The sequence below is a fragment of the Manacus candei genome, unplaced genomic scaffold, assembly GCF_025592945.1.
Source record: "Manacus candei isolate 608988 ecotype Guabito, Panama unplaced genomic scaffold, ASM2559294v1 h1tg000014l, whole genome shotgun sequence".
Lineage (NCBI taxonomy): Eukaryota > Metazoa > Chordata > Aves > Passeriformes > Pipridae > Manacus > Manacus candei.
In genome coordinates this window covers 73686156-73758055 of record NW_026138062.1, presented here as the reverse complement: position 1 = coordinate 73758055, position 71900 = coordinate 73686156, and the positions used below count along the sequence as shown (strand labels likewise).

The 71900-nt window shown below is 41.3% G+C and overlaps 1 protein-coding gene across 4 annotated transcripts; it reads left to right on the top strand.

Moving 5' to 3' along the window:
* The first annotated feature begins 43335 nt into the window (after positions 1–43335).
* On the top strand, positions 43336–68363 carry VGLL3 (vestigial like family member 3). Of its 4 annotated transcripts, XM_051778978.1 has the most exons (5): positions 43336–43596; positions 52778–53033; positions 58467–58702; positions 58786–58967; positions 65254–68363. In XM_051778978.1, the coding sequence occupies exons 1-5, from the start codon at positions 43504–43506 to the stop codon at positions 65321–65323; spliced, it is 837 nt and encodes a 278-aa protein (XP_051634938.1). In that variant the 5' UTR covers positions 43336–43503; the 3' UTR covers positions 65324–68363. The 4 variants fall into 4 exon arrangements, with proteins under 4 accessions (XP_051634938.1, XP_051634936.1, XP_051634934.1 ...); XM_051778976.1 differs by having other exon boundaries at positions 52781–53033; positions 58467–58967; XM_051778974.1 differs by having other exon boundaries at positions 58467–58967.
* Positions 68364–71900: the final 3537 nt, after the last annotated feature.

Genomic DNA, 71900 nt, shown 5'->3' with positions numbered 1-71900 from the left:
GCTCTATGATTATAAGTACTTGTCAACTGGGGACATCTATCTGGGTAATTAGAATGATAGTGCAAGAGATAATTATAGAACATAAAAAGTAGCTAAAAATGAGTCTGTTGTGATGCAGTTAAATCCTGCACAGCTGCTCTGCTTTCCTTGCCCCACCTCACTGAGGACTTAGGTCACTGGCTTGCTGTCCACTCACACTACATTACTTTAAACCAGATTAGGGAACAGTTTAACGTGAAAACTTAATGATATGGAAATCCAGCAGGGATGTGAATGGAGGGACAGCAACCAGCACACCATCCAAAGCCTCTCCTGTATCATAATGAGGTGTATTCCACGACAGACAGAAATCTTTCTTCAGCAGATGCTAAATGAATGCATTGTTCCATAATAAATCCTGTTTAGATATCCCCAAGGCCTGTGTCAACATGCTAGTTAAGCATATGTTCAAATCCACTCTGATTTCATGAAGTACTTAAACTTTATTCAGGCTGGGTTATGTGCAAGGGAAGGTTGCAAAATCAGAACCTATTAATAAATACCTGCTTTATTAAGCTAAGATTTGTTAGCCCTTTTTCACCAATGCTTTGCTTAGGTAGGGTTTAATATAAAAACATAATTTTTTTTTTTTCTGTGTTTGATTGGTTTTAAGCTGCTGGAAATCATCAGTAATATATGAACAAATTATTCTTCATTTTAGGTCTGATTTCAAAGACACAGTGAAAGTTAGTAGAATTTTCCCCTTAAGTCAACAGGGAGCAGCAACAGGCCTTTGCATTCTTAGAAGTTTTCCAGAAAGCCTTGGTTTTCCTTCAGCATGCATATCATTGTAATTTAGAGTCCCTAAGAATGCCATTGATGTGAATGTGATCCAAATTGTCATGTAGAATTCTGAAATCCAGCACTTCTTAATTACTCTACTCATGGAATAAAAATCTAAGGGTTAGAGGGAAAGCTTCAGAAAAAGAAACACCATTTCTAAAATCTAAAAAAAAAAAACAAAACACCCCAAACCTTTGCAGCTCCCAGCATATTTTGTATGTTGGTTTTTGTGGTGTCCCTGCTTCTTATGTCATGGTTCTTTTCTTTAACCTGACTTTTTGAAAAGGGAAGAAGCAGTTCTCTCACATCCACTCTTTTACTGTTTGAGGACACTTTAGAAGAAAAATAGTTCAGCTGTTCCTTTTCCTCTAAATCTAAAGGAAAGTTTCTGAGTTAAGGAATTCCTTTGTAACCCCAGGAAGGGAGCAGTATATTTCTGTTTAGCTTTGCTGGGCCTTTGCATGAGTTTCATCTTCTATTGATTTATGGTGAGTAGGGATAATTCTATCTGATACGAAGTATTGTGTCTTAATTTGTGTGCTGTAACCTCACCGTAAATTTGTTGTCCAAGATGTTTCCCTTTCATAATTAAATTTCAGTACCTAGTTTTATTGCTGTTCTCAGGGATAAATCTTTGATCTGAGAGCTTTCATACTCTCTATCTTTATTGCTCTCATTTTTATTACAGGTAAGGGATTATTTTTTACTATCTTCCCAATGATCTTGACAGAAACCTAACATATGTTGGTCTGTACCTTCTAATTTATTCATTGACTGGAGAAACCTTGTATTAATAAGCTTTTTACATATTGCCCTGTACTGTTATGTTCTCTTCAGCTTATATGGAGGTGCCTTCTTATTTCCTACAGAATTTTTAACCTTGTTGGTCTCTGTTCTTTAGGGCACCCATCATGCTGTCCTCAGGCAGCATGCATAGTTGTTAGTACTATTAAAGGAGTTTATGTGAAGTCTTACACTGTAACAAAACCAAAAACTCTGCAAAGTAGAACATCAAGTTTCAGCTACAGCAGCAAACCCTAAATCCCCATTGTGGAATTATTGCCTGGTGCATACAGAGTTTTCTTGGAAGGCAGAGAGACCAATAAACTCATAGTTGCTATTTGGTACAGGACTTTTCTAGGGAATAGCTCAAATGACTGAAACATTTGTGAAAATGCCATCAATGGCCCTGTCTTTAAAAATAAAATGAAGCTCCAGGTATGAGAATTAGAACAGGAAAGGAAAGCAATACACAGGAATTAAAACAGCGTAAAATGTAATTGCGGCATTTAACATTTATGCTGTAATGTCATAAATGTCAGCCACCAGAGCCTTCAGCAGAGATTAAATTGCTCTGCTTCACCAGTGGGATGGGCATGCATAGTAATCATTCCAGGTGTTTCTTGTGAACATCTGTCCCGAGATCTCTCTTGGCAAAGAGTCTGTCCTTTGCTACCTTTGAAAGTCTCTTCTTTTGGGATTTGTCAGAATGTTACCCAGGATTTATGTTAACTGGGGAGCCAAGATGTTGCCATGGCAATCTCAGCTGTTTATAGCTTTTTGATATAATAAGCAACATTCACAGTAGCACTGCTTCTAAAAAATTTAAGAGGTGTGTTAGTAACAGATAAACACGTGATGCAACGAGTCATCTTTCTGCTTTTACAGGAAACCAAAAAAGAAATGAAATCTGATTTCCCACACACAGGTTATGGATACAAAGGTCAGAGAGAAGCCTGGATTGCACTTTGAAAGCTGCAACTTTCTGCATTAAGTTATGTTAATGTTCAAGTGCATTTCTCTTGGTCAGTCTGTGTTGGGCTGGATCACATCTGTGGAGCTGGAGACGCTCCCTCTGGTGGCTCATCTATCACTTGGCGTCTTCTACATTTTTAAAAGCTGGTTTCTACATAGTCTGGTGGATAAAACAACCACAAAAGCATTGGTTCAAATGATGGTGGAAATTTGGCAATGGATTTCAATTTGCATTCGGCAAACAGTGATTAGTGGGTACTGTTGGGGTGGTTTGTCGAGCATGCACAGACTTTATTATGAATTCACCTGCACACTTCAAACATGACCTTTGACTCCTGAGAAATTAATTTGGCCATCCCTTGACAGAGGTTGCTAACACTGCTGAAATTCATAAAAATACTGTCTTGCTCATCCTAAAGGTGTTTTATTTATTATTTATGTTTTGCCATCTTTAAGGAAAAAGAAAGCACTATGTTTATTTAACATTGTGAAAGAAAGGCAGAAGAGGCCGCACATCTTTTTAATTAGAATATATCTTGTGATGGGGAAAAAATATTATTTCTAGAAGAAATTAAAAAAACCCAACACAAAACCAAACCACTTGGATTTCAGCAATAAGGGGTCTTAACATTACCTCTGGAGAAGAGAGCTTTGGAGCCAGGCGTTCTGGCCAGGCAAGGCATTTTACTGACTGCCTACAACAGTGACTGGGTATTTAGCAATATTTAGGACTTACAAGGAGATTTTTTTCAGCATTTTGAAATGGCACTAGCATTTTCCTTTTGCCATTCCAAACTGTTGGATTCAAGGTGATTAATATATTGTCTCTATGAGGTGTAATTTTAAAAGGAAAGATAACACCTTATAGAACTCATAGGAGGGATATTTTCAAGGTTTTTCAAGTTACTTCAGAAGAAAACTGAATTTCATACAGAAATGCAGGTGTTTTGGAAGCAGTTTCAAGGATCAGTTTTCTCTAATAGGTGATATAAACACATATATATTATATTATGATATAATACTACCCAGCTTTTGGGATTGATAGCCTCTGTAATCAGTGCAGTCCACCACTTGTGATTTGATTGTGATGATGTTAAAACCTCATTGGTGTCAACTTGTACTCGCTCTTTCTTTGTGGAAGCATTTACAAAACATGGTTTTTAGAAAAACCCAAACCTGTAAGTGTTCTTTTCAGCTTTGATGACAATAAGTTTTGTTTTTTGAATGTTCTCCAAAAGTCTCCACTACTAGAATCAATGAATTTCTCTGAAAATGTTGGCTTTCATTAAAATTAAATGAAAGGTAAGTAAGAAGATCTTCAGTCTGCCTTTGCAGAGGAACTCTTTGAATGTTGAACTGATTATAGGCTGTTGATCCAAATGTGAAAAGTAAAAGCTAAATAATCACAAATTTCATGACACTGAAACTTGTCTGAAAGCTTTAGAGGTCAGGTTGCTGTTTCTCTTTTAATTTCAAAATAGTGAGATTCAGCATGACTAAACATCATCTGCTGAAGATAAAAGTGTGTTATGTTTTTAGTGACCAAAACTGCCTCAGAAACTGCTCCAGCTAGTTCAGAAACACTTGTTGACCAAAGGATTAATTTCTTTCCTGTTTTCTATGCAATTTCATGCCTTTACTTTCAGTCTTAATGAATGTGTATTTTTTTTGTTGTCTGTCAAGCAGTTGACAGTATTCCAAATTCACACTTTTTCTGCCCTAAACTGCTAACTACAGCCATTCAAGAGTTAGATCTTACTCCTGCCCTCTTTCCTGAGGGAAATTTGTCCCTTAGTCATACTATCATGATTTGGGAAACCAAAGAATTCTATTGCTCTTTAAAAGTCAGTTTATTTTCTCTCCCTTTCTCAGCGTCGGAAACTTCCTTTTCCTGCAGCAGGAAACCCATGGTGCTGAAGGTGGCTTCTGATTCAAACAGTTAAGTATCAAGAAGTAATTCCTATTTTGTCAGATTTATTTAAAAAGTCACGCCAGCTAGCAGTGATGTGCAGTTTCAGTCTGTAGTCCAGTTTTCTGGATTATAACAGAGTAACCTTGTACATATTTTTTTTGCACATAACAATGGGAACCTGATGCAACCCCAATGTTTATACGCACGATCATGTCTGAGGCTTCCACATCATGTTTTCAGTCTGCTGGCTGATGTTAACACATTATGACAGAAGGTCAGATGTCTCAGATATATTTCTAGTTTCAAGCTTAGCTCAACCTCAAGGAAATGGTGAGATGTTCCTGGAGAGCGTGTTGTTGGGGAGATTGGCAGGGAGGAGGTCAGAGAATTTGGGATTACCTTCTTCAATAGCAGCCAGTTGTTAGATGGAGCCACAGATCTTCAGAGAGTCAGGCCTCTTTGTGCAAAAATGTACTCGTTTTTCAGAGCTTTGTGCACCGTAGTAGGAGCAAAGATGAAGAGGAGGCTGGGGAAGCACCTCCAAGAGCAAATTTCCTCCTAGTGGACTATAATAAGGAGATTAAATTTTGTTGTTCTTTTTCCTGTTATCGTCACATTCTTATGTGGGATCAGCTCAGTGAGGCTCCTGTAGCAAAATAATAAGTTGCTCTGAACTAATAGTCTATTGTGCTTCAAGAAGGAAGAACAGTATGAAGGAGGGATGAGGACAGGAATGCTGTAAAAAAACTTATGCTTCAGGCTTGTCTGAATTTTCCTGCAAACACGCTGTGGGCAGCATAGAAGAGAAACATTTCCCCATTGCTCAGTGTTTAACTATGGGTGTAAAAGCAGCCTAATTTAAATAAACGGGTTAGCAAATTAATTCAGACTAACATCGGTGATTTAAAGCTTTACCTTGCTTTTCCAGAAGACTCTTGGAGCACTTGTAGAAATGGAACAGTCTCCGTAATCTTAGAGATTGTAGAGACACTTCAGGTTCAATTTTGATTTAATAAGTCTTCCAGCAAAATGTTATCAGTAGAGCAGCAGCAGAATTGCCTTACAAGATGTCCTTCACTGACAACAAAGAATAAGTAGTTCTGATTTGCCTTATATAAGGATGTTTTCAGTTAATTTTCCTTGTCCTATAAGGAGATCCAGGTCTTCAGCCTCCATAGAAATGAATGTGTACTTCCACTGACTAATTCTGTGAAGGGAGACTTCGGGGGGTAAAAAAATGTTGCCTATTACACAGGTGTTCCTTGTGTTTAGGCACTTGGAATCCACCTTGGAGCATTACTAGATGATTCTCATGATAAAAACAACTCCAAACTGATCCATTGTGGAAACTTCCACACTAGAAGAACGAATCTCTTCAGGGGCAGGTTGGCTTTTTTTTTAAATAGTTCTTTATATTCCTTCAAAAGTTTTTCATTTAAAAAGGAAAAAAAAGAATCCTAATAATTGAAGTGTTAACATTCAGGTAGGCCACTGAAGAAATCCTGCTGAGTCATTGATAACTGTGATATTTTGAATTTGACGGTTTTATACTTGTTGTGGGAAATTTATGTGTATTCTCATGAAGGTCCCTGAGCCAGTATCTGCTAGACTTGCCCATGATGCTTTTGTTTTGTTTTATTTTAATTACATCTGAGCCTACTGAGATCAGGCACCTAAAGGTACAGGACATCTCCTGCCGAGACCAGGATTGTTTCTGTTCCAGGATTTGTTGTAGGTGAGGTTGATAAATTCAGCTTAGCAAGCAGACTTCTTTGCTTGTGCCCTGCTGATAAGTATCCACTCTTAAGTGCTCCATTGAAGACAAATATTTCTGTACATTTGGACATTGATTGCTGTTAACAACTGCCACATACAGTGGCAGTTTCTTGTAACCTCTGTCACATCACCTGTACTCTCTTGTTCCCACGGTGCTTAATGCTGTTTCAAAACTTTCCTAGGGAATTTATTGTGGTCATGGATGTTTGTGTATAACTTCTAAGTCTATTTGTGGCTGTGTGATGATCTTAAAGTATTTGGAATTAATATCTGCTCTTTCTTCGATAGTGACTTAACTCCAAAAACATTTTTACTGTTGCACATTTAAGTCTTGCAAAGAAAATGAGAAAAAGTTTACGTGTGCCGTCTAAAAGACAAATAAAAAGAGAATTTCAAATATTCTTTTCTACTACTGCAGATGAGTTACATATGTTCTGCCCCAGCACTTCAGAAAAATAAGAGATCCCTGTCTTCTGAGAGTCACATGCTTTGATTTAACAAATGGGCAGAATACCCAGCACAAATCACTGGAAATCTGAGTGGGAGGGAACATGCAAGGAGGTGAAATAACCTCTGTGTAAGACTTGGAGATTTAGGAACAATGAGATGCTGCATCAAGTAATTTATTAAGGCTCTTCTTCCATATCTCATGTCTGAAAACAACAGACTGATTTGGGTCTTTGTTTAAAACTGTGCATGTGCAACTTTGCACATGCACAGAGATCTAGATGTGTGCTTATGTGTTCTACTAGTTTTGAATTTTGGCTTGTGAATGTTAAGAAGTAACTGATTTTGTCTTTAATAAGCTGTATGAGGAGAGAGAGAAAATGAAGACTAAAAGAATAAGAACGTTACATATGTATCAAGAAGCTAAATAATTGTTCTTAATAATCATGAATATGTGCCTAAACCACTCTTTCACTGCTTCTAAGGCTTATCCATTACTACTGAAGGAATATTTTTATTGGGCATCTCTTACAGTAAAATGTTTCTTTTCATTTGACTTTGGATAACCTTGTTGTCTGAAAGGACAGGCTGTGCTCAAATCCTGTTAGGAGGTAGGATTGCTTTGCCAAATCTTGAGAAACTGGGGTCTCTTGCCTTCCCAACTTACTCTGAGCTGCTCTCGGCAGGGCCTAGAAAACAAAGACTGTCACCATCATGGATTTTGCTTAGACAAGTGGGTAGATAAGGCAGGGTGTTCTCCCTTAAAATGGGAGACACTTGAAAGATGCCTGTAGCTCTAAATAAAAAATTGGAGTTATGATATTCCACTGAACCTAGAACTTAATCAAATAAAAAGGAAAGCATAAGGAGTAAAAGGGAAACAAATATCATAATGACAGTAACTGGGTCATTCTTTTGATTTCATCTGTTATCCAGAGGCTGATTTAAAAATTTAATTCTTCTGAAGCAGTTAGTCCAAAATTAGCATTAGAAATTGCCTCCCCCCTTTTTTTTTCCTTTAATCAAACCTACTTTTTGCATCTGATTTCATGTTCTTGTACTTGTTCCCAGTACAAAAGCTACCAGAGAGAGTCCGGTAAAAGGCCACTAAAAGGATTAAAAGACTGGAGCACCTCTCCTGTGAGGAAAGGCTGAGACAGCTGGGACTGTTCAGCCTGGAAAAGAGAAGGTGTGGGTAGCATCTCATCCATGTTTCATGAACTGAGAGGATGTAAAGGAGGTGGAGCCAAGCTCTTTTCAGCGGTGCCCAGGGACAGGACAGGATGCAATGGGCACAAACTGCAACACAGGAGAAACCTTCTGAACAACATGAAGACATTTGTTCACTGTGATGGTGGCTAAGCAGTGTCTCAGTTTTCCCAGAGAGGTTGTGGAGTATCCATTCTTGGTGGCATTAAAAAGCTGTCTGGATCCTGGGCAACTGAGTGGCCCTGCTTGGGCAGGAGGCTTGGACCAGATGAACTCCAGAAGTCCCTTCTGAACTCAACCTTCTGTACCTGCATTTTTATGCCCTAGTTATGCTTTGAACTAAAAGCAAATCCTGCACAAATTGACATTGAATCACTGCCAATTATGCAGTTCCCTTGACTTCTTGCACAGTGACAAACATGTTGATAACAAAAGCTTGCTTCTCTTTGGGGCATCTGTTGGACTTATGCAGCGTAGTCTTGAAGGTACTAATAAGCTAGATAATAGTTTTTGGGTCAGATCTCTGAAACTTGGTCACCAGATTTAAGTATTTGACTGCAGAAGCAATGAGTAATAGGTAAACTTGTTATTCTAAAATGTCCTTCAAAATAGTTGCTGAGTAGAGCAAGACAATCTCTGCTGTTACTCATGTGTGTAAAACCGTATATCAAAAATATCCATGATGAAAGTCAGACCTTTTAAGAAATACTGTGAGTTGGAAGGCTATTACAAGAGAAACGAGAGGTCCTTAATGCAAAGTCTTATATGGAGAAAAGGAAAGTATAATTCACTGTGTCAAAAATTCCAATTTGCAGATTCCTGTTCTATTATAATGAAGGAGTAATAAATGGAAGGATAGCTTTCCATGAAGCAAATAAGATGGAAGAATGAATATATCACTTTTACTTCTTCTATAACTTCTCCTGGATTTATTTCTCTCTCATCTTTTTTTGAGTGATTGTTAGTGTTCATCACCCTCTAGCCCAGAGCTGATAGAATAATAAAGATAATACTGTTCCCATAGGTGCTATTACTATTTCCATATCACAGACATCACCTGGAGAATTCCACCCCTTTTTTCATAAATCATGATTAAGATACAGGGATTTTGTAGTGGAGGGAGAAAAGACATAGGGAGGAGGTTGGCCGATGTTACTTTTTTTTAGAAGCAGTTTGTATACATCCAGTATACAAATTATCCAGAGATAACTGAGAGGAAAAGATATGAGGGAATGACAGAGGGAAAGAAACTAAAGACTGACAAAATTTCCAGATGGGATGTGTGTGTTATGACTGAGAAGGCAGGGCAGGTATGATCTTAGACTGCCTAAGATTTTTGATGAACGAAGAAATTTAAGGCAGATATTGAGTTACATAAACGTGCTGTGCACACAAGAACTTCACTATATAATACAGAAACAATCTCTAGACAGACATAAAAGGGAAAAAATTTTAGGAACCTGTTGGTATTCAGTTTCCTCAGTCCGGTGACATCATTCACAAAATCCAAGTTAACGATTTAGTAGTAACAACTCAGCACACTGTAAAGTCACACCATTATTTCCAGCTTCTGGCTGTAGGTCTGACAACTGCTTCAAACTATTCAGGTATTGCACACATTGAAAGCAATGGGATTTATTGGTAGTTATTCTCCACCAGAATATATGAATATATGGCATGTTGATAACTACCTACTCTTCTAAGGGAAAAGAATTATATTCAAAATATATTTCTCGCCCTTCTCTGCTGCCAAAATGTTTACCTGGTTACTCATCATAGCAACCTGTCAACCATATGGATGCCATTCAGCCACTTTTGCTTCTCAGAATGCTGTTGAACAGGGCCCACACAACCAAATGTCCAAATCCTGCAATTCAGTGTGACTCAATAGAGTTGGGAGAAAGACCACAACTTTCTCAAGTGGCAGCAGGCACCTGTGTCTCTGCTTTACTCATCTTCCTGTCAAAAAAAACCCAAAGAACCCTCAGGTCCATCAATGTAAGTTCTGTCTGCTGGGCTGCAGAGTTGCATAGCTATCTGCTTTGCTGATGTGGCTTTGCAGCTGTAACAGGAGTAATTTTAGGTTAAAAGGATTTAAAAAAGAAAAAAAAATACAGCAGTTCGCAATAACCTTGGTCAGGTTGAAAGGGGGGAAAAACATGTGAAAGTTATCAGCTGGTGTGGAGATACTTATTAAAATAGTAATAGTATAGAAAAATCATGGCTGAGATGAGCTACTAAGGTATTTTCAAGCTCCTATTAAAACTTTCACTTGTATTGCATTATTAGTTTACCAGTACACTTACTAGCACTAATAGCTGCTAACCAGCAAAATCTTCATAGGGACATTTTCCCAAATGTGTCATATCATTGGCTCAGTTATGTAGAAATGCCCAAGGAGCCCACAGGCTGCCAGTGATGCCTTGCTACTGCCCCACATTTAAAAAGGGGGCAAATGGACCTGCATGGTGTCCCTTTTGCTTTGCTTTGATGTTCCTGGGTGCCTAGAACTTTGTGAGGGGGGGATAAAGGGAAAGGAGTCATGTCTAAAAATTAAATCTCATTTTGAATTTTTTCATTAGATTGACAGGGTCCAACGCAAACAGGAACACCAACCCCAGTTTGGTCTCTAATCCTGAATCACACAGTTGCTCTAAACCCTATTTGGCCATCCGTTGGACTCTCTGATGACAACAGGAATATTTTAAACCATTCAGAACGATCACAGTTTTGCTGAGCTGCCCACACTTTGCCATGGTTACACGAAGAAGTAACTTCGTGACACACACACACACACACACGTTTGGCATTTCTTGCATTTGTTTGTTTGTTCAAGCGGCGGGAGGGCTGTGGGTGACAAACATCTGAGAGAGGAGGTTTGAGTTTACATCCCCCCGGCCCCCAGGCTGTTAATTTTAGCAGCCTGAGCAGAACTGCCAGAGTTCCCACACTCAGTGTGTTTGGGGTGTGCCAGGGTGGGGGTGGCACAAGGGGGGGGTGTGCTACAGAACAGTAGGTGAAGGTGGTTTTCCCCTGTACTCAGCACTGGTGAGGCCACCCCTCAAGTGCTGTGTCCAGTTCTGGGCCCCTCAGTTCAGGAAGGACATGGAGGTGCTGGAGCAGGTCCAGAGGAGAGCAACAAGGCTGGTGAAGGGACTGGAGCACGAGTGTTATGAGGAGAGGCTGAGGGAGCTGGGGTTGTTCAGCCTGGAGAAGAGGAGGCTCAGGGGAGACCTCATCACTCTCTACAACTCCCTGACAGGAGGTTGTAGTCAGGTGGGGGTTGGTCTCTTTTCCCAGGCAATGATCAGCAGGACAAGAGGGCACAGTCTTAAGCTGTGCCAGGGGAGGTTTAGGTTGGATATTAGGAAGAAATTCTTTATAGAAAGGGTAATCAGGCATTGGAATGGGCTGCCCAGGTGGATTCTCCATCCCTGGAGGTTTTTAAGATGAGACTGGATGTGGCATCAGTGCCATGGGCTGGGAACCACAATGGGGTTGGATCAAGGGTTGGACTGGATGATCTCGGAGGTCCCTTCCAACCCAGCTGATTCTATGATTGATTCTATGATTCTATGATTCTATTGCCATGGGAACCACGAGGGGAGGGGAGGGGAGCAGATCTGGTGTGGTGGGGAGGGGGCACGAAGAGACGTTTTATTACGTAGCTGGATTTATTTTTAAAATTGTTTGCGGCGTGGAAATGTCACCAATGCAGACTTTGACTCAGAGAGGACTGGCAGTGGTCTTACTTTAAAGCAGCTCTGCACCTGCCGGGATTATCCTCACAAAGTTCCCACCAAAATGTTTTCCTCTGATATGTATTAAAATTGCTGATGTTGTGAATATACATTTTTATATCTTGACAGTAGTTTCATCCATTGGAGATTTCATGGGTGGATCCTGCTTCAAAAAGTAAGCAGATGATTTTGGTTCTCATTAAAATTAAGATCATATCAAAGGCTGAGCATCTTTGGCATCCCCAGACATTCCTTATGTTGTCCCTGTAGCTCCCAAACCAAAATTCCCTTCTGTCCATCTTTAGTATGACCCTTTCAGCTTCTTAAATGTTGAGATTTGGTTCAGATAAATTGTAAATATGAGTCCTTCCCAGTGCAATATCTCAGTTGTGACTCAAGCTACAATGCTTTCATTGCAATAAAAGCTGCAACTATTAAACTTAAGTGATGTTTTTATTTATGGTTCTAATCCATCAGGAGGACTAAAATCAAATAATAGTTCTAAACTTGCCTTGCATTTGCACTGGTTTAATTAGCTCTCTAAAGGGGAATGAACTTCCTCTTTTTGGCAGCCATTAAAAATGTTGATTGCAAGTGACTACAAAGCTTGAATCTCCCAATGAAGATATTCTATGGGAAATATTATGAACATTTATTTAAGTAATTATGAAATACAGTAGATGCCTTTGGCCTCTTATTTTATTAGACAACAGTGAATCACCATTGAGAATCACCAATAAGAGCATTTAATACTGAAAGAGTATTAGCTTTACTTAGTTTCCAGCCAGTTACATCTTCCTACAAAAGAGGATTCAATTAAAATATAGAAGAAATATTGAAAAAATAACACCAATTATGCAAAACTTTAAAAAGTGTTCTTGAATTGCAACTTGTTTGCGATGCATCCACACCAGAGGAAACATTACATATGATTAGTAAACACACATACTGTGGTTACCATATTTGCCCATTTTTTGAATGGACAAGATTTTACTACAGGTTTTTAGAGTAAAAAAGAAAAGTAGTTCTTCTGAATCTATTTACCCATTAGTTTATAACATTGTATGACATAGGTTTTGAAATAATTTCTTTGAATGAATATTCTTTACACCTGAAAGTGAAACTGCTGCTGCCAAAACCTGAAAAACTTCAATAAACTTGCAGTCTACTTAATGATTTTTCCCATTGATCTTGTGATTTGGCCTGCTTTAAAACTTCAGCACAAACATGAACTGGTTAAGACATTAAACCTAAATTACATTTTGAGAATTTTACTAAGTTGTGGTAAATTTAGTGCTTAATGTAGTTGTCCTGCTTTAAATATAATTTTAAATAGGCTTATTTTATAAGACATATAAAAGAACACAGCATTTTTTTTAAATGAATTTATACACCTTTTGGAATGCTGATTTATCTGGGTTTGCACTTCATTATGTGCACAGATTTTAAATAGCACTAGACTTGGCCTTCTCTAAAACAGACTTTTCAGTGAATATTATGTTAATTGTATCTATTTAAATATAAAGAAATTCCTTGTTAACGGGAGGAAATTATTTTCAAGTTTTAGTGGGGCTAATAAGACCACTCCATTGCTTTCCAACTTACGTGGAAGAACTTTTCAGCCAAGGACACAACTCAAAGCTAAGGACCTATGGCAAAATCATCTGATTTTAATTGGGATTTGTTTAACTGTTATGTGTATTACTGAAGGCCATTTACTCTGACAAGAAATGTTAAATAGACCAGTAATGAATCAAAACAGGAGACAGGATACAGTCCTCTTTTCTCTTTTGATAATTTGGCGAGGTAGGAAGTGATTTATTGACTACTGAAATTCAATGGATTGGTCACATATGGAAAAATATTTTTTAATTAGGACAATTCTGTAAATTTAAGCTTCTCAATGTGTTATGAAAGTTGTTCTTAATTACATATTTAATGGTAACGAACTAGTAGTATTTATAGCCTGTTCCATATATCATCCAGCATTAACTGTTTCTTTTCAAATGAACATTTCCCCTCCCCTCCTCTGGTTCTATAATACAGTAAAACATGTGGCATGAGGATATATAGGTCTGATACAAATGCCTTTTTAATATTGTACACTTCCTTGCTATAGACAGACCTTAACAATTAAATTCTGGTCAGTTAGTATACTTGCATTTATAAACTCTGAAGTTTTTTGGCAGCAGCACCAGATTATGGCCATTTCAGATCAAGGAGAATTAGGGGTTTTTTTTTTACCACTTAGTATATTTTTAAAAAATTATTTATCACCTTTTGTTCCCTTGCTTTCCTTTAGAAAAATAAATCTGGTTTGTTTTTTTTTTAAAGGACTAGAATAACTATTTAGAGGTTGACTTTGTTTCAGGAGAGATGGGCAGAGATAGGTCAGTTTTGGACAGTCCCTCTCCAGCCCTGCTCTGAAAGACCAAAGATCTTGTTACCAGCAGACCATTTGGTGATCACTTCATGGGTGACAAAGCTTGAAAGTCTTCTGTTGCTTTGCACTTAATTACACTCCCAGTTTTCATTCGAATGTAATGCACCAGATGAGAAAAACATGATGGGCTTTGATTGGCACTGATAGTAAATGGCTTTTAGTCCAGCTGAATACATCTACAGAAGCTTTGGTAAAGTTTTCCCATTTAGAGAGGTTAGATAATGATTTACAAAATTTCTAATTTTTTTTGGAAGTGTCAGTTCTTCTGTTCCTAAATTTAGTTGTAAAAATAATTTGGTAGGCTGAAATAATGTGAAAAAATGATTTGTCACGTGATTTTTACTGCCTTGGATTTTTATGAGTAATCCCTCCTTACCGAGATGGCTGTTGGATTCACTACAGGAAAATTCACTGGCTTCACAGTATTTTTTTCACAAAGAGCAACTTCCATATCAAATTAGAAAAGATGAAGGAGAATGTATGCCACGGTTTTCACAGCTGCTTAAAAATCAGCAGCATTTTTAATCTGTTAATGAGATCCTGAAATATTTAAAAACCACAGAGGAAGGATTAATGCTGGTGGAATAGTTCAAAAAGAGGTAAGAAGTTTTGTAATGTGAAAAGTCATCCCAGACTCTAAGCAGAGTGAAACAGCAGATTTATTTAAAGTGCAAGGCTGATTTATTTAAATTGCAAGGCTAAGGAGAATTCTTTAAAATGTATCAATGAAGTAAATCTGCACGGGAACTTTGATTCATTTGTGTGTGCATTTTAATGGTGGTTGTTATTTTTTTTGTGCCAGAAAAAGAGAAATGCACAGTAGTGTAATATGGTGTTTGAATGTTGGAAGAAATAGAAAAATTAAGTTGCATTTAGCTGAATGCAGAATAATAGACTCTACAGACGTCAATTGACAGTATCATGTCAGTTTTTATAACGCTGTTTGTTCCATTTTTTGGTCACATGCTCTTCACTAAGCAAATAATGCATTTTTACCTCAGCTATGTCACCTATTTTCATGTCAATTAATTCTCGTTGTCATCTACATAATTTTTAAATTAAGTAATTTTGATTTAAAGTTACTGGTAAATAGTTGGGGGGAAAAACCCCAAAAAACAGGAAAATATTTGATTTCAAAACAGCCAGTCCTGTTAACACGTAGTTTTCATCATATATTTCCATTTGTTTTTAATTACTAAGTACATTTTCGTGAAAATTACGAACTTTAGTGGGTTAAGGGTTCCTCTGCTCCTGCTGTTTATTTCTTTCATGCAGACATACTTCACTGTTTCTGGCAACCAGGCTATCTTTAAAGCAGCACATGGTAACATTGCAAACTCTGACAAACTCTGAACACTGACTTCAGTGGGAAACGTGGAACAACACAAAGCCTAGATCAAATCTTGAGGGGGTTTAAACTGATAAACTTCTGACTTGAGCCAGGCTTCCAGGTTTCTTCTATCTGAGCACCTTATATGTGTATGTGCCCCCACATAAATATCTTCAAAAACCTTTTGAGAGGTGAAAACTGAGATTACATAATGACAGAACCTCTGTAAATAATAAAATTTCAAGCTTGACATACAGCATTCCTTTGGCTTTTGTGGCTGACTTTGTACATATAATATAAATATAATGAGCATATGAGGTGGGTTTCAATGAGATCAATATCTGTATTGCATGAACTAACAGTAGTTTTATCAGGACTGGATGAAGTCTTGATCTAAATAGGAATGCTGCTGAGCTGCATAACTGTGCCCATGTCATATGTGAGGGGAAAGTACATTTTACTCAACAGTGCTAGTAAGGCTGGAAGGGAGAACTAAAGAATCTTCATTCATCTGTAAGATCTGTAAGTAATATTTTCTGCATAATTTTATTCGTGGTTTATCTTCCATTTCAGACTTTTAAGATGGCAATGTTGAAAAACAAGCATTCTCCCAAAACCGGAAAAAATCCCGCAGGGAAACATATTCTTCTCTAAATCTTTCTTTTGAATGTATTTCTTCCTTAAGAACTGTGCTAATTCAGCCATAATTTTTCAGTGCAGAAAGTTAGGTGGCATTAGGAGGTGTTAGGCACAGATCTTGTCCCTGTCATCCAAGCTGTGCTGGCACAACTGTTTGTGGGACAATCCTGTGAGCTGGACTGGTGTGCTGTCTGCATTAAAATAATGCAGAAGGTATGATTTGAAACTGTCACCTCACCAAATACTACCCTGCCACAAACTGATCATGCTTCAGTGGATATGTGAATCTCACTTAGCAGAATGGTACTGCTGAAGGACAATTCAGGAGAGACCAGCCACACATCAAGTTATTTTTATTCCTTATCAACATCTAATTAATTTGTAGTAAATGTTGGCTAGATAGCTGGGAGTGTCAGGAAGCCTATATGCTAATTGCCTTTAAAAATAAATGCATCAGAGCCACTGGGGCATTTCTGTTGTGTTCTTAGGTTATTCATAGAAATTATGAGGTTATCAAATGCAAATGTGATATTGGCAGGCATATGCTCAAATATCATCTTCCTAAGCTGTGCAATTACTCAGGGTGTCATCTCAGGCTTCAAGCAACCAGAAACTTCTGTTCCTACACAAAACATCATCGAGGTATTATAAGGCCTTTGGCAACAGAACACAATTAAAATACCTCGGGCAGTGAAACCCATTAATATAAAAGAGGCTAAGTTCGGGAGAAATGGTTGGGGCGTGCCTGTTTGACAGTGACAGGAGCACAGAGCCCTTGCAGATTAAATCACCCTGCTGAGACCCTGGATCCTCTGCATGGTAATGTCACAGCAGAGTGCCTGAGCTGCCACGCTTAAAGATAATTTGGACATCTTTGTGCTCCACCTCAGTGGCTACAGGCAGCAGTGGTCCTTCTTTTTTTGTGAGTTCAAATCACATCAAGGCAGCAATAGTACAACACAGTCCAGATGTTTATGTTACCAGCTCCAGCTGCAGCTGTATCAGGCTGAGTGTCCTGTTCTCCTGCTGATTCCCTCTGCTCCCATGGCCGAGTCCTTACAACCACCTGCATGGGTGCAGCCATTCCAAGCAGCTTGGGTGCAGGCCACTTCTCTTTGGGAAGTCAGTGGAGCAGTGGTTATTATGGGGCCAAACCTGCTCTCAGGTGTTCTGCAGGATCAATAAACCCCCCCCCCCCAGCTCACAATTAAGAATATCCTCTGAGATCAAGAATTCTCTGTCAACATGCTGAGCTACAAAAACACAAATTATACGGGCAGCTTCTCAGCATTTATACAGTGCTTTTACAGTAAACCTATACTGTTTTCATCTTTTCAGCTTGAAAAAAGTGAGGTATACTGCACTGTAGTGAAACAGCTTTACTTGCAGACACTTTGCTAAGCCATCTTCACAGATGATTTTTGAAAACAATAGTCAAATATTCAGAATAGTATCCAGGCACTGGAAACTTTCACTTCACTGTTACTGCATTTACACTGTGTAGAGTTTACATTACACACATAAAGAAAACATTTGTATTTTCTAATTATAGAAGCTTTAATAAACACCAGCTTTGAATCATGACTTTTTCTATATCTACAGAAGCATAGCATACACAACTGCAAGACATTTCCATGTGCTACCTTTCTGATGTGTATGAGACCTGACCCTAAAAACGTATCTCTATGCAGATAAAGGTGGGGTCTGGACACAGTTAATTTTTAAACTCTACTGAAATTGCCAGCTGTGAGGATTTCTGGAATGGCAACATCCCATCCTTGGAAAGGGAACAATTGATTTCATGTAAACATGTAAAGAGCTTACAGATGAAAATTGCTCTCAGTCATTCCTTGCATGGCCTGTCTTTGAAAGAATCATCCATTTTCATTTCTTTCTACATAATTACTGAATTACTCATCTCTTAATTAATGTACTGTGACCTTAAAAAAAAGGTGAACCAGAACTTTCCCTGTCATCCCACCTGTACTTTTTAAGAGTGCAACATCTCTTCCCATCTCAACAGTTATGATAGAGCAGAGCTATCAGTGGCACAGTCCAGATGCACATTTTACAGGTTTTTCCAGGCAAACTAGAGCTATATAACCTTGTCTAGTGAAATTGTATCTTCTAACAGCATTTTGCCTTTCATTTTTTCTGCCAGAGGGCCTGTCTGCTGTGGACAATCTAGATATTATTGAAAATTATCAATCTAGCAATAATAATTGTACCCATAAACCTTCCCAGAGTGTTAGCCTCTATCATTAACTGAAAAATGCATTTTTACATATAAAGGTATGAATCTATGTATCAGGTACTTTAATGAAACCTATGTGTAATATATGCCATACTTCCATTTCAGAAGTTTTTATGAGTTGTCCAGGTACCCAGTCAGGGTCTCTGGTGTGATTTATTAGCTGGTTAAAATTCATAAATGTTGTTTCCTTTAAGCACTTACAGACTTTCTCATTAGCACCTGTACAACCATCGTATGGATACTACACACCAGATGACACTTGCCAAAATCATCCTGCCTCCTGCAATGCCACCTGGCATCCTGCAGGCTCCACACTCACATGGAGCTCTGGGGGCTACCTCTTCCTTGTGCCCCCAGCTGAGAGCTCATATCACCAGTCATACCCTGAAAACTGCTTTTTAGCGGTCACTGTACAGGTTTTGGCTCTCCTAAATTTGTCAAGTAGTTCCTACCCATCCATTTCCACTTGAGCTAAATAGAAGCTCTTTATTTGCAAAGTGTGAAGACTGACTTGCTAAATAAGCGGTGTAATAAATTAATGATTTAAATTATATGACAATGATTTGAGTGGCTCAAAACTTCTCTCATGATCTGTGTGAAATCCACGTGGGAAATGGCATTTATAGCTTCAGTGAAGGTTTCTCTTTGCTCAAAAGCTTTCACTATTTGCCCTTAATAAACTCAGGGACAGAAATTCAGCTTTTAACATGTTCCTGTAAATCTGCATTTGTTATATGCCTGTGTCTTCTTTATTCTGCATCTTTTCTTTACAGAGCCCTTGTCTTGCAGATCTCCCTTTGAAGGCTGGAGACCAGACTGCCTGCAGCAATGGAATTCCCTGCTTCCCAATCTGAGCAAGGGCAGAGGAAAGGAGGAGGGGAAAAAAAATCCTGCTAGGTAATCTCTGTGAATTATAAACTCATTAGTGCACATTCTGCGTTTGAGTTGACCGAAATGTGTTGCTTTGGTTGGAATTTGTTTTAACTGTATAAATGACAATTATTATAATGTTTGGATTTGAGAAAGTGAATAGGAAACTGCTACACATGGTTTAAAGTGTGTCATTTTAATTTTATGCTTGGATAATTTCAGTATGGTGGTAAGACCGATGCTTAGCAAGTAAAGCAGAGAGCAGAGGAGAGTGGACAGAGCGTGAAAGTTTTGTCATTATGTTCTGCATTCTACAGGGAGGGTGATCCCAAGGCCTGAATTGCAGTTAGTTGGATGTTAACTGTTTGGAAATGTGCTGATGGCCAAACAGATAATGCATGGCAGGGCAGCATCAAGCATCTTATCACTAGAGAGCATTAAACACACAAATATATACAGGACCTGTGCTCTAGGAGGCCTCAGGCTGGTGAAATAGCCCCTTCCCAGCTGCTTTTCAGGTGCTGTTCAGGCAGGCAGGGAGCAAGCAAGTGGCAGAACTTCTGTGCATATGATCCAAATCCTTGCTTCACAAGCCAGGCATACTCCAGTAGACCCAGGGAAATATTACATGCACTGAGTAAATCTGCAGTAAATCAGGACTTGCTATGTCTGAGTGGTAGACATGGACATACTTCATGAAAGAAGGTACTTAAGCCCCTAAGTGGCCTTATGTTTGCAAAAGCCAGTCCATAGAGGGCTGTATGTGAGAGGTATTGGTTACTTTATACCTCTTCCCATATAAAAAGGCAGCTGTGTTGTTTTGTTCCCAAAGGACAGCTATGGATTGGAAAAATCAGCTGCGAAATGACTAAGAAAAATTTGGTTGCTCTTCCCAAAGCCAAAAATAGAAGCGTGCTTATATAGCAAAGATTGACTGAATCCAGCACTTGTTTCTGCTATAATGGAGCAGCAGAGTTGATTTTTGATGAGGAATTCTGCTGCCTGACTTTGACATCCCATTGTGGGGAACCCTTCTTTTCTTTAAAAGAATGTTTTCTTATGATTAGGTTATGATTAGCTGTATGTATTATGCTGTAGGGCATAAGTCAATCAAGGTAGACTGTTGAGCTCTCTTCCTCACCAACAAGCAAATTATGTCACTGCCATGGGGTAAGTAAAGTGCCCACACACCCCAGTGAGGCAAAATTCCTGAGTCAATCTTGATACTGCAATTGGTGTTCTGGTTGACTTTTTAGAAGCTTCTTCATACCTCTTGGGTTCTCTGAAACTGAGAGTGACAACATGTGACAGACTTTGCTCTTGAGGATTTAAATGCTGCTTTTTCCCCCAAATCTCTTGATATCTTCTTTGTTTTCATGCAGTAAATGTACTAGCTATTTTCTTTAAGACTGCAGCCAGCTGGCTGGTTCTATTCCCGTCAATGTTAGTCACTTGTCTGACTTATAACATGACTTATTACTCTTCTAACTGATCTCCTATTATGTGCCACTTTGCCTGAATTCCTTTTCTGAAATTACCATTAGTGCTTAGGTAATAAAAGCCCAGCATCCTGTACATACTTCACATCACTCAAGAATCAACCCGTCAGGATTGTTATTCTTCTTAGTGGCTTTTCTACAGATAAAATCAACAACATAGGTAGAGGTTTTTACCAATTGTTAGCTTATTGTAGAACATATTTCATACAGCAAGCATTGTGCTGTGTGCCACTTTGGAGTGGCATTGTGGTTTCATAACATCCTATCAGCGTGTAGACACTGCAGTAAGAACCTGATTCTGACTTTGCTCTGACTTTGTGCCAGCATAACTCTATTGCTCCCAATGGACAGAAGTGAAATCAGAGTCAAGTCCAACAGAGTTGCAGGGATGAGCTGGTGGTCTAAGCAGAAACTTCTGGGCTTTGTTGTAAGTTATAAATCTGCAGGTAAATTTTCATTCATCCTCCCTGTCCGTAAATGCATTGCGGGTTTGGCGTTTGCAGGCCCAAAGTTTTTTGTCTGGCGGTTTTGTTTGGTTTCAAGTGTCCTCTTACTCAGCACCAGGAGAGTAATGAGTAGCACAGTGCCAAACATCACTCATGGCAGGGCTCTGCTGCTGTCATGATGTTACTGCTGCTCACGTAGCTTTTCCCAAATTAGCTTTTGACGAGCTGCTTGTGTCCCTCTCAGAAAAAAACTGCAACTGCACAGAATATAGTGCAGCTGCCAGAGAGGTTTGGTACCTCTCCAGCTGAGATCCAGGTCACTGTGGCTACACAACTGTTGCCACCTGACCTACTTAAAGTCAATTTGAGAAGAGTTACTTAAGCTGAAGTCGACCCTTTCTATTCAGGGTAGGTGAAGACTTAGGCCCAAGTGTCTACCATTGCTGTGCTAACCACAATATTATACATATGCTCATACATTTCTGTGTATTATTTGCATAATTTCCTGTCTGTAGTATCACTAGTGTAAGTCTTGGTTAATGAGATGATTATATGTTGCCTGCTGTTCACAGGTATTATTTTTTAGAAAGATAAAAGTTTGCTTCCTTAAACACAGTTTTTTATTGTGCAAAGATTAGTGATGTCTGATATAATATGTTTTTATGTATTTCTCCTCTTTTGTCTTGACTAAGACTATTTGTAATATTCATTTTGGGTGCCCACTTTACACTTCATGGAGTCTTATACCCCACCAAAACAATATACAGATCATTCTCAGAACACTGGAGTCAAAAACATGCATCTGGAAATATTTCCCTGCATAGACAACTTTAGATCTCTTTTTCCTTTTGTCTACAGTCATAAATCTTTGCTGGCCTGTATCATGGAACTGTGGTACTGTATTTGTGCTGTGCTGCATTCCAACTGCTGTTTCTGCACTGAATGTCCTCATAACACTTCCATGATTATCCTCAGTTGGAAGCACTGTCAGTTTGATGAGCTTCCTTCTGCCTATGTTGGCCTACTGAACTACCCTCCTCCTTGAAGCTCCAGTGCTCGTGGCTCTGACCTCATCAGAAAGAACCAATAACACATCCATCAGGGTTTTGAAGTGTTGGAGAATTGTTGTCTCTTCCCTGCCATCAGAAGCACCAACAGAGCCTTGATGGAACCAGCCCAGCCGTACCCGCAGCGCGACGAGCACGGCTGAGATCATTTGCTTGCTTCTGTGCTCTGTCTCTTGGATCACGTTCAGTTTAATCAGCATTCAAGGCACATTAGAGAAAGCAGTAACATCTTAGGTAGTCCTGTCCCCTTCTTGTAATTGTTGGGGTGATAAGAATTCCATAAACTGCCTGCTGGCTCGGACTATCCGTCCTCGTGTCTGCGGCAATCGGAGTGGCTGCCTGGGGAGAACACATAAGCCTGTTCACATCCTGGTGTTCATTCCTTCCTTCTGTCCCAGAATCAAAATTTTTGGATTAGGCATATCAAGGGAACATTCCTGTCCGTTCCTCTTATTATCCATTTATGGACCTGTTGTCCATGAAATGTGTGCAGCTGCTTTTTGAACCTATTGATATTCTTTGTTATCACAAACTCCCATGGCAAGTCTGGAACGTAAAAAAATTCAGCTTAAATACCATGGTTACACAAAGATAAGCAAGCTTTCCGAGTGTTTCATGAAAGGGAATTTCTACCATAAAAATAATCTGTCAATACTTTGATTTTTTTACTGTAGCAGATAGCTGCACAAACCATGAAATCAGCAAAGCAGAGTGATACTTCCATGTTATGAGACACTGAAACATGAGAAAGGCAGTGGTGGGTCATATAAAAGGTATGGGTAGTCATGGGTTTCACACAGTCTCCCCTTTCCGACCTTGATGCTTAAGGTAGATCATAAGCAGAGGGAATACTTACAGTATTATTTTCCCAGCACTTTTGCCATGCTTTCAGTGATTTGGAATTCAAGGACAAAATTCTCTCAGGAACCTAGTCTAGTGAAAGGTGTCTCTGCCCATGGCAGAGGGGGTTGGAATTAAGTGATCTTTTAGGTCCCTTTCAAGTGAAATGATTCTATGATTCTACGACACCCTGATCCCAAAGAGTTTAACAGAAATTTGCAGTATTTTTCTTTTACAAAATTATCTAGTTGCTTTTTGAATCCCTGTGGTCTGAGCTTTCAAAACACTTTGTGACAGCCCGTTCCCTCCGTAAGAGTGCTGAAGTTCTGTTATTTGCATTGAGTTGTTGCGAGCACCTTATGTGTATGTGGAGAATTGCACAGAAAAACGCATAATTATTTTGGACGACAGATTCAAAGTGTGCCGATGAGCTGTGAAAAGAAAAGAGGAATTGATTTTTTTGGATTTATTTATTTGGATTTTTAATAATGCTATTAACATGACCTGCATGACATGCCTGCCTGATCCCTGACTATAATAATGAAACACAAACGGAGGAATGTGTGGGGAATGGTTCCAAGCACGCTCAGTTGTAGACATACATAGTTATACCTATATGTGGAATCAAAGGACCTTTTTGTAGTCATGGAAGCTTGTTTGGGTTGATCCAAAGGGACAGTAGTGGATTAAACTTCTGAAAACAACAGTCCTGATGCTGCCAGGCTCTTGAGAACGTGGTGTGTTTTAAACTAGGCCTCCTTCCTACTCCAGTCCATGGCATTGCTTATCTTACAAAGCCAGGCCTAAGCCTCCAGCCCCAGGACTGAACTGGAGCCTGTTGAAAAAGCTGGGATGGCGGAGGAGTGTGGGGAAGGTTTGTAAACAGCTGAAGTGGAGCCTTCTGGGATTAATGTGTTCCATAACCAGTTCAAACAGGGCAGCGACTGAAAACCCCCGATGTCAGAGTTATACAACAGCTCCTTCAGGAAAGCAGCTTTAAGTTTTCAGTGGGCTTTGTAATAAAGAGCACGCATGAAATGTTCACCCACAGATACTGAAGTGTTTGCTTTGCTAGCAGCACTCACCCACCATCCACTCTCAGCTCATCCTTTCATAGGGGGAGAGAGGGATCTTCATCCCTAATGCATGTTTTTACATTACCCTTATGTTATTGTGTGTGGGTTGTGTATAGCAGACTTAATGCAGCAATTTGCAGACCTGCATCAATTTAGTGCTTTTTTTTTTGTTTGTTCTTAAAGAAATGCCACATTGAATGAAAATTTGAGGCTTTTTTTTCCATCTGGGCTAAGGTTGAGGACTTTGAATGAAAGTGGGTTTATTTTGAAACTTACAGAAGTTTGACATTTTTTAGTCATACCTGTAGCTTTGTATCCCACTAGTGTTCAACTACCTCTAATCTGTTTTAGCCACCCACCATGAGTTGTGACTAGCTACATCATATAAGCAACCATTTCTCCCCTCATCTGAAGGGAGTCAAGACTGTGAGGTTTTGTACTAAAACTGTTTAAAGAACCCCACATCAGCTATCCTGGTTTTAAATATTCAACATTTCTACCATTTTCCTACGAAATTCTTATAATTTAGTGTTTCTAGTGGACAGTCAGGATTCTTCCACGTGGCACTTTTTGTTTTGTCAGGGTATTCTTTTTTACCCTGTCGTGGGGGTATAACAGCACTGCTACTTGTTTTGCTGTCTTGAAATGACTGAATTTAAAACCTCCAGTCTTTTTAAACAGAAGGAATGACTTAAAAGGACCAACAGTGACTTGTGTATTGTTATTTGGTTAAGACTAGTACTTTGGTTTGGTTAAGAATATAAATCACAGTGAACAGTCATTGACTCAGTCTCTGCTCTCAGTTTAGGTAACTAATGCAGCCTTTACATACAAGACATAAAGAAGGCTGCAGCTCTGCCATTCCTTCAAATGCAAGCTGCTGTCTACTCAAATCTCACAGTGCTGGGCCCACTTAAAAGTGGAGTACTTCTGGTTCTGAATGCTGTAGGAAAAAGATCTTCACCTGATACTCATTACAAGGCTCAACGTGCCTCTGCTGCACAATCATAAGTTCTCTTATCACCATGCATAAGACCCTTTAACTTTGATGCTTCCTTAGACCACCTTTAAATTGCCTGGAAGGTTTTGGCACAGTCAGGACTTATATGAGCACTGTCTGATCTCCCTTTGCTTTGTAAGTCTCACTGGCTTTTCCTTCCCTCTCTTTGACTTTATATGTCATTTATCATCAGTATGCTGATCTGTACCCATCTGTGCTAATGACTTTATCCCAGTGTTTTCATGTGACTGTAGTAAAAGAGAAAAAAATTTAGTCAGGGTGATCCACCTTTCAGTCTCAAATCTCAATATTTACCTTGTCAGACCTCTGCCTCACTAAATAAATACTAACACCAACCTCTAAACAATCCATCCACCATTAAAAGCTCCTGATGAGAACTGTCTGTGATTGCTGACTAGTCTCCACTGGAGTACTGTAAGAGGATTTTAATAGGGTTTTTTTTTTTGCTATCAAGGCTTGGTCAGTAAGGTTTGACACAATATTCTCATTAATGAGGTGTGTGACTGTTCCATAGACTCTTTGTTTTTCATATTGTACTCAGTGAACAGTGTAATATCCTAAAAAATGAGAGAACACATCAGATACTGATTTGAATTTATTATAAATCAGCAACTAGTAGTCATATCATCTTACCTTATTTTTCCAGAGAACATGAAATATGTAACAGCAACACAAGTTCTGTTTCCACAAGTCTAAGGAAACACTTCATTAAATGACAATTCCTTAGATGACTTTTTCACCTTCCCTCTTTGATCGGTCATACAATCTCTGCTTTCTCTTAAAACGGTCTGGATTCAGAGAAGTAAGAGCAGAAGGATCTAACAACTGCCCCCCCCAGCTAGCCACAAACCTTGATGTAACAGCACATGAGAAAAACAACTAGCTGGGGCCTGTCTCTGCAGTGTGGAAGCAGGTGATGTAGGTGCAATAAATCCTTTGGAGGCTTTCTGCTCACTTTGTTAAGTGTGTTGATGGGAGGCTTTTGTTCCTGGTTCTTCCCAGATCACTGTGTTCTGCCCCAAGCCCACACATCAAAAGAAGCAACACACCAGGGTGAAACTCACCCTGCAGATTTCGTGGCAAAAAGGCAGAAAGAGCCTCTGTAGCCCATGGAAACTTCGCATTTTTAATATATGAAAGGGTTTCCGTGTATTGCGGCGTCAAAAATCTGTTGTGCCATCAACACAATCCTACCCATTGGACTGAGTGTGTCACTCATCTGGGAACTGAATTTGAAATGAATCTGACAGTTATCTGGGGATGGTGCAGAGGCTGGGAACAGTTACTTGCAGTTCCATGTATCTATGGTTTCAATGCATTGTGTACTTAGAACAAAATCAACACTTGGTAATTGCAGCGATGAAAAGGTATTAATCAGTATTTAGCACAGCCCAAAATTTGAGCCTGGGTGAGGGCTACCTAAGCTATCCTGGCTACTCCGAGGAAAACCACAAACTCCTTATCTGTTTTCAATAAACCTTTAGAGTTATTCCATCATCTCTGTTTTCCACTTCAAATTGGAGCTGATACACCACAGGTCCTAAAATTTAAAAGCAAGCTCATTTTTCTGTAATAAGATCAAATCATTTTTCTGTGTAGAGTTCTTTTCAGTGTCCTTGATGAAGGAGTATGAAATGTTTCTTTTGAACAGATGGGTTTAGCTCAGTGCTGTGGTAAACTGATGGCTGGTGCTTTAGCCAGGTGGTCAGAACCCTCTTCTCTGGAGGAGACTTATGACAGTAGTACCCAAAAGGATTGAGTAACATGATGAATTGTCCATTCTGTTCCCTCCCATATTATGCCTTTTCCCCAGGGCTCTTGGTGGGGGAAAGGTTGTAGTGTAGGAAGGAATAGGTTAATTTATTACATTTTATTCAACAGCCTCTGTTTGCAAGGTCCAAAGGGTCCCTACTTGAAAACTACCAAGATATCTTTGCTCTGAATTAAATGGGAGAATTTCTTTGCTGGCATAGAGATGCTTCTAGGGTCTAATTCACTTTTGGTTTTGGACAGTGAGTGCCTCTCCATGCTGGGGCACTGTAAATGCTCATCCCTGTTTTAAGAGCACGGTCCTTACACTGAGTAAGGACTCTTCCATCTCCCTTTCATAGGGGAGGACCCTACACCAGGGCAGATAAACTGAGTTGGTTACTCTTACATGGTTTTCTGGTGACTACATGATTTATCATGAGCTTTCCCTCATAGTTTTTCTCATATGGAGAGAGGTTCTTAATATGACTGAAGGAATTACTGGATTGTGGTAAAGAGCACGTAGATCTTGAGTCAAAGGGTATTTTCAAAGAGTTGACTTTTCCAAGATCTCCTAAAGGTAGTGGCTTTGACTTTAAATAATGTAATTCTTGTCTTTTGTAACAATTTTCTAATAAGCTACAGCCTCATTCAATTAGCATGGTAAGCAGTCCTATTTTGTGTAGTTTATTTTGTGCATTATTGAAGTTCTATTTTCATCTACATTATGAGAAATACATGAAAATAGCATCCTCTACTTACCAGCATGTAGATTTTTTTTTTTCATATTCCGTGTGAAATAAAAATAGAAGTAAGGTAAAAATGTGACAGAATTAATGTAGTACATAACTCTGGGGGCATCACTGTCTGGCAGAAAAATTCCTAATGAAATCATCATTCAAAGGAAACCTTGCTTCAAGTTACAGAATGCACACTGAAAACTAGAGATTAATATGCTTAAAGGAAAAGTAGATAAATAGACAGAAGGCGTGATTGAATAAAATTCTCCCAACTTGGGTAGTTTGTATTTCATTTTGTACTTATAAATCCGTGTTATAGATGCCTAGAAGAGACTTGGTATTTTCCCCAGGCTTTCCATCACTAAGTCATTACTGTGGATTTCTCTGCTGCACTCCTGACTGATATCATATCACCAACTGTCCTCTGGCAACTACTCCCCAGCAATTTGGCTCATTTGTATTACTCACTTTTAATCAGATAAGATATATCCTTCAGCACCCGCTCTCATCCTCTGCAGGCTTTCTTCAAACTCACTAAGAACTGACTGAAGCCCGGTGTGGTAATAAAGACAGCCCCATTAAAAAAAATAAAAAAAAAATAATTCTTGCAATGTAGGATAAAACTTACAGTTTCACTTATTTAAGGGATTTTTTTATCATCACGTTCGATGGGTTCTATCAGGAATTTAGACCTATTTCAACTGAAGTGGCTTTATCGACCTGTGTCCAGGAAGGCACAGACTCATTCTGGAATTCTGCTTCCTCCTGCAATTCAAGCTGCAGGCTGAAATCAGACAGCTTTCAGGTGTTTCCAGTAGTTGCTCAGACAGGGGTACTTTATTAGTTTCCCTTTCTATGCTGTCCGTAGTGGTTCCCGTGCCCCCAGTAAAATGCAGGTTTGACTTCAGAGGCTGCTGGTGTGGTGCCTGAGGAGTCGGTATCAATTGCTCCACAGCTCTGCTGAGCTCTAAGAGTTAAGATCACCATCTGAATTTCTCCTCCCATGATGAGCAACTTCCTCTCACCAAGCATGGGAAGGCATCATTCAGTATGACTCTGGACCACATTCAGGAGCAGTGTTTTATTTCCCCTGAGGAACAGTGGTCATATTACCCACTTAAAATAGTCCAGGTTTTGATTTTTCATTTGAGGAGCAAAATTATTCCTGGCTAGCCTGAGTTACGAAAGATTTACTTTGAAGAACAATAAAAAACTGCTGATGCAATTATAATGAAAATACTACTCTGAGGTAAAGCTATAGGAAGAACAAGGATATATAAAAGCAATTTAATTTCATGGGCTTTGGAAGCATTGCCCTTCATCTATTTAAGATCTATTTTTATTAAATTTTTTCAGCCTGGAGGTTAATTCATTTTTTAATGTGTGTTTGTCTTTCAGCAGATTATTGATTTAAGCAGCAGGTTGCAAGACAGTGGTCTAGAAATACTAATTTGCATGTATGATTTTATATTTCCTCTGCAAGAAACACAAATGGCTCTTTCATAAAGCTTCTTTCACTCGGTTGCTTTTTTTGAAAACTATGCTAAATGCAGTTTGGTTCACTAATGAATGGTCACATGATCCTCAGGATAATGAAATTCGTTTATATTGGTCTGTGCTCTCTGTCCTTTACTTCTCCCACTAGGATCTTTCCTGTTCTCTCCCATGTAATACCCTCAGATCTCTCACTCCACTGTGTCCTTACCTCCTTCTCCTACCCCAAAAAAACCAACAGATCTCACCATGGGCCTTACCCTCTTCCTCCAGCCTGCTGGCTGGACCAGAGTCAGGCTGACCAGCTGGTGAGCACAGACTGCCTTGCTACAAACAGGAACTCCTCGAGTAAGTGGTGCTCTGTAGTGTTAATTAACAGGGTATTCACTTAATTCATGCACAGCAGCAGCTCATGCTGGGAGCCAAATCTTTGACTGACAAAATCTCCAGCTAAACCAAGCACTTTGTTGATTTAAACCAGAACCTAATCCTTAAAGTGAGAGTAGTAGTCATGTAAGAAACTGCTGGGTGATCTCATAAAGTGAATTTATCACATCTCTGATCCTGCAGTTTTCTCCATGTTATTGTACTAATTCATTCTTATTTCCAGCCTGGCCTGCATTTCCATGCCACTGTTGCAAAATGCTTTTTTTCAGAGGTTCAGTGTGTTCCAAGAGTTCTTAGAGAAGTCTGTTGGTGAGTTTAGTTCTGCTTTTGAAGTCAGGTGGCATTCAGATTTGGAAGAAGCCCGACTTACCTTGCACAGTATTCAAAAGGGGCTTTTACAGCTTAGAAATGTGTAGTTTCAAGCAGAGCTATGTGTTCACATAGGTACCAAAGTGCCTGAATGAATAATGCTGAATATGAGCCTGAAAAAAAAGAAAAGGAAATTTTCTTCTATAAATTTTACCAAAATGTTTTACTCTTGTTGCAAACCACACAGTATTCACTGTGCTTACACAGCTATTCTTTGAGTCATGCAATTATTATTTTTAATACTCCTTACCTTTTATTTAAAACTCAAATAAAATTTTGTCCTCACAGTTACTGTGAAAACACCAGAACTGTGTTTTCTAAATGATCCAACCCAAATAAAACCAAAGGCAGCGTAAAACCAGAATGAACCCAAAAGCTTAGAAGCCCAATGTGTAACAAAAAACTCAGATGAGCTTGTTCTTAAATTCAGTTGTTTTAAAGCTGATTTGAAGTTGTGATTTTAGGAGGACATCAATTTATGAGTTTTGATTACAGTAGACCAAAAATAGAGCTTCACTGTAATCAGGTTATTAAAATGGAGAAAATAACCAACAGATCTTACCTCATGGGCAACCTTCCAGAAACAGTCCAGTCAGTGCTTGTGTTTGCTAAGGCAGTGAAAATGGACATATCAGATCATCAGTGGAGACAATTATATCCAACTATCACTGCTCAAGTCTCTGTTAAGTGTTAACCAGAAGGGAAGGTGCCGTGTATGGGGTTGTCCTTGTGCCCGGAGCCTTGCAGGGACCCAAACCTTTCAGCTTCTTGTCAATGACGTCCATCTGCTGGACACAAATTGATATTACAGCAGCCAAAGCCAACAGCTTCTTAAAAGGTGTGTCAGCACTGTCTGTGTGTATCATTGGGATTTAATTTTCTTAATGGAGATGGGTTTATTTGCAAATTCTTGAAGCCTGCGGGACAGTTTATCGGGCAGACTGATTTCCTCAGTAAGCCTATTGCTCTTGACTGAGATAAATTCTCCCTTTTTTCTCCCTCCAGATTCTTACTTACATCCTGCTGAGGCTGCTGCTGCTGACATTTTCTTCAAGTTCAAAATCTGGACAGTGCCTGGTTCCCTGCTGATAAATTTACCACCAGAAAAAAAGTGGAAATTTCGGAAAAAAATGTTGGTCTCTCGCTGTCTGAGAGACCTAAACAGTGTAAATGAGTTAAAGGCAGAGTTCCACAATCCCTCTCCATTTGTTTTAGCAGACATCACACAGGGAATACGCCTGAGAGACTTAAATGAATCGTCTTATGTGCACTAGGTCTTGCTGCCTAGGAGATGTACAACTGGCATATGTAACAGCACAGTGTACCTGAAAAAAAACCTATGTTTAAAACAGAAAGGTAAAAGCTTGAATTAACCTGATTAACAAACAGCTTTATATCCATTTTATTTATGATGAATAATTCAGAGTCCCTCATAGGGAGTCCCAAGTCCATCATGTTGGTTACCATAACTCGTGGAATTAAACACGGGTCAGAGAACAAGAATCAAATTACAAAACCCTCTTGAAAATGTCATGTGGTTTTGAGACCATCTAATCAAAATTATTCAAAAGTAAAATGTTTTTCAGTACCAGCCAAAGGGTTGAACTGCCAGAAATGAGAATCCTGCTGAATTTCATATCCTCCCACCATGTCAACATGAAAAGGTAGCACTGTTGCTGCCTATATGCTGCACTTATCTGTTCTCCCTGGAGTGTGTCTTCACTGCCTGACTGAAGTGATTAACTGATAGATCCATATTTCTGAATCCCAGCCAACAGTCATCATTTACTTCAGTTGTTGAACAGAAGGGCAGTAACCACAGAGTAACTGGAAAGTGGTTGTAAGTCTTGCTTTGATGGCCTCTGAGCATTGAGTGTCCTGCTGTGCATACTCTTTTTCTCTTTGGAGTACCTATATCAGGCTAATGAATTACCCTGTGAGCTGTGCTGTCCCTAATGCTTTGCAGACTGAGTAGAGCAGCATTCACAGCCATTAACTTACCTTAAAAATTGATGTTTGCCATTGTACAAGACATTTTCTCCTTATGGTGTGTTTTGTGAGCTTGCTAGAGCAAGGAAGTTCCTCTGATGTGGGATACCTCTAGCAAGAAGCTTCAGGGTTACTTGGCAATTCTGTATGAAAAACACTGTTCTCAACGAGTTTTAATTCTAACAACCTTTTAAGGCTGCTCTAAACAGAGGAAGTCAATAAAATCCTACTCAAGGTGTCATTTGGACAATTCCAAAGTATAATAAACAGTGAGACAATTGGTAAGTGATGTGTTGGTGTATGTTGGTGCTTTGCTACATGCAGTGGATTAACCTTCTGATTTGACTAATTTAAAATTCACTATGTGCCCTCAGCTTTTTTTCTTTTTTAGAGGGAAAGCCATGCACAAATGCAACAACTTTGGGTTTTTTTGCATCTCAAAAATATTAGTTATTGCTGTTAGTACTGGCATTCATATTCTATTCCTTGTACACAGCAATATGAAAACCAACAATAATAGCTGAGCAACTTCCACCTGTGCATGGTGATGTTTATGTTCTCTTTAAAGAGAAGGTGTAAAGGGAGAGAGTTGTTCAATTACTGAAATAGCTGTATATGTCTCTCTGAATGTTTTAGAGAAAGTAAATTCTCAAATCTGATTGGAAACAACATTGACATTTGCAAGGACTCTGGTCACCTTTTTATTTGCAGAAATTTCTGTCTTCTGTAAAGATCTGTGTCCCTTCATTCTAGATCTGTGGGAGCTCTACTCTCACTCTGGGGAGGCAGAAACCTCATGCCAAATGGGCTTTGCTTCTAACCAGTTTTCAGGATGGAGCATTAGATGGTCTTTCCAATGTCCTGGAGTCATCTTCAGGCACTGACCATGACCAGTGAGTCATGGATCGAAGCTACTCCTGGACCTTAGGACTGATTTTCATATTATTTTGCTATATAGATGCCATTTAGAACAAATGGAGTATCTCTGCCAAGGTTAAATATTCTGAGAAGGGAGAAATTACCTTTATAAATACTGCAATATGCCTGAGGGACATTTTTTTTCTTACACAGTATTATTTTAAAAGTAATCAAATCTGCTAGGAGTGCAATGTCATGTGATGTGATTTAAAGCGTCAGAAGATGACCACAAAAGTTAAAGTCACTATTTCATCTTTGCCATTGTTTCTGCTGTGCCCAAAATTTACAAAACACAATAATGCCTGTAAGAGCTCCGGCAGGCTGACGTCTGTCCATCCCGAGGCACAATGGAAGGAATCAAGAATAGAGCAGCTGCCTGAGTTCTGAATCGTCTTGTTTTCATGGGCTCTTACATAAGGCTTTTTTTTTCTCCTTCTGGCTCTGTATTTACCAAGTCAAGGGTCTATCTCATTGTTCCATTAGTGCACTACCTGAATTCACAGCAAACCAATGAAATATGGCAATAAATCCTATTAGATGCTGCATGCGGAACATAGTTCCCAAATGCTCTCCTGAGCCATCCACATCCCTCTCGAGCAGATATCTCCTGAGCCATCCACATCCCTCTCAAGCAGATATCAAAGACAGTGAGATCATAAGCGGGAAAAGAGAACGACAAACTTTTTCAGAACGGCGATGTATGAACTGCACAACACAAAAAATGCCGGTCTTTGGGAAAGCGAGATTTTTCAAATTGTCTGCATACAAAACCACCCATGGGATGAGTAGAGGGGACAAAGTGCTCCCACCTTCATCCCTCTCTCCCTCCACGTTCCTGGCAGGAGTCTGTACAGGCCAAGGCCACAGCAGCTGCCCCCCTGCTATCAGACCCCACAGCTTTGTACGTTAGCCCGACTTCAGTCCGACTCATTTAAAGGGTTAATTTTCGTACAGTTTAGCCTGAAGAAAGGAGATACAGTGTTTTAAAAGCATGTTTCATGCCTTGCTGTGGGTGAGGTACCTGGCTCATTTGTCCTTCACAACTGAATGTTTCTGAGGTTGTTAGGGTTGCTTCTCTCCTACATTGCTTCCTGTCACGTAGCTGCTGGATCTGTAACGTGTTGTTGCACAGGCCTGTTTGCTTGCCATGTTATAACTTCTAATTTATAATTAGGCTGATGTTATCTATAACCCATTCAAGAGATACAAGTAGGCTTTCAGATATTACTGTCCACCAGGTGAACATTCACTGTGACTGAAACCTCTTGGGTTTCTCCTGGCTCTCAAGAGGTTCAGCACTGGGCCAGCAGGAGCTTCCTTGGCACTGTCAGGAATGAAGTGTTTTTTGGCACGTGCAGAAGCTGAATGCTAGGCACCTGGAGAACTTTAAAATTGAAATAGGTACCTACTTAGTTTTAAGAGCCTTCAGAGCTGGGCAGCAGCTGAGCAGAGGTTTTTAGTATCACTGTTTGTAATTGCAGCTAACGTCTGCCTAGCTGCCTGCTTGGATACCTAAATACCTTTTTGGGATCTGGCCCTCAGTGTTTTTTTTTTAAACTTTCTTATGCATTAAATAATAAAGACCAGGCAATTAAGAAGTCTTGCTTAACTGTGTTAGCCTCTTGAAGAGAGCCACAAATCAGCCTCATTTCCTCCTCCTGAGAATCATTAGATCGTTTGTTACAAGGGCGAAGGGAGCCTCTGCAGCACTTCATGGCAGAAGCTCATAGGGCTGCTCTATGGAGTGCTCTGTTCAGTTGTTTACAAACCAAGTGTGATAGATTGAGCATCCCAGTTGGATGTTTAGTTTGAAAAGTGATATGTCAGTTGCTATTTAATTAGGACTCTGCAGCCCACCTTTCTCAGATGCTGCAGCTTATTAAAGCATTCCCTGATTGGGAATATGCAGATGCTGTTGGTGGAAGAAATAGCTGCCTTTAGTCAGAGTGAAAGGACTTTGCCACCTCTAACTTGGAGTTATGGCAGCAGACTTGGACCCCAGGGCTTAGGTGTAAGGACAGAGCAGACAAACAGGCTTCTATTTTCCTTCCAAGGAAAATGCTGTCAGAGAGGGCTGTTGCTGTGCTCCCTGTTCCAGGAGAGGAAATGCTTCTCCATTGCTGCCCGTGTAGCCTACTCACACGGCTCTTCCCTGCAAGAATTTCAAGAACAGGTGAGCACAGCTTCTCTGCTGCTTGCTCGTTTGGGCTGGGATGTGAGAACAACAGCAAGCAGCTTAATTTGGTGGTTAATACCTCTGTGAGAGGCTGCTTGCAGTAAAAGAACATCACAGTGTTTAAGGCCAGGTTTAACAAGGCCTTGAGAAACCTGGTCTAATGGAAGGTGTCTCTGCCCATGGCAGGGGGGTTGGGACTAGATGATCTTTAAGGCCTCTTCCAACCCAAGCCATTCTGTGATTCTCCAGTGGTGCAGTCTTCTCTTATTTGGAAGGCAATTAGTACTTCTTTACAAAATTAGAGGCTTTGAGTCTGCAAAGAGACTCCCCGAAACTGTAAAGATACCTCTAAAATAAAAAGACAAACTCACCCCCAAAACTGATGGTGCTCAGGGGAACTGATACACTTGGAGAATTATATATCTTATTGATACTAAGCCACAGCAGCTCTGCCAGTGCCTTAAGCCTGCCTGTTTGCTTCAAATGTACCTTTCGAGGGGTGACAATTCTCTGTCTCACTTTGAACTATGAAAGATGAGTTTAGAAGAAAGTATCTTATTTGTGTATATATATACACCTATATAATTTTTTATAGAAAAGCAGACATTAATGAAGTAAAACATCGAGTACTGTTATGCTGGACCCCCATCCTCCAAAAAAAATGGTTTTTTGCACTTTTAAGGCAGAAGCACAGTATTTCTTCTAAGTGTTAGAGATAATGCATGTGTGTGTGTGTAGGGGCAAGGGCTGTTTAACAGCTGAGAAAATTCCATTATGAAAGAAAAAGATGGAGCTTAATCTTCAGTTCTCTTATGCCTGACTTTGGGAGCATTATCTTTATTCAGTAGTTTGCTTTGGCTTTTGTGCAAGCAAAATTCTACTGTATTTCCCAACTCCTCTGGCTTTCAGGAAAGCAATATCTTCCTTTTTAAGCTTGTTTTTTTTTCAGGCAGTTTCAGGATGCTGGTTTTGCTCACTTGAAGACGACCTTTTTTGTTGAGGTAGTCACATCCCATAGCACAGAGACATCCACAGAGGAGGAAATAACCATGTCAATGAATCTTGCTGCCTACAAGAGACTAAACAAGCTGCATGACTTAAGCCTGTGCTTGAATGACAAAGTTCTGGGCATGATCTTGAGCTGATTAAGCCCACAGCCTCTATATCTCCAACTCTAAAAGAAATAATGGTGACAGCTCATATAGTCATTGTGGGAATTAGTGTATTCATATACAAATATTTTACACATTTTACTACGCAATATATTATTTCACTAGGAATTAAGTACTTATTTTCTCACTCATACAGAGTATTTTGGTTTTGTGATGGGAAAAGAATGATGCCACAGACAACTGAGAAGAGCTGGCTAAGCGTTATCAATAGCTGCATTTTATTTACCAGGAGACTGGCAATCCTCTAGAAGTATTTTTCTAGCCATTTCCTTCACCATACACAAAAATTCCTTAGATGAGCAAAGAAAAGCTAATAAAAAGCCTAAGATAATGAGATCACAAGAGCAATATGAAAAAGAAACTGGGAAATGCTGACAGTCTTGATTATTGTAATAACCCAGTATAAGAGAAATTTATATTGTTACTCTAATATACACTCTCGGCCAAAGGATTAAAAAAAACCTACACCAACCCCCCCAAACAGTTGTTAAATTGTTAAAGGCATTTATGAAACTGCAGGAAAACAACTTTTCACTTCCATTTACATGTATATATATTTACAGCTGGGAAATGGCATGTGGTACTAAAAACATGGCAGTGTTCCTTGTAGTAAATGCTTTCTGTCATGTAAACCAAAAAAAAGGGTTTACATTGCCCCATTTTTGCGAACAAGAGTGTTCATCAAATGTTCCTACAGTCACTATTCACACCCAATGAAACATAAGAAGTGTTTCTAGCTGAAATATTATTGGAACCACTTATGTCAGGCAGAGGGAAAGGAGGAGGAAGTAAAAACTGGACACAGTACTACAATTATTTCGTTTCATGAAGTAGCCTACCTGGGAAAGAAAGATGAACTTGCAATGTTCGGTGACAAAACTGTTTGAGTGTGATATTCGTCTGAGGGTGAAGCAGGAATACAAAATCATTCCTGTTCTCCTACAGATTGCAATATCTGAATGTAAGATGGGGAAGAACGTTAGCTGTGCCAGCAGGGACGGCTGTAGAACACCAAGGCATCACAGGGAACTCAGATTGTAAGACTGTGGGGTGTTTTTTTCAAACTGAGAATTAATCCAAGATAAAACTGATCACTGTTTCACTCAGTCCTAGCTTGGACTTGTGTCTCTGTCCTGTTAACCCTACAGACACACATGTCTGTGCTCACATGAAGCAAGCCTTAGCCCTACCTTAGGGTTTGTTGGGCTGGGTCAAACCCTTTGCAGTCAGCTGATGCAAACGTGCTCTGCTACAGTCACTTTAGTGGTTCAGGTTTGTTCTAAAAATGCTGGACTGATGGTTTCCTATGGGCTTCACTCTGGGCCAGGCATTGTCAGCTTGCCCCCAGCTCTGTATCTGCAGACACTCCGTATTTTATTCTGGCTAACTCATCAAAAACATGCCCATAGGAATGCCAATCCACACTTACAGGTGGTGTGTCAAAGACTGGAGCACTGCTGTGACATTGTGTGAGCAACCACGCCGATGACAGCAGGACCCATTTCAGAGCAAAGCGTCAGTCAGTGATCACAAACTGGTCTCTGGTCCCCAGCCTGCAGAAAAATAAAAACATATCCTCCCAGGCTTTTCTGTTGCCAGGAACTGCTGGGCTTCATCCTCGATTGCTCCATGCTCACCACTTTTTCTGCAGCCCGAGAGCTTCACAGGGGAAGCAGGGAGGGAATCTGTGCTCAATCTGTGGCCAGTCAGGGACCAAAGAAACCTGCAGGGTAACTGGGAACAGCAGTGGAGCTGCCCTGCACTGGGCCAGCTGCTGCTACTGTACCAGCTGGAAGGCTCAGGGAGCACCTCAATGTGCTTTTTTTTTCTGATGAGGAGAAGGATAGAAGAGAACAGCACCACCAGCTGTATGAGCATATTTCAATCAGTTTTCTGCTTCTCCTTTGCAGTTACTTCCCAGCTGCTTCACACTTCCCTCTCAGATGCAACGGGGCCCCAGATTTCAACTGCTGAGATGGAAACATGCTTAATAATAGATTATGAAAAAGACATGGTGAAAAATTCCAGTATAGATGGAGGATTTTAGTGCCAGATTGTGCCCTGGGATTCCAGTGCATATCTTCCATTAAAGACATTAAAAATGTTTGCATTTCAAGGAAGAATTTGGACTTTTGACACAATTCCCTCTTTTTCTTTGGGAGCCAAACATTTTCTGTGGTAACAGAACATATTATAACAAGAATAAATATAATGCATTCAGGCACCAAAATGAATAACAGTCCTTGATGTATTTGCTGAAGATTATAGGCATGAGATGTGAAAGCTGTTAGTGGCTTGAAGAAAGATATTTGCTGTAATTGGCACTGCAGCTTTGGTTTTATTACAAAATATGAAGGAGATAACCAGAGAGGTGTCCAGATGCTCACATCCTATGGAGAGGTTGCATTGCATCTCATGATCCTAAATTTGGCCAGTGGCTTGCTGTATTTCATTGCCTTTTGAATCTAGAGATCCCAAAATCTCGGGTTTATGTACTTGCCAGACACAAACTGATGCCTCCTGTTCCAGAGGGGTCAAAACCTTGGTGGTGAGTGTGTATGGTTGTATGTATAAGGGAAATTTTAAGCCTGTTTCCTGTACTCACAAGGTGTTGTATGGGTTAAAATGGCACTGTGTGAATGGAACACTTCTTTTTTTTCCCTCAAACGCTCAACCCTTCAGTTTCTCTTTCAAATTGGAGCAATATAAGTATATACAGAGTGCAACTTTGTCCTCCAGAATGGAAATAACTCCCATCCTTCTCTCCCTCTTCAAGTGTTTGGGGCAATCTGTTTCCATTTCTTCAGTAATGGAAGTGCCTGCCTGCCTGCCTCCAATTTGTGCTTCTTCCCTGGGGAATGGGGAAAGACAGAGCTCAGGTCAGGAGTTTTTGAGCTCTCTGTTCCCCCCTGCTTTCCTGGGACTTGCAGCCTGTCCTCTGGAAGTGTAGATCCCAGTGGTGACGGCACTGCAGTTTTACAGGAATATGCCCAGCATCCCCTGAGTCCTCAGGTCAAGGTGAACTTCCTGGCTGGGCTACCCAGTAAAACATAATTTGAAAACCTTTAGAAATTTGTGTGGTGGCAGATCTCAACAGAAACTCAACTTGCTTTAGAGAGGGTTTGACAAAATTGAGTGTTCTCCACTAGAAAATGCTGTTGCATCAAAGTTGACTTTTTTTTTTTAAATTATTGTCCATCTCCTCAGAGAATTCCCAGCTAGTTGTGAACAAACATTGTTTTTAATGTTACTATTCCTTTATATATTTAAGGCATAGAAAATGCCTGGTGTCTATTTCCTTGGGATGCCATGTGTATCTTCCAATTTGGTCTGCTTGTTTAGGAAAAACTAACAGTGTCACATTTTTGGCTCTTGAGCAGCCCATAACAGCAAAGCCAAGGGGCTTTGCCTGTAAATACTAGCCACAGCTAGCTAGGGTGTGGTTTCCAATGATTTAAATACTTATAGAATGCCAGCAGAGGGTGAAACAAGGAGGGGGGGGGGTGGATGAAGGAGGGGAGTTGTTGTTTTGTTTGTTTTAATCTCTGTGGAACTGCCTAACTGCACAGAGCTGTCTCCTCAAAGAAATATTTGGATATAATTCTATAGTGGTGAGAAGGGAGGGGAAGGACCCTTACTTCTTGTTGTTATTGTTCAAAAGGTTGGAAAGGCTTGCAAACTGTTTCCCAGCATTTACTGAGGCCTTGACATGAGTTTTCTGATCTGTGGAAGTGGTGAGCACCTCCAATTCCAACGCAAAATCTTGTCTCCAAGCAGACAAGTAAATGAATTCTTGAGGAGCCTGTGCAGATTGCTTCTACCACGTTGCTATGCTCTTCCTCTCTCCTCCAGGTACTACAGTGTACCAGACAAGCCATGTTCCCGTGATGTTACAACCCATGTAGCTGCTGTATCCAGTCAGGTTTGGAGGTGGTGCTTAATTAGTGCTCCTTGAGGATTTCCTGGCCTTTATTTCTTATGGTTACCCTTAGCATCACCAAAGTTCAGCGAGTCCAAGGATTGGACTTAAACCCTGATGGATTTAAGAAGCTACAAGACATAGCAAAGATGAATGAACTTTGCTTAAAATAGAACGAGTCAGTTCTTTTCCTCATTAAAGAAACACACTGTGGCAGAAAGCTGGGATGTTTCCTTTCTGTGAAGAAGATCTTACACCAGTCATATCTTAGCTGATTCCCCTCCTCTCCTTTTGTCAGCGTGAGGCATCTGCATTAGCAAGCTGTGCTTTTCATTCCAAAGTGATGAAAGGGAACAACAATAAATTACAATGCCTTTTAAGAAGTCTCCAAATCTTATCAGATCTCACATCTCATCCTGGCTGCCCTTTCATGCCATTCTTTGACTATTACTCTAATCGCCACTCAAAATTTACTATTTTGAGTGGACCTAAGTTCTTGCACCTAAGTACTTGTGCACCCAAGTGCTTGCAACTACTGTTGTGAAATAGTATGGAGGCAGAAAGCAGAGACCCTCTCTTCCTTTTTTGTAAATTCCTACTCCTTGTGAAATCCCCAAACTCACGACCTCCCATGTTTCTGAAAAGAGTGACCCTGTATGTACTCTGAGGTATTGTTACACTGTAAAAAATGGAAATCTGAGGCTGCTTCTTGTGGGGTGGAGGGGAAAGAGTTGAGAAAGGTGGTGGGTTTACCCCAGCTGTCTCATGATGCTTGAATACTGGGAGTAGAAAACAATATAGCCAATATCTGAAAATGCAGCCACTTACCACTCTTTTATATAAATTCCAGATTATGAGCCAAACTCACTGTTGACATAAGCAGATGCAAATCTAATGAAGTCACTGTAGTTACTTCTACTTATGCCAGAGGTGAATTTGTCCCTATTTTTGGAACATGCTAGTTTTGTGCTACAGCATTGGCACACTGTATCATGTCAAAATCCTTTTGAGCAATGGCAGCATGCCACTGGCTGACTGACACGGTGCATCATGTCAAACATCTGCCTGATAATGGTCCTGGCCTGCTTTTTGACACGATGCATCACGCCACTGTATCGTGCCCCGAAGGCATCTGACAGGAATTGTGGCAGGATCTGATAATAAGGAATGTGTGCTAACTGAATATCAGAGCATTTTGGCATCTCGTGGAAAACAGTGATCTCTGTGTTAGTGCATTTATAAACCTCTTGGAAGTGCCTCATGTACTTGGGTGAAAAATGATCACTAATGTACTCCCACTTCAATGCGTCACATTAACATAGTAGATGATAAATCATTTTCTGTTTTGATCTGTTCTGCTTTAAGGACTGATATTGGATTTTCTCCTAAAAATGATCGATTGGTATTGAAAGAGCTTGTTTCTATATTTGTGATTTTACAGGCTTGTTTGGTTACTGCTATTAAGTGCGTTATTAAGGAGGGTGTTGTCCTGGGGCTTGGGGGGTTTTGGATTTTTTTTTTTTTTATAAACTAGCATCAGGCGTCGTCGCCTTTGCATCTGAAAGCGTTTTACCTCAGACAGAACGGTGCTAAACAACATTTTCCCTAAAACAGGAAACATGTTTCACAATCCTCTGCGGCGAGCGGCACAAGCTTCCCCGAGAGGATCTGCGAGGGTGGAGAGCAGCCAGTCGTCCAAATGCGAGGAGGAGGCCGGGTGCCAGGAGACAGGGAGGCCAGAGGAATGCCTGGAGGCAGCCTGGCCATATGCTTGCGGTAAAACCCTCCAGGTCAGGATCAGGCTCGTGTCCAGGAACAGCGAACTTCAGAAGGTGGTACTTGTTATTGCCCGCCCGATGGCCTCCGGCTCCTGCAAACGTCCCTGTCGGGATAATGTTCTGCCTTAGGCTTGCTGTTGCAGTAGGAAATGAGGGGGGAAAAGAGATTTTTGAAATTAATAGGGCCCAGATCGAGCGGCAATCAGCGCTTGGATTTTCTGTTTTTGCAAAGAAACCATTCAGAAGTCCGTATATTTGGTACAGCAAAGTGTATGCTGCAGTTGTATTGTACCCTTGCAGATACTTCTGAGTGAGTATCACAGAGTTTCACACTTCAGATTGAATCCGTTTACACAGATATACAAAATGCAACAGGAGCGAGTTATCAGAGCGCTACTAAAAAAGTATATCCCTACCTTAAAATCTGTATGCCCAAAACTCACAAAAAAAAAAATAAAAAAAGGAAATAAAGAAAAGAAACTAAACACGCCTGCAGGAAATTGGATCTTTGTTCAAAGTATTGCAGTCGAATGTTTTGGAGAAATGCTTTCTATAAACAGGGAATCCTACTGGGGTCAGACAGAGCTATTTTAACCTTGTGTATTCATCTAACTGTTCTGGCTGAGGAGATGTGTGTGTGTTTGTGTGTGTGTGTATATACAAAGAGAGAGAGAGAGTACGAATTTAGAATTTTTGGTTGAAGGCTTCAATTTCTGGCCACTATTAAATGTAGGCAAACTTCAAAACAAGTTTCGTGAAAAAGAAACTTGAAACAATAATTAGTTTTAGACCAAACGAGAAGAATTACAAGAGCAAACAAGTGTAAATCATTCCCAGGCTCGTAAGCTGGAATAATGCTAACAAACCATATGCATAGTCTTTTCCATGTGAGGAATGGCATCGAAAGCCTCCGGGTGCAGGACTGCAGTAAGGGCAGCTCGCTGGCAGAAATGTGCACACAGAGGTAGGCCATGAATATTTGTGAATATGAATAGTTTTGAATATGACTGTAGCCATTACAACCAGATCCCGGGTTTTCAAGGAGAGCAGTACACTTAATTTTCATTTTTTTTTTTTTTTTTTTTTTTTTTTTTTTTTTTAACATCGCGGATCAAACGTGGGGAGGGAAGGGAATCTCCGGGCTAGCCACCAATCCATCCTATGGAACAAGTAGGTTCCTCCTTCCTCATCGATGAATTTCCAGGATGAACCCTTCGGGAGCGGGAAGCGTGGCTGACACAGGTGACACCTTGCTTAGGCTTAGCCAAAACCCGGCGACCAGAGATGCTTCCCGCTCCCGCACACAGAAGCGACGGGGACCCGACGAACGGGGACCCGCGCGGTGCCCCGGAGCGATGGAGAGGGGCGGGAGGGGCAGGGGCAGGTGCTGCGCGCCCGCGGAGCGGCGGGCGGGGCGCGGTGGGGTCTCCGCCCTCCCGGCGCTGCCGCGGCCGCGGCCGCCGGGGCGCCCCGCGCTGCTGCCGCCACCGCCGCGCTATAAGTGCGGGCGCGGGGCGCGGCGGCCGCCGAAGATGCGCTGGCGGCCGGAGCTGCGCGGCGCCTCGCCGGGGCCGCCCCGCGCCGAGGACGAGGAGCAGAAGAAGGAGGAGGAGGAGGAAGAAGAAGAGGAAGGGGCAGACGGCGGTGGCGCGGGGCGGCCGCGGCCATGAGCTGCTCGGACGTGGCCATGCAGCAGCCCGCCCCGGCGGCGTGCGGGACGCCCCGCTATCTGGCCGCGCCCGCGGCGGGATGCGCGCAGGTGAGGCGCTGCGGTGGGGAGGGCTGCGAGGTGGAGGGGGGTTTTTTTGGGGTGCTTTGCCCCCCGTACTCCCCCTTCCCCGCCGCCGTCAGCGGGCTGCAGAGCGCATCGCTGGCTGGCCGGGGCTGAGGTCTCCGCCCCGGCCAGCCAGCGATGCGCTCTGCAGCCCCCGGCCTGATTTGGAGATGCGGGGAGCTGGTGAGGGTGCCCCAGAGCAACGGAGCTTGGTAAGACCTTTTTTTTTTTTTTAAACGACAAAAATATTTTCCCCAAAAATTCTTGTGTTTGGGGGGGTGGCTGTTGGCTTGCTCGGCGGGAGCGGGACAGAGGGGGGAAAAAGTTATTTCTTTTCTCCCCTTTCCTCTCTCTTCGCTCCGCCGTCGTTCCTTATTGGACGACCCTCCCTTTGCGGGCGCTGAGCAGCGCCTTCGCCCCGCGGGCGCGCAGACGGGCGGAACCTCCGCCCTCCGCCGGCGGGAGGGGACCCGCGCTGCTCCCCACGGACGGGGCGCGCCGCGCCGCTCACCCCGGCGCTCCTGGAAGATCGTCTCCGGCGGGTTTCCAGCTGAATTTGGTGATCAGATGTATTTTTTTCCCTTTTTTTTTTTTTTTTTAAGTGAATCAGGAAATTCTTATCAGGCTGACAGCATTTTTAGACTATGCAGTGCGTGGGTGAAGTGGGACTAATATTGACTTGGCCCTAATGTAGTCATCTGAGAATACATTTTTTGGTTGTTGCTGCATTCCATAAGGTTTTATCATTATTATCCATGAAGATTGTTTTCTCCGTACATGGGAAGTGACCCCTAATATCAACTTGCCTGGGAGACACGAGTATGGGCTAAAACATTAAAATTCCTATCGTGTATTGCTTGGGTTTTTTCCTTTATTGTTGGGAGACAGAGCCTGTTTGCAGAAATGATACCCCAGTGAACTTGTCCAGGTTGCTCACGTTGTTCACTGGAAAACTTGTGAGTTCTGTCTGTCGCATCGTGCCTTTGCAATTATTTTTTCTCTCGTCTAGGTCACAGCTTGCAGAACCTTCTATCTATTCAATAATTTTACTTATGAACTTTGTATTTGAATATGTGGAGCTGTGGTTCTTAGCCTGTGTGATTTGGATGGAAAATAAATAAATAATCTCTAATAACCTGACTCTCTGACAAGAGACCTAGAAAACTACAATTGAAACTTTCTTGAGCTTTTTGACCTATAAGTCTGGAGGTGATGGTCTGTATTTCTCTTCCAGATTTATAGAACACGCCGTAAGTGAAAATCTATTAAATGATCGTTAGCAGCTGTGTCGTGCTCAAGCGCAATTGCTTTTTAATTTTAAGCATAATCATGAAGTTTCTCCTTCACTGTATATGAAATGTCCCAGAGGCACCATAATAAAAACTGAAGTTTCTTGAAATAATTTTGGATAAACTGAGTTCCCATGGGTTATGCTATTTATCAAGTGGAGGTAGATTAGCAAGGCAAGAAACATAGATAGCTCTAATGAGCCAGTACAGCTCATGAGTCTTGGCTGACACCATTTATTCCATTTCCACCTAAAAACTTTCTAAACACGGCTATCCTACACGTTATTGACAGTTTGGTTTAGTCAATCCTGTTTGCACCAGTTTTCCTGAAATACTTGAAGCTGGAGGGTCTTCCCACTCTAGTTAAATGTCAGACTGAAAAACTGAGCTGTTGCTGCTGAACTAAGAGTGCTGTGCCCTCTGATTCTAGCAGCTGCTAACTTTAGAGCAGTTTATGTATTTTTCTCTGACTCCAATGTTTTCTAAATTGAAAAAGTAAACATAGAATGAACTCCTCATGCATCTGTATTCATAGCGAAAAGATTTATTGTTTGGGTAATGTGTGACATTTTGCAAATCTCTTCTATTCCTTCAGAATTGTCCTGTCAGAGACATTTAATCAACTGGTAGAGAGTGTAAGAAGGAAGGATGAAGAATCTGTTGCCAGGTTTTTGGTTCTTCTTACGCATGTGTTCACCATGTAAAATGCTGCTGTGTTCTTCATGGGGATGATGACCATTTTAAAGAATGTTCCTCTTTGCTGGAATTAAAAAACGGTGGTTTAAAAATAACAACGAGGGAAGATGAATTAGTGGGCTATCTTAGAAATAAAGCTCTGCATTGGAGCTGATAAAGTGGACCTCACCCTTAAAATATCCGAGGACTCCACTGAAGCATTTTTCAGTGGTGTTGTACTACTCTGGTGTCTTTTGGTTTGTTTTCTGAGAGAAAGCTCCTCTGTGCTGTTTCTGTTGGCTTTCCTTTCTTTCTCAGTGAGAGATGTAGGTGTGTTACTGTAACTGAAACTGTTGCATCTTTACAGGTGTTGTGTAGTAAAGCCATCTCAAACACCTAATGGGTTATGCCAGCTTTCTGCATCACTTTCATATCCATTAAAGAGCAAAGCAGATCCTTAGCTTCAGAGCTGCCCTTCCAGATGTACAGGCTCCAGTTCTGGGCTGTGGTGTCTCTCTGGAGAGCCAAGCTCATCGTGTTTCTGTAGGTCTCATGCTGCATATGGGGGTCAGGAGAAGTGCCTTCAACAAGGGGCTGGCATTGTGTCACTGCTCTGCAGCGAAGGGTGTTCAAATGGTTGTCTCCTTTTTGTTGTCTTGTTTTGTTTCTTTCTTTCTTTGTTTTTAATGAGAGGTCTCAGACTGTTTTTAAATGATGGACTAATGTACACCTGGGTTGTGCAGAAATGTCTGTTTAGGGGATGTTTCATCATACTTTTTTAAAGTTTCCCCACTCTGAAGTCATTTCCACATTTCTGTGTCTGTATTTTTTCCTCCCTTAAAATCAGCAGAGAACTGATTTTTTTCCTTGCAATGAAAGGCAGAATTTCTGGAAACTTAGCTTTCACCGATCCTTAGCCAGGAAAGGACTTGCTGGCAAATAATTTAGATGGGATTTTATTTTAAAGCCCCTAATGGACTGAAGCCTGAATTCCTATTGAACGTTAATGGGAGTGGAGGCTTAGCACCTTAGATCTTTGAGATTTCTCAAGTCCAGTGTGTTTGCTGGAGGGGGAAGTAAGGGGAATATGGTTTGTATACCTGCTCCATATGATGCCAGAAGGAACTGATGAAAATGGGGTGTGGCCCAAATTTTACAGATAAATCGGGGTTTCCATACTTTGCCAAAAGATGGGAGCGAGTGTGTGCCGATGTCAGAATGGGGGCGCGTTCCTGTGTCTGGTGAGGATCTGTGCCTGCGTGAGGGTAAAACCCTGCAGAATGGCAAAGTTAAAGCACTCCTCGTCGTGCACTCTCGAGGGGCTGTGCAGCTGCAGCAGTGAGTTTTGGCTTTCCTGTGGGTTGGGTGAGGAATGGGTGTAACGGAATTCGAAGAGGCTTTGGAAACAAATAATTGCTGAAGAATCCCATTGTGTTCTTGGCACGTTGTGACGGCTTGTCGTGTCCTGTCAGGCCAGGTACAGCAAGCTGCAGAGCTGAGGCTAAGGCAGGATTCACCCTGGCTCACTAACACCTGAGCTTAAGACTTTTGAAATGGGAAGTTACAGTAAATGGTAGTTTTGGAATTTCTCCATGGTATGTAGATGTAAACCAACATCTAAGCCAACACCATCCTTGCTAAATCAGAGTCTTGCATAAAGACTTGTGATATGCTCAAGTGCTGGCAGTGCTGTAGACAGACTTCTTCCAGATAAGGGCTTGTCTTCATTAGCAAATTAGGTCACTAACTCAGCTCTTCCTTCCAAACTATCGACATTGCAGACGAGGACAGGTCACGTGTAATGCTGTGTCAGCTGGCTGTAGCTAAACCCCAGTTCATGTACTGCAACTTGTTTTTTCAGTAAAGTTCTTTGTGTCATGCGCTTACAACTTCTGAGGATGTGCTTATTATACTGCTTATGCTGTGTGGCAGTGTCTTAACAGCAGATAACAACAGAGAGTGGCTTTTGCAGTTCAGATTCTTTCTCAAGGCTAGTCCTGAGGCCTGGTGTTTCCTCTGCTACTGACTTCTCTGGAAGCTGAATCAGACCTGTATAACTCACCTTTAAGGCTACTCTCAGAATTGCGGGATGTAAAACTTGGATTAAGTCTTCCCCTGTGTGTGGGTTTTTGTTGGTTTGGTTTAACACTACAAGACACTGCTGATTTTAAAAGTTTGGCTTGCTTTACTCTGTCACTGTGACTGGGACCAAATTCTACTTGATCTTCCTCTACCTACATAAAAATAGACCTTTAGACTTTATTGGTACACCTCTGTTTGCATGTACAGCAAAAGATGTATAAATTCATTCCTTTTTCACCACTTCCTTCCATTAGCAGAGCATAGCAGGAGCAAATCCAGTGGCTCACCTGAAAACAAGCTCTTGCCTTGCTTATTTGTGCAGATAGAAGTTATTTCGTGTTTTCAGGGCATGCCATAAATACTGCTTTCAGGCCCAGCATTTGATGCCCTGATTGCTTGAAATTGTCTTCTTCCTTAAATACTTTCTATGTTATCAATAGGAGCCTGCTTGGCAGACAGCTCCACAAAAGGAGGAACTGTCCGTGATTTGCCTCGAGTTTGTTGCTGGAATTCCTTCTCAGCAGCTTATGTCAAATGACAGCCTTTTTCTCAGGAGAGGGTCATATAGTGTTTCCTCAGTGTAGTTATTCTTTATTTTTGGTTCCTGTTCTTTCTCTCATAATGGAAAATCTGTAACAGGTGGCCACAGGCACACCAGACTTTCGTGCTTGGGAGCGTAAAGGACCATATGCTGTTATGATGGCATGTATGGAGATAATAAGTTGTAGGAATAGGCAACCAGCTTATGTGAAAAACAAGAACTAGCCTGAATGTGATTCAAACTTGGCTGAACTAAAACTTTCTCTTTTCTAAAGTGTAGTTGGTTTTTGTTTGTCAATGTTTTTGGGGTTTTTTTTTGGTTTTTTTTCTGTTTTGCTGCCTACTAGCTGGTTTCAACTGGAAGCGAATTTATTTCAAGTTGTGAGGAGGAATGTTCTGACATTTTTACCAGACACCCTGGGTGAGATCTGGGACCCTTGAAGTCAGTTGGACTTTTGCCAGTGGCTTTAATGTGGCCAGCACTTCACTGCATGGGAACCGTTTCGCTTGGTTCTGGCTACGGCACGTCAGCAAATAACAGGAATCTTCAAGGCGAGGATTTTGTGTGAGATTTTGGACCACAAGCCTTTTAAAAGTGGTCAGTGTTCCTTAGAAGACAGGATGATGCTCGTTCAGCATAAACCTACTCTTTAATATTCCCATATCAATGGTGACGTGCTATTGACCTTTAGTTTCCTTTTATTCTACGACTCGCAGTTAAGGATTTAAATTTTCTTTGGAAGAGCCTGTTTGTGAATATATGAAATAAAAAAAAGTGTTGATTGAGGCTGAATTCAGCCCATGCTGTACAGCACTGTTTCCCCAGAGGCTGTGCCTCTTCAACCATGAACTGGGGTCTGGGGTCTGTGGTCTAAGCTGGCATCAGGTGCTGTAGACTCTGAATTTCCCTATTTCCTAGTATGCTCAGCCAACTTTAAATTCTGTATTCTGGGTTTTGGCCAAGACAAGATTTTGTGTGTTTGTTTTGTTTTTCAGAGGCTGCTTGATATCAGTCTCTAATTTGTAAGGAAGGGAGAGGTAGATTTCATTAATATAAAAGTATTGAACGTTGACAGGGGGTAGCATTGTGATCTACAGACACTGTTGGCTGCTTAAATATATGCCAGAACTGTTTGTATGAAAAAGTACAAGTGAAACTGGACTTGCCCAGGTTGGTTATCAGAAACCTAACCTGATGTTTGTTTTATTGTTTTTGTGCCCTCACACCCCACGATGCTGGGACAAATTCATTTAGCAGCTGATGATCTTGCACACTTTTCCACTCACACAAGTGCAGTCAGAAGTGCTATGAGAAGATTAAGGTCAGAACAAAAATTAGGGAATTTTTGTGCAAACAGGCTGTTTTTAGTGAGTTGGGGGAAAAAAACCCCATATTATTAGAGGATGTATACAATGGAAAGGTTGTATATATATTACATACAAGGAAAACTGGTTGAGTCACTTTATCTCACTGTAGTTTCTCATTTAAAGAGTTTTGCAATTACAGGTTGATAATTTCTTCCTGAAATATAAATTAATTATACTTATGTCTGATCACAGGCTTGATGCTGTTTTGAAAAATCTTTTCGTTTAGAACTCTCATCGTTTGCAGAAAACTCACCACAAAATGTAAACTTTTCACTGTCAAAACTTCAGTCCATGCACAAGGCCTTGTACTTGTTCATCAGTCCTCCTGTCTTTTTTTACATTAAAAAAAGGTCAGATTTGGTGTTTTTGAAAGAAGAAAGTGCTCAGAGCATCTTGTAATGACTGCCCATGGACTGGAGGGGAGGGAAGAGAGTTGAAATGGAAAATGAATTAGATTCTTAGGCTGTGGAAGGGGGAACATTCCTGCACAGAGAAGCGACTCTGGAGATAAGTTTTAATTTCCTGAGCTCCAGTCCCTGTATAGGAACATTGAAAGACTTCCTTCCTGATAACCAAGTCAAGCCAGGGGCTGTATTAAACAGTGTGTTTCTGTATATAATTGTGTGCTTTGTACATGCATTTGCATAGCTGCAGGATAGATGCAAGTACTGTACCTGTAATGATAGAAGTCAACTTTTAAAGTGTGTTACATTATTCAGGGTCTGGCACATACACTTGCACCTGAGATGTTGTAATAGGTTGGTGCCTGTTTAGGCTTCTGTAAAGATCTCTTTTGTGCTTTGTCTCTACTTATAAAAACAAAGCCCAACCAAAACCAAAAATGAGAAAACCACCCTCCCCAACCACTTGTCTTGCATTTTTAAGAGGCTCTTGGTTATGGTGCACCTTTTAGAATGATGAAGTCACTGAGGTAGATTTATTACATATTTCTAATCTGTGTGTCTCCTATATATGCAGTATTGTTATAACCATCTCTGTCTTACTCAAGTCTCATCATTCTATGATTGCCTAAGCAAAACTGTGAAGCTCACTATGAGTGATACCTTAGGAACAGATTTTCCATTTCATTTTCCAATTGTTCCCTTTCAGGAACAAATATTAGGAGACTTTTTTTTTTGGAGATGTAAATTTTGTAATAAATGAACAAAGAGTTTACAAAAAAAAAAAAATAGGTTACCTCAAATTCTGCATTTGCAAAAATATGTTTCAGAGCTTCAGGCTGTGCTTCATTTTAACAATTTTAGTAGATTTTAGTGTTTGTAGTAAAACTTTTAATTTGCTTTTTCCTCGTGTTTAATTGTTTTGGTTTTTTATGTGTGAATCACAGAGTTTTTCCTTTATATACTGTAGGATCTTGGGATAAAACTGAAAGTCTAAATAAGTAACGCTGCGCTAAGCTGAGCCATGCTATAACTTGCTTTGTGAAGCACAGATTTACTCGAATTCCAGCCCTTTGCCTGAATATCCCAAACTGAAATAAAATTATGTACGACCCTCATTGCACCTGAATTAATGGCATTACTGAGCTGGTTTACATTTATCAGTTACTGGAATGTCACATAGATCCTTTAGTTGTTACGACCTTTTAGTACTATAGGTTTTAATTCTACTTGTCAATAGCTCTTCCTTACAGTTTTTTTGTTTGTTTTTTTTTAAATAACCATTCATAATTAAGACTTAGCCCCAGAGTATTTGTTTTACATTACGATGAGAGAATTTGTATCGGCTTATGTGATTTTTACAAAGCACCGACGGTAAATGTATTGATGATACATAAGATCAGGAAATTACTTTCAATTATTTTTAATTCAGACATGCGTGTTTATTGTATAAGTGAAACTTTATAGACTGTACAGTTGCTTAACTTTTTCTATAGAACTACTCTGGAAAAAGGGTAAAAAAAGCCGTAAACTTAAAGAGATTCTGATGGCTCTAGAGAGCTGCCAAGCAAACCATTAAAGAGAAGTCAAACTGTAATTCTATAGAAATGCTATGAAATACTTCTGCATATGTGCTGTAGTTGTTTTTGGGTTCCTGAAAGTGCTTGTGTGCAAAGTCAGCTGTGGAAATGGCTGGCTAGCTAAAAGCTGTGATTCCTGCAGCTTGACTGTTGTGGGGAAAGTTTTTTTTTGTTTTTTTTTTTTTCTGTGAAAACAGTTGTAGAGTGGAACATCTGAAAAATATGTTCCGTGCAAAAGGGATCTTCACACACATTTATTTTGACATTTAGGTTTGATTTGAGAGAAAGAGAGAGAGAAAATTCTGAAATAGCCATTCACAGATGGCTTGTGCGGTTTTTATTTTTTTTTATATGATTCTCTGTGTTTTTGGTTTGAGGTGCATTTCTTTTGCATATGTTTGCAGACTTATCAATCTCTCTCCTTCCCCAGATCGCACGTGTAATTTTTTATTACTTGAAATTTTTGTCCTTTTTTTTTCCAGAAACTTGTGTGTAAAAAATAAAAAGAAAAAAGGAAAAGGGAAGAAAAAAAACCACGACCCACCTCTTACCCCAACCTCAAAACAACAAACCACCCCAAACCAACCAACCAAAACAAAAGACCTCAGCTCCCCAGCCAAACCCCAATCACTACCCTAAAGTATAGCTTTATTTTAAAATTGCCAAATTTTCGTGGCAATGAGTGAAAACTTATGCATTTGTGGAAGCACGAAATTCTCCCGTCTTTACCTCCTCATAAATGGATAAATGAGGAGAGTTTCGAGCGCCATGTACGCGCAACTGGGAGAGCACAGCCGGCAAAATCTGGGGTATGTTCACTTAGATGGGTGAAATTCTGGCACCCTGTGTCTGGACACCCTTCCACAGAGCTTGACTTGACCTCTGTAGGCTTCATTAATGGGAATGTCCTCTCCAAGTAGGAGTCAGGAAGGAATTGTTAGAGCCTGCCTGTTTTCTTTTGAAAGTATTGGGTGAAAGCTCTTGCTGATAAATTGTAGTTGTGAAACATGCCTGAGAAGCAGGTCCATCTGTGTGAGAGGGATAGAGGCTCATAAGTGGACGCTGGTATTCTCTTCTTTGTGAAATGCCAGCGTGAAATATCCTGGTAGTCCCACTTAAATTATGAAATAAATATTCAGTGTATTCAGTTATTTCTCGTTAAAGAAACCATATGTTGATCTTCCGCTGAATGCCATCACTGATACGTCTCTTGTTCTGTTTTTAATCCCAGAAGAAGTTAGCTGTGTACAACAAGATGCAGGAGTCTCTGGAAGTGACCCTTCCCAGCAAGCAAGAGGAGGATGAGAAAGACCAGCCTGCCGAGATGGAGTACCTTAACTCTCGCTGCGTCCTGTTCACTTACTTCCAGGGAGACATTGGTTCAGTAGTGGACGAACATTTCTCAAGAGCTTTGAGCCAAGCCAGTAGCTTCAATTCAGAAACTGCCCTTACCAAGAGCAAGACAGGGCTAAGTCCTCTGTGGAGAGGTAAGAGGAGCAATAACTTGCTCTCTCTGGCGTGGCTGACTCGGTCTGTGTTGCGGTAACAGATATTGCATTGCAGCTGAAATTTCACCCCTCTGTAGAGGTGGAAAATTCTCCCTCAAACTTGAAAGAACCGCAGAGCTTCTGGAGTTGAGTGATGTGAAGTGTTAAAGGGGGAGATGGGGGCCAAAGGCATGGAAGAAGCAGGCGTCCCCCACTCTTGCCATAACCCCTGTCTCTGCCAAGGCCTGGACGGGATGGGGCAGAGCTCACGCAGCTTCATAAAAGTCTCCTGCAAGGTCGGAGGCTCTTTTTTTTAAGCTCCAAGTGTGAAACTTGGCCTGTGAGAAAAGAGAAAAGCTGTTTGGGATTCTGGCCTTGGACGTGAGGAAACCTATGCAGCCTTCTCGGGTGACTTTGCCAGGTGATTAGGATTCATCCACAGCTGCTTTTCAAGTGGGGAGGAGCCAGCACAGGCTGGAATGGGCTGGGGGGCAAGCCCTGGCCCTTGTGGCTGCAACCATGTGGTGTGGTGCATTGCAGCCTGCTCATGGGAGAGAGATGGCTGATGTTACAGCTTCCTGCTTTTAAAACGGGGGTGACACTACTCTACTTCCAAGCAGAGAGTAGAAATGTGGTAGAATCTGTGAGGCATTTGCACAGTGTCATAACGCTTCTGTCTGGTCGTGCATATAAATGCTTATGTGCATTATGCATCAGTGTAACAGAGAGCAGATCTTGCCAGATGCTCTGGGTAGACCTTGCAGGTAAGATTTCAAAATTGGTGGCTGAAGAAAGCCTTGCCAGTAAGATGCTGTTTCCATCGCTGAATGTGGAGGTGTAGGTAGTTTTTCAGATCCACAGCTGCATTATTTCTGATCACATCCTTATGTGGACTGACAGAGGGACACAAACTAAGCAGCGTGAGCAGTGGCCTTGCATCAGGTTGAGTGAGAGAGATACCAGTGGGATCTGTGTGGGAGCAGTGGCGCTCATAATCAGCGACGCTGAGGTGAGACCGCACTGATGAAAGTCACAGATATTGAAGAGATGGGATTTTTGGAAACTACTGTGGAGAGAAAAATAGCACAGAAGGACTTGCTTTCCAGAAGGATGATGACAAATCCGAGGAAGTTTAAGCAAAGGTCAGCACAAGTGGCTAGGGAGCTGGAGGAATTTATGGCTTGAGCCGGGACCATTAACGTTAATGGGAAATTTTCCGTTGACTCGACTGAGAGCAGGATTGAACCTATGCTTACTAAAAAGGAGACTGGAGCGTTTATAAATGGCCCAGACAGGCTATAAATGTTTTAGAGATGGGATCAAGGCAGTCCCCAGAGACCCCCTGCCCATAGCAAGCCCTCTTCACTGAGCTTAGAGACATACCAGGGGTTGTGTGTCTTGTCTTTGACCTCAGACACACCCAACTCTTTTTCCCTGTCTCCCCCCATGGTTGCACAACCATCCCCAGAGGGTTCTGCAGGGGACAGGGTGGCCTGGTGTAAGGGTTTTTCAGCCACGCTGCCTCCTAACCCCATGTGCCCCGTGCCCTCAGTGGGGAATGGAGGTCTGCATGTCCTGAAAGTCTTCTGGGAATAAAGTAAGGAGATATGCCCTTTGCTGTTGCTGCACCTGCTGAAGTGGTATGAAAATCCCCAGGGAGGCTGCTGGGCAGGGCTGTGGACACTGAGAGAGCTGAGGGCACTTGCTGCTTCAGAGGAGAGAAGCTGACAGTGATTTTATCAGTCCCAAATGAGTTTCTGAAATATGCCTCCTTGAAAACAGTGGGAAGGAACAATGCCAGCACCTTGGCCTTCTGGTTTATATAGTATTTAGAGATGTTCGGTTAACAGCAAATAAATGGGTCTCTGAGCAACCTGCTCTAGTTGGTGTCTCTGCCCATAGCAGGGGGGTTGGAACTAGGGTGATCTTCAAGGTCCCTTCCCAGCCCCGAACGGTTTTATGGTTCTGTGAATGTGAATTTGTATCCCACTACCTAAAGAGGTTAAAATACCATTAGCTTGAAGTTCTTTTATAAATGACCTCCGTGGGTAGTCGGAATTTTTGTCAGTTTATTACTCAAAGATAAATTAAAAAGGAAAAAAACCTTTGCAACAGCTGTTTTTGGAAGGTACAAATTTAAGTGGAAAGTGTGTGAGCATGAAGTGGCTCCCCAGCTCACTGTGTTTTCTCCTTTACCTGAAATGAGGGATTAATAATGATTTTTCATTTTTTTTTTTTTTTTTGCCTTTTTTTTTCCTTTCATCTTTGGGTTTGGTTTTTCTGGGGTTTTTTTAAGGTGTCCTGATGAAAACACAAACTCTGATTTTTATCATTGCAGTGCTATTGGGATTTTTTTGTTTGATCGGTTGGGTTTGGTTTTGTTTTGTTTCGAGGAAGGATTTTGCTTACCTAGAGAAAACGGAACCCGTTGTCCTGAAAAGAACAAGTTTTCATCATTTGTATGCTGAAAATACTGAACAGTTTATTTATTCACGTTAACTTGAAAACTGATTTTTTGATAAAATATAGTTCCCTGCAATAGGGTCCAGTAACACGGACTTTGAGTATTCAATTTTAGGTGTCTTTTTGCAGGCACTAATGTAACTAAAGGTACCTTAAAACCGATGGTGTTTTCATCAATGTATTTTTTCCTAGCTGAAAGGTTGGTTTTCCTTTCTTATTTTTCTTTCCTCTTGCCCTGACTGAGGAGCAGTGTTGTGCTGCAGGAAGTTCCACACGTTGTCTCCTTCACGGCGTGCGCGCTTTGGCACATTTTCGGTGCATGTGTCAGCCACCGCGAACATTTGCATCAGTTACCACTTCGTGGTATCCGAGACGTTGCCATCTCCCTGCCTCCCTGTACTTAGGGTAGGAAATTGTGGTGACTGAAGTATCTTTCTTGGCAAACAGCTTTTGTTAAATGCTTCTTTTCGTCTCCCCTCTCGAAAACCCGTGCAAGATTTTGTTCTATTTATTTTTCTTTCTCAAGGACGGTGGCTGTTTCTCCATTGCCGTGTTCTATAGAGGCTGAGTATCTCTGAGCACTCGGGATGGATGAAATTTTCTGGCATGTTTGTGTAATCTGGCTGGGCCCTGTGTCTCCAGTGACATGACTTGGCCTTGAGCAGTGAGCTTGGCCTCAGTGATGTCTTGGTGGGGGCTGGTCCGCGGCAGTGTCTGACAGCAGCAGTGGCTTTGTGAAATGTGCACAGGTTTGAAAAATGGAGGTGACCAAGCATGTTTTCTGTGGCCTAGACCTCCTGCATGATTGGTAAAGCCAAGCTGCTATGCAATCTGGGATGAATTCATGTTGGCAAATCCAGTGGTTTAAAGTGTTCTCTCCTGGTATTAAAGCTGTCCTGCAGATACTTTGTGGGTTTCTGTGCTTTTTTGAAGTGCAGTGCTTTGGATTTAGGGCTTTTCCATGCAGATAACAGCCAGATAGTTTTCAAAAACTCTCGATTACGGAGGTTTTGTTTCCAGAATACTGGCAGAGCATTATCAAGCTGTGCTCCTCTGTTAAGCAGTGTGGAAAACAACAGACTGGGCATGGAGAAGTTTGGGTTTGCTTTTTTTGTGTCAGCCCAGCTGACATCACCATAAGCACTCTCCACCTCAATGTAATCCCTTTTAACAAGGAATGATTTACAAACAAGCAACAATACCAACTTTGGAGGGGCGTTGAGGCTTCTAAAATATGCTTGAAACTCTCTCCAGTCTTCAAGCATGAGTTGCAATAGAAATACATTGCTAAAAGCAGCCTAGCCTTTTGAAGAAAACCATGTTGGAGTACAAGTTGCCAGATAAGCTTGCAGCCTCTGAAGCATTTTGGCCCAAAACATCCTCTGTGTTAGTCCATGGTGTGTTTGCAAAGTTTATGTCCAATATAAGAAGTTAATCAGACTCAGTAAACTGCCTAAATCAAAGCCAGTTGACGTGTGGAAAAAATACTGTGATTTTAGTGGATTTTAAAACAGAGAGGTGAGTTGTCCAAGTGATAGAATCAGAAAACACGTCTAAGTTTTGGTTTCCAAACTATTTTTGTATAAGCAAAGTTCAGAGGCAGGAGCATTTGAAGAATCTGTTCATTCTCAGTAGTGTCTTCACCCAAGTCTCATTCCAGTTGCTTATTAAACAAAGCAAAACAAAAGGTCATTTAAAAAAAAAAAAAGTATTTTTATAAAAGTTATATGAGGAACAGAGGATTCCTCGCCTCATCAGATATTAAACTTCCCTGGCTTTGTTCCTCCATAGGCTATTTTTATGACTGTTCTTTCATCAGAGGTGAAGTCCTGTGTTTTTATGTTTCCATCTTTGACCAAAAAAAAAAAAAAAGCCCTATTTGAGCTGAGACATATTGCACGAAGCAGTACTTTCTAACATGAGCTGGCAAGAGGATTGTGAGGATGGAGGTGCCAATACTTTCCTACACATCGAAAACAGTAACCGCTCCTTCCAGAGAGGAATTTTTAGAATGTGATTTCATAATGTAGAGGTATTTGAATCTATTTAAATAGAAGTTGAGCCCTAGCTGTAAGAAGCAGTGAGTCTTTTTTATTTCTGACCAAAACCTCTTAGAGCTACATAGAGGTTTCTGTTTCTATGATCCTATTGGGTGCAGGGCAACACGATATATTCTATAAGGGGCTAACATAAGGTCTGTTAGATATGATCTTTATACCATCAAAGCATGCAATCAGTTTGAGAAGATGTGGTATTCTTCCTTTAGCCAAATATCTTCTATTCTGTAGTGTAACCTGGTTCTCTGTCCTCAGGTGCATTTACAGCCACAACAGCTGCCTTTCTAAATGATATGGTCTGGACTGGTCAGGAGTTAGCCTCTCCTCATAATTCTTGTACTGAGATCCTGAGAGGGCTGTGACCCTTCAGCCTGAAGAAGAAAAATATTCTTTGGGAGGATCTTATCAGTATGTGTAAAACCTGATGGGGGGAAAATGAGACAGATGGGAGAGCCAGGCTCTCCTCGGCAATGCTTAGTGACAGGACAAGAGGCAATAGGCACAGATTAGAAAACAGGAAATTCCATCCGAACACAATAAAACTTTTTATTTTCACTTGTTTTGTTGTTGGTTGTTTTTTTGTTTTGTTGGGGGTTTTTTTGTAATTGCTGAGGGTGGATAAAACATGGAACATGTTGCCCAGAGAGGCTGTGGAATTTGGATCTTATTTAAAATCTGACTGGACATAGTCCTGGACAGACTGCTCCAGGTGACCCCATTTGAGCAGAGGAATTGGACTAGGCGATCTCAAGAGATCCCCTCTTCCCTCAGCTGTCCTGTGATTTCTAAAATTACTGAAGAGATTTGAGTTCTGTAGTACAAATTTCAAAGAGTAGCAAATCACTGGAGGGTTTTTTGTCACATAATGTGTTTTTCAGCTTCAGTGATGCTTCATTTCTCTCCTCTCTACCAGAAAGCTCAGCAATTTCAAGCCAAAGGAGCAGTTTCCCAACTTCATTTTGGACCAGCTCTTATCAGCCTCCTCCTCCACCATGCTTAAGTGGAGTACACCCTGATTTCCCCGTTACCGCACCAGGCACCTTCCCAACAGCAGATCCCGGCAGCTGGCCAGGACACGGCCTCCATCAGACTGCCCCACCTCCTCCCCCTGCTGCCTCCGAATCCTGGCACTATCCTTTAGCATCTCAGGTGAGCCCTTCGTATGCACACATGCATGATGTGTACATGCATCGCCATCACCCCCATCCACACATGCACCATCACCATCCCAGCTCGCACCGCGACCCCCGGTACGGGTCCCTGCTGATGCCGTCGGTCCGCGCAGCCAGGATTCCTGCTCCCCAGTGCGACGGGACAAAGACAGACCCCGCTGCTGTCACCAGCGCTACCTCAGCATGGGCTGGAGCCTTTCACGGAACAGTGGACATTGTGCCGAGTTTTGGGTTCGATGCAGGTAAGAGGTTCGATTGTGTCTGTGGCTTGTTTTAGCGGGAGGAATTGGAGCGGAAAAAGGGAACTCCCTGCAGCTGAAGCAGGGCTGGTTCTCGGCCGTATTCAAATGTATTTCCAGGTGGGAATCCCTCCTGTGATTTCTGTCAGGGCAGATGAGCTGTGAAACACACTGCCTTTTTGCTGAGATACCTTTGTCTGCCTTGGCCCCATTCAAGCCAAACGAGTTGTGACATGATACAGTGGGGTTTTTTTGTTTGTTTAAATCTTGTGGGAAATGGTTAATTATACTCCCATGTGGAAGCTCCCAGGTTGTTCAGCTACTTCATATGCACATTCACCAAAATGTAGCTCCAGTGAACTAATAACTTGCATTACATGAGGACTGCATCTTACCTAAATTGCAACAGCTCAGCATTTCCTTCCTGTGCAGTATCCAGGTGTCACAAGGAGAGTGGAGATGCTGGTTGAGCTGTGCTCACCATCAAGCTGAACATCCTTCTATAGGGTCTAGGTAGAGTTCTGTGAATTAGATTTATTTTCCTGCAGGGTCTGTAACCAAAGGGCAGCATCCATGAACTACATCTGTGCCTGTGAGCTCTGACCAGCAGGCTCTTGTCTCGGTGTTAGGAGCAGTCTGGCAGCCCTCACTTTTGCAATCAGGTGCTGGGTGACTAACAGGTTCCATCCTGGAGCTCATATGTGCTATTGAGGGCTCCTTTTTCTGTTTGATATTTATCTCAATGGCCCCAGTCCTTGCAGATTAATACTTTAAAAGACAGTATATTATTTGATTAAGGAAAGACTAGGTTTGCGTCTCTATTACCTTTTCATCAAAGTATCTGTCTCTCTTTTTGGTAGCTCTCACTGACTGATTCAGTGTGTGAGAAGCACTTCCTTACCTTGACTGGTGCACAGAGCAACAAAGAATTAGTGGGGAAAAATTTCTTAAAGATGAAATACAATGAACTGAATACAAATCCCTCTCTCTTCCCCTTAAAGCAACTGGGAACCAATAATCTCTTCTAAATAAAATACTATGCCATTTGTTACCTCAAGAAAATTTAAAAAAGCTTATTAGGATTATTAACACTGCAGAAATTTATATCTATTAATAACATTTCCAGCTATACCAGTGATACATTTTATGCTTTTGGCTATGGAATGACAGTCTAACCAGACTGGAATCTCAAGTTTTGCCCTTGTGACAAATTCCATGAGGGGAGTGAGCTGCCTTCCCTGAAGTATGAGGAAACTTTCACTGCCAGTGGTAGAGGGGATGAGCCCCCCCTGGTCTCACACCAGCCCCAACAGTCCAGCTGCAGAGCTCTGCTCTTTGACTTAGGCTTTTGGGGATGGAGCTGAGAACTGTGTAGGGAATTATTAGTCAGAAGAAGCCGCTACCTGGCTTGGGTTTAAGTCCAGCCTAGACTGTGAGTAGTTTCAGTGCTGTGCAAGCTGGTTTGCTTACTGCTGCTTTATTGGTAGTAGTGTCTGGAATAAACCAGGGGCTTTTTCCCTTTTAAGAGCACAGTACCTCAAAAAGGACTATGGGTCCTAGCACTGCCTTACAGGACTAATACAGCTTTTCCCTGATGCTACCTGTTCCTTCTAAAAATCGCTATGGAGAGGTGCAGTAGGGTGCCAGTTTTTTCAGGATCCTGATTTGGCAGTGGCTTGCATGTCATGTAGCTGCTCAGTGAGGAACTGGAAAAGGTCTGAACTGTTAATTTCTGGCCCATGAGTTCCTGTGGGGAAAAAGAAAGAGGGGAAATGTGTGGCTAGTTCGCAGGAACAGAGGATCTCAGCAGATCATTGTCTTGTGTCTGCTCAAAATGACCACACACCGAAACACAACAGCAAAATCCTGTTAGGCAGCCCCAGTGTTGGCAACAAGGGTGCAAGCAGTGAAGCACAGCAGGTAGTGGAGGCCTGTGACATTACAATTACTTGGCCTCTTTCCTTGCACACTTGTCTCTCCTTCCTTGCTGGGAAGGGCAGGAAGGCTGAGCTCCCCTTTCAGCTTTGCCTCTGCAGCTCGAGCAGTTGAGACAAGTGCTGTGGTTACAGGCACTCAAGGCACATCAAAAGGTGTCGACCCAGGGAAGGTGTGTTGTGCTGTGGGGAGAGAAGGGAGTCACATCCAGCACCAGTGAAGCTTTTACTGCTTCATGCACTTCAGGGGGAGATTTGTACTGGATAAGTCTCCACATCACACAGAATTTTGTTGCCTTTAATGCTAATGTGGGGCAGCTGTCTCAACAGAGAGGCCAGCAACTGAAGGGCCTGGAAGAGTGTACTGGCTTTTAGTGACACAGAGGTGGTTTCTTCAGAGTAGGGTAAGGCCACAGTGGCAAGAATACATCACTTCTAAAAGTGTTTGCTCATATGTCCCTGGAGAATATAGCCTGTGGAGCTGTGAATATATCAGATTCCAGGAGCTTCAGGTGATTTATACTTAAAAAGTTCACTTGGTATATACCTAGATGTTGCTTTTCAGAGCTCTGCAGCTAAAAACTGATTCCCTTATGGTGGGTCACATTTCTTGTGCTACTGTCACATGCGATTACTGAAACATTTGAAAAATTCCTCATGCCGAATTAAATGGAATGATAATGTTGGGATCAGGGCAGGCTGCCTGAAACCTTACCCTCTTCCAGCTACATTGTTGCATCTCTGCCATACTAAGCCAAATAATCGATCTCATGAACGGATGATGCTGAATCACTCCAGAGGTTAAGAGGAGGTTCCCCTTGCATGCACGGTGGAGTTTGGGAATTTATGTTTCAGAACAGATTGCATGGGACATCAGTGTAGCCCTGTTCATTGAGCTTGCAAAGTATTGATCTGCCTTGCACATCTGTTTGAACTTACATGGTCCTGTTTTAGAGAATGAAGAGGGATTTATACCTGATTCCCGTTAAATATGGCTTAATCCTAACATTGTACACTGCAAATTAACCCTTTTAGAAGCTTCTTTATTGGTCCAAGTGGGATTAAAGAAAATGCAGATCTACCTCAAGATCTCTTAAAACCTGTTACTTTTGTTTCTACTGGTACATAGTGCCTTCCCGAAGCTGAAGTGCCTGAGCTGTAATACTCAACATAAAAGTATGTCTTATATGTACTTTTTTATGTGTATAAACACACTGGTATAAGCACAGCATGTTTGTGCTTTCGACCACAGCTCCCTGCAAAGCCAGGTCAGGCTCTGACAGCGCTGGCTGTGGTTCACAGTGTCTGCCAAATCCTCCTGTTTACGTGGAGGGTGTGCAGGCAGAGTCCAGCACTTAAGATCAGGGGCTGGGGAGGGGAATTGCTATCTTGCAGTGGAACTGGTGGTTACAGCCATGAGTGTTTCCCTCAGGAGATGTCCTGCTCACCAGGACTTCAGCTGATCAGTCGGATCTGGCTGGGCTGGCAGCTGCCTGGTCTGCAGGCAGCCCTGTGGGGAGGAGAGCAGAGCAACTTGCTTTGCTACTGCAGGGCCTAGGAGGATATCCTGTCCTGCTGTTGGACAGATGTGCTGCAGGAGGCTTCCTGTAGCCCCAGCACACTAAAAGCAAAGCAGGATTCTGGCATATATGATGACTGTAAGTCTTTATTGAAATTGAGAGACACATTCTTTATTGTGTAAAGTTAACACCCATTGAGGTGAATAACTTTAAATTTAGGTGAATTAATCAACATCCTCTAGTCTTGGCTAACTGTGGAAAGTCTGCTTTTGGAAATGCCTGTACATCAGCTTGACACATTGAGTATGGAATTTGAGGGATCAGTCTGCTGCCTCCTGTACATTTGTCTCTGTTCACACACATCCCACGAGTTTTTCACAACTCATTAAATTTGTTTAGATGGTCCTACAGAAACTGCACGATGTTCCTGTGGCAATTAGCTATAAGGTTGGTGTCCCAGAGACAGGGGACACCTGTGATAATCCTGACTCATGCAGGATGTCCCTGCTTAGGACAGGCTGCAAATGAAAGCTCTCTGTTAGCAGCAGGGTTGCACTTGGGTTCCGTGTTAGGACTGCAGATGGCCTTGCCATGAAGGAGGTGGGAATGTAATGAGGAAAAGGCATGGAAAGTGTTCCACATTCAGTTCTAAGTAGCTAAGGCAGCTTTGGCTTTTTTTTTTTTCTTTTTATTGTTTTCTCTGGCTTTTTAGGTTTAACAGCTATACCTTAAACCTCCTTGTTACAGTTATTTGTGTCTTGAAAAGATACTTGTCTAGGAAGGTATCTGCTCAGCTGGTTATTCCACTTCTACCAGTTGCTACTGTCAGGTGAATGACTCTTAAGCAGGTGTGTGTCATTTGTTTTAAGCTGCTAGGATCCATATAACATGTTTCTCTTCTTACAAGTTTCCATTGCCTCTGGTGGCCTTTAGTGCTCCACTGGTGAACTTAAATGACTTCTTTATCCTCGGAAAGGTTTCTGCTGTCTGAATTCCTCTATCTTTTTTTTTTTTTCCTCCTTCCTTCCTTATTTTCTCCGGGATCATCTTTGTTTAAAAAATTGTGAACAGCAGAGGGAAAAATAGCCCCAAATTGTCATCACTAACTTGGAGGGAGCTTTGAAGGAAAGTAGCAGCAGTTTGTTGACATCTCTGCCTGTGTATGATGCTGCCAGGAAAACAAGTAGCCCTTAAGCAACAAGGAGACATCTTCACTGAATAAAGAGTCTCTGAAAGTGTTTTTATAGGCGTGCTCTAGATGAGGGATATCCCAGTTTTTCTAGTCTGAAGAAGTAGGTAACAAGTGCATATGAAATGGAGCAGAAAGCCCCTGGACAAGGTTTGGTGTGCCATACCTGTGTGCTTGGCTTTCCCTGCCTCTTCACTTCAGGACACAGAAGTGTTTGTACACTGCTTAGAAATCCTTACATGGATAGAGCCATGTCATCTTTTCTGTGACCATCAAATGCTTTGTAGCTCGGCTGCGTGAAATGCTGATCATGGTTAAATACTTAACTGTTTGTACTCTTAAAACAAGGAGGTAGTTGTCAGATCTGAACCCTTCGTGCCTATTAGGCTTTCTGGAAACATATATGGGACTTCCTGTGCGTTTTGCTGGGTGATCAAATACGGAAATGGGATCTGTGCTGAGCACACGGATCTGTCAGTTTTGGCAGGTTAAATATCGAGTGAACGTGCTGCAACATTGATGAAGTCTGGAGTTGAACCAATTCTCATCAGTGGTGAAATCGCCCCTAAATCCTTAGCTGATGCATTGGTCTTGGGGCACTGTAGCAGGGCATTGTATAGTATAGCACTGGGGAGCTTTACTGTCTGTATAGGAATGATGATTTATAGTGAGAAGTGCACCTTCGTTTCATACAACGTGATTTGCTTGGCTCAAAACACTAAGGGGCAGGTTTTATGTTGTTGAGTTTTAAGCGCCCTACTAACCTCTGAAAATATGTGCCTGCACCTCCGTCCTTTTTGCTTTCCCTATAAATGAGCAAGAATGTATCTTCTTCAGGAAGTTTAATCTGCCTCTCCCTTTCTATTGTCTGGATTTTAGGTTTGCGCCCTGTTAGGTGTAAATCTAGAGAAGATTAAATCCCTCTGGAGCAGAGAAATCCCAGATTATAATACAGGTTCCAAGTCTATAATACTAAAGCCACAACATAGCACCACATTTATTAGATAGTCCTCACTTTTTACAAAGGAAAATGTTAGAGGAACTCATAACAAATGCAAGCTGAAAATCATTAATTTTTCCCATGTGGAAGCACTAGCCGTTCTTGGCTGAAAATCTGACACTCTGTAGGTGAAATTATTTGGGTTTTTTACATGCTGCAGGAACGTTTTCCCTCTCTCCTCTGTAAGGTGAAATGCCACAGAAACTGTGAGATCCTAGAGTGTCCCAGGCTTTTTCTGGAGGAGGTAGTGTGTGTGGCTGGCCCCTGTCAGGAAGCATTACTCTGTTGCATACTGGATTATCAATGCAGATCTTGCTGGAGAGTTTTTTATACCGTGCCATGCTCCATGTTAGGTCAAAACAAGGAAGCACATGCAGGATTTTATCAGCGTTCCTGAACTACTTGAGCCAGTCTCAAACTTAAGTGTGGTTTAAGCTTACCATGCCTCAAAAATTGGGAGTAGTAACAGTGTTGCTAACAGGTTCACTAAGATGGTAAATTGTGGGGTTTTTTCTTTTTTTTTTTTTTAATCAAAACTTGTTTATTCTTATTTCGGTTGCTCGGGGAGGGGGGGACAAAAAAAAAACCAAAACAAAAACAACTCTACCAAATTTTAATTATTTTTCTTTTTTCTTGTGAAATGCAGGTCTACAACATCAGGACAAGGGCAAGGAGACTGCTTGGTTCTGAAGTGCAGAGAAATTAAGACCAGCTAGAGCTGGAGTCGGCACAGCTGGGTGGGCGATACAGCAGTCTTTGACTCCTTCTGCAGTGGAGCAGAGGACACACATGAAGATGAAGAGCCAACTACTTTGGTTTTGCTGTTGAGCCTTTTGTTTGTAAGGCCGTTTATGGGTCCCACAGTGTTGGAAAAAACCCCAGAAACTTAACTTCTCTTTCTTTCCTCATCTGAGCCTGCTGCAGCTGGGCAACCTAACTCCTTTCTGCTCCTTTAACAGTGTTTTGTTTTGTTCAGCTTGATATTTTTATGAACAGTCTCAATTGTCAGGAAAAAAAAAACAAACTCTCCCTTGACTACAGTGCGCCTCCTTTCAGGAATACAGTATTTTGTAGCTCTTTGTGCATCTATTTTTGTAGAAATACAGAAAGTTTGGGTAAGGATTGATGGGCTATTTTAGGATGACATATTTTTTTAAAAAAAAAATTGTAAAATTGTTAAGTTCTGTTTAAAGAACTTGCTCTCAGAGAAGCACTGGCAAAAATGTATAAAATGCTATTTTTAGATGTCCGTGACGTGTTTGTGCATTTTGGGTTTTTTTTTTTGTTTGTTACCTCAAATGTCTATCTTTCCTTTCTTTTTAAAGAGCTAAACCTCCCTCGTTTCCACATTACTAGATTTTGATGTTTTTGTCCTTTTGTTCTAGCTTAAGCAAGTATAATTCACACCTAAAGTTTCAGCCAAGTATTTTTTCCTGATGTTAGATTGTAGTAAGGGTATTTGTATTTTTTCTTGCTTCTAAAGGTGGCTTTGTGCTGGGCTGATTGTCAGAAACTCGCAAACACCTTTAGCATAAAATGAAGCTTGAGGTTACAGGAACTGCATTTCCAACCCATCCATTCTTTCAAAATGGACCAAATACTCTTACGGATTTAAGCCAAACATAAATTTGGACCTCTTCTATGATCCACTGAAGCTGTTGAACACAGTCCCCTGTGAGTTATGTTGCAGGCCCTCAAAGTGCTCATAAATACCAGTACAATCTTATAGGCAGGACTTTTTCAGATAAGCCATTTCAAGGGGTGGTGACTTATAGCATCAATATTCAGGGAAAAAAAAAAAAAACCAATGAAAAAAGCCAGGTTTCTAAAAACGTGCGACTCGTGGAAACAGAACGTTTTCAACTGGCCTGATCTGTGTGCTGAGCACCTCGAGAAAAGCGCTGAAATTTTCATCTCCCGTTGACTCCAGGGTGTGTTTGTCCAACCCGGGCTGTGCTGTGGGCCTTGTGAGACCCCAGCTGCAGCTCTTGGGTTTCGTAACTGGTTGCACGTGCTCAGCGTGCACACGTTGAGGCTTGGCTGCCATCAGGGTGTAGGAATCTGGAAACTTGGAAAACAGCGGGGCCGCATCCAACCCCGGCCCTCTGCAGTGTTTGGGAAAACCCCCTTTCTGGCCCGGGCCTTGGGTCTGACTTGCATAATGAGGAGTTTAGTTGGAGCCAAGGTGAGCGTGCTCCAGTCCCGAATAAGGGCTGCAAGATCGCCCTTGGCAGCCTCGGTGCTGCCTCCGTGTCCAACCCATGGGGACTCCAGCGAGTGTCAGAACGTGCTTAGGTGGGACTGAGTGGAGCTCAGCATCAGGTCCTGGGTTACCAGGTCCTGACTGTTGCTTGGAGATGTTGCCTTTTTCTGTGCACCCAAGGTCCCTCTGTAATGTTTCCCGAGGCTCTTCAAACGTGTTGTGGTTTGTTACCACTGTTTTCAGACGTCCCTTTTTGAAAGACACACCAGCTGAGTGGAAACCAAGACGTAATGGCATGGCTGAGATAAGAAACGGTTTAATTTCAAGGCACTGAGCATTGTAAATGTAGTTTTGTCAGGTGGAGACCACATGGATCTGCGTGTGAAAGGGGAGGGGGGTGTTGGGATGTGCATGCCACTCCAGGGTTCAGGGCTCCCTCCCCGCACTGCTGCTTCACTCCAGCCCTTTTGAACTTGATCCTATGAGGTGTTGAGCGTTCTCCCTTGTCACATGACAGGACTTGACGTGCTGGCACTGGAGGCATTAGAATTATATCACAATTTGGCAATACCCTTATACATACATATATATATATATCTTATTTGAAGTGTGAGGCAATGTATAACTGCTGAATGGACTATGCTTAAATAATGCTTTAAAATAGAGGGGTTATAGTTTGTGTTGGGATGATGAATTAAATGTGGTGGGGTTTTTTTCCTCATCTTTATAGTCCATCAGTATTTCTTTCTCTTAATAAATTTCACTCTCATGACAGTGCTATATATTACTGCTGCTCTGGTGGAGCTGGCTTCTCAGTTTGTCAATAAATTCGTCACGCTATGGGAAAACTGTATGGAAGGGAATGTAGTAATAGCTGTCACAGTTCACTGTCTTATCAGGACAGGATAGTTCAAGAAATATTTCAAGAATAAGAGTTCTGACTTAGGAATTCTGAGAGTATTAGAAATACTGGGAGGAAAAAAAAAATCCAAGGTATTTTTCTGTTTGTTTTTTTTTTTCCCTGGACTTGGCAAAGCTGGAAGGCAAAGAAACAATATGCCCTCAATAAACTTCAGGGAGAGAGACTTTGGGTGGCAGGAGAGGCAAAAGAAAAGGCAACATTTCTTTTTGAGGTGTAGTGTGTTTGACTTCCTGAAATAGTTTGAAGTCTAGCAAGAGCAGTCTGTTCATTGCCTTCCTCTTCACAAGTTCATACTATGAGGGACCTCCTCCAGTTCCCTGTGGATGTCAAAGCAAAATGGGACACAAAAAACCCAGGCTGACAGTTTGCACTGGAATCTCTCTCTGGACTGTATTACTGAGCTGTTGGTTAGGGAGGATGAATAAGTGGTGAAGCTCTTCCATCTTCCACCTCGAGGACTGCTGTTCTGTGCCCAGTTTCCACTGCTGAACCTGTGAGTGAGCTGAAGGAACTTCTATTGCTCTGCAGGCTCTGAGAGGCAAGTGCCAATTAAAACCTGCCATCATCTGTAGCCATTCTTGCACCAGTCAGCTGCCTCTGGAAGTTAAATAAATTAAATTCTTTTCCCTCAGTCCCTAACTGTCCCTTGTGCTAACAAGTGAGTTGAAAGTGCAAGTGTGTAGCAGTAGCCCTGTTTCTGTGTTCTACAATTCGGAGGGTGGAAAAGGGAAAAAAAAAATATCCTTCCCTGTGACAAACTTTTAAGTTAAATTCAGCAGATTTACTTCTCTCTCTCTCTCGTATACACACTCTCACACACACGCACAAATGTGCTTATGAGAAGCAGATGCTGCGATGGTTTTGTTCTTGAAAGAGGAGGGGAGCGCTCGCTTGCAACGTTGCAGTTGTGGAGAATTGGTGGCAGTGAGAAAGAAACAGAAATGTTAACACTGCTCAAGTTTCTGCAGATAGGAAAAAAAAGGCCCTTAAAATCAGGTCACAGATAAGTTACGTGTCTTAATGCGTTACTAAAGGAGTTGTTTCATTCTTTTTATGTGCAATGAGTTCTGACACTGTCCCGAGAAAGTGGATGATTCATTTTGAGAGGGCTTATAAAACATATTGTACTGTGTCGCTATTTCTGGGAGAACATAGGGAGATTGTTGTTTTATTTCAAGAAAATCGACATACTAAACTCCTAAAGTTGTCCAGGATTTTATTTGTTCCTACCAATGTTGAGAAATCTGCCGTTAATTTTTGTGTCTTCATTTGAAGACCAGGAGGGTTCAAGCTGTCCACCACTTTTTGAAAAGCAGATACCAGTTTGTTTCAACGGCCCCTTTCCATCCACACATGATGATGGAATAGTGCAGCTACTGACTGCCCTGGAGATTTGATTTCTGGAGAGCTGAGTAAGCTGCACTTGGCAAGAGTAAAATTCACTGTGTTCTGATTCCTTTTGTCACCAGATGCAAAAGTTCAGTTATCAGTTTATCCAATACCTCTTTTACAGTGAATGGCAGTTTTATCTTCAGTCATCTACTCCTGCATCAAAACACGCTTTCAAGAATGGATCTCTCATCACAGCTCTCAGAGAGCAGAGGTTGTGGGAGGGGAGTGTCACGTTTCCCCCCTCCCTGCACTTAGGATTGCCTTGCCTGCCCCCCCAGCCTTTCTGCTTCCAGGCAGAAAGACCTATGTCTTGCTCCCACAGTTTTTTATGTGTGTGTGTATATATCTCTATACAAATATATATGTACACATACACGTGTAGCTATACCTGGTGCCTCCGTTCCACCCTCATGCTTCAAGTGCACATCCTTTGGAAATAAAGTGAATGACATCACCAAATCTCATCTGAGATGGAAAATGTAGGCATTTTTTTGCGTTCTCTGTCAACTCAGGAGTGAATAGATTTTTTTCCATACTTGTAAAAACAAAACCCAAACAAATACCCAACAAAAAATGCCTTTCAAAGCACCTGATTGGTTGTATCTGTAAAGATGACCATGGAGACAGCAGAGTTATGTGGAGAGGTGCAATATTTTGCCTTTCAACAGGCGAGCATATCTTTAAATATGATTCTTTTAATTAATTTCAGGTACAAGCTTTTTCTCCATATCAATGGACCAGCAACATGTATTTTTTATAAACAACTCAGAAATATATATAATTTTTAAGTTGAGTTCTTGGTTTTAGTATGTCAGCCTTTGAGCCTTTAAAGGGTATTTGGATGATAAATATTGTTTGTGTGGGGATTTTTAAAAAAAAAGTTGATGCATGCTCTTTGGAACTGATAATCTCATGTAAAGTGGGAAGGTATTTAAAAATAAATACTGCTTTTACATATTAGCCCTATGGGCACAATCTGACAGTTGTGATGCAGGAACATGTCCCTTTAAAAACTAAGGAACCATTTGGCCTGAACAAGTTCAAAATCCAGTCCTCAGGACAGGAGGGGCAGAAGTGGTCTTCTTGGAAAAGTTGAGCTGGTAGAGCTGAGAGCAGAGATGATCCTCTCCAGCATTGTATGTAGGTGGTTGAGCAGTCACTGCTCAACATATTAAATGTAGACTATGTTAGCAGGTTTAAACTTACAGGGTGAATTGCAAATTTCCCTGGAAACCTGTGTTTTAGCTGCCCTTGGTCTGCACAGTGCCCATGACCCTCTCCCTATTCTTGCTCTGCAATCTCTGTGACACCATAGTGGGACCTATGAAAGCTGGGCTGGAGTTCCCTGTGAAGTGCAAGATGTTTTTAGCTGCCAATTAAAAAAAAAATTTAGGGGTGGGGGTCATTAAAAGGTCACAATGATCTCATGCACCTGCACAAAGGCTCAAGCCTTCAAGATAAACGAGCTTACTGGCTGTGCATCATTGATCATGGCCATTTGCCTACAGGAACCTGATTCTGCTTCCTCCTGTCAGTGTCTTTGGAAATCTTCAATGGCATTGGCATCACTGGGACCAGCCTTGGATGCCTAAATTGCAGCCCAGTGTTGGCTGGCACAGTGTTGTGGCCTGGGCATCAGTGCCCGACATCAGTGGGAATCATTGTCGACTCTGGTGAGCTCTGGGCTCAGGTATTTAGTACCTATAGACAGCTGATATTTATAGCAGTTGAGGTTTACAGTAATCTAAAGTATCTGCAGAATGTGCTGCACTTTCCCTGCTAGCTGTTTGTAGCTGTTGTTTAAAACCATCAGTCGAATCAGGGTCCCTCTCTCCCCCCCACACCTGTTTTCCAATCTTGCTTCCCTCAAAGTTCCATCGAACTTTTTTTTGCCCCTCTCATCAAAACCGATGGGGGGGGGGGCTTTGTATAAAGAAAAGTGTCACTGTTTATTACTGAATAAATAATTTAATGTGAATTTTATTGTTATATTTTTTCATGTCGAAGTTTTTGTTTGGTCTGTATTTCTCACCAATTAGCTATTTCTTTATTCTTGAGCAACTGAAGAACTCATAAATTACAGCATTCTGAGTTTCTATTCTTTGCATGAGATTAATTTTTTTTTCTGTTGAAAACATCATAAAACAAGTGTTCTAAACTGGTTCTGTACTAAAATTAAACAGAGTGAAAGCCTAGCATCAAAAGAATTTCAAACAGGAATCTCATGGAGGCACAAGCTTGCTTTTTCAGGTAGTTTCAATTACTTCTGCTACAATGTCCTTTTTTCTTTTAATATCTTTTTTAAATTGCTTTAACACCAGAGGCTATTTTACAATCAGATGTGGTAGAATCACCACCTGAGACTTCATAGTGTAGGACCCTTTTTAATTTTATCATTTCCTCGCAGTTTTTATTTACAGTCATCAGGCAGAGACTTTCTGTGCAAGTTATGTATCTCAAATTGATTTTTTTTTTTTTTTTGGCAAAGCTCAGTGATTTCCACTAAGGACATAACTGCCCTTGCTAAAATTATTTTACAGCTGTTTAATTAAGAAATGTTTGCATGTCTGTATTCTGGCTCAAGTGTTGAAGGTTTGGTGTTTTGGTCACAGATATATCATTTACTATTCCAACAGTGAGGGGAAAAAAAAAACCCCCAAACTTTGGCCAAGCACTCAGCTTTTGAAAAAATTGCCACTTGCACGCAATCAGCAGGGAGCTGTTAAGAGTTTAGTTGCAAAATCCTCTGAAGATCCTGACCATATGGGATTCTCTG

What these genes read in the sequence shown, in the direction of transcription:
- VGLL3 (XM_051778974.1), top strand. Translation starts at nt 43,504, where the DNA reads ATGAGCTGCTCGGACGTGGCCATGCAGCAGCCCGCCCCGGCGGCGTGC. An exon ending in GCTAAGTCCTCTGTGGAGAG is followed by an intron (nt 53,034 to 58,466) that starts GTAAGAGGAGCA and finishes CCTCTCTACCAG; the next exon opens with AAAGCTCAGCAATTTCAAGC. An exon ending in GAGTTTTGGGTTCGATGCAG is followed by an intron (nt 58,968 to 65,253) that starts GTAAGAGGTTCG and finishes TGTGAAATGCAG; the next exon opens with GTCTACAACATCAGGACAAG.